This window comes from Mustela lutreola, chromosome 10 (assembly GCF_030435805.1).
Source record: "Mustela lutreola isolate mMusLut2 chromosome 10, mMusLut2.pri, whole genome shotgun sequence".
Classification (NCBI taxonomy): Eukaryota; Metazoa; Chordata; class Mammalia; order Carnivora; family Mustelidae; genus Mustela; species Mustela lutreola.
The window spans coordinates 102,225,509-102,297,597 of record NC_081299.1 but is presented as its reverse complement, the minus strand read 5'-3'; the positions used below and the strand labels follow the sequence as shown (position 1 = coordinate 102,297,597).

The window sequence follows — 72,089 nt, the reverse complement described above, 5'->3', positions numbered from 1 at the left end:
AGCAAACTTATTGGTATAAAGATGTTCATATTTCCTTATTTTTCTTCTCCTTATTTTTAGAGACAGAGCATGGGGGGGGGGGAAGGGCAGGGAGAATCTTAAGCAGGCTCCATACCCGGCACTGAGCCCAACGCAGGGCTCCATCTCATGACCCTGAGATCATGACCTGAGCCACACTCAAGAGTCAAACACTTAACCAAATGAGTCACCCACATTCCTTTAATGTTTCCCTTTTGGGGGGTAACAGCTTGAATCTCAGTTCAGCACTTTTCACTTTACTCGGTGGCTTGGTGTCTGCCCTAGGGTAAGCGCAGTTCAGGGTCAGTCAAAAATGTGGCAGTTGGGGTTCTCTCTGTTTGTCTCTATACTTTTAAGGATTACCCCTTAATTTTCTACTTGTTGTTGCCCCATACTCTGGCTCTTCTAGCCAATGAGACTGTGGATTTTATGTTGGAGTTCTAGCCATTCTGCCTGGTACAGAGCTGAGCCTAGATGGGTCCAACCACTATAGAGTCTGCAAACTCAACAGTGCCATTTCCTTCTTCCACATATAGACTCTCTCGGGGATCTTCCTGCTTCTAATCACTCTCCAGTATCTCAAGATAGTGTTTTTTGTTTTTTAATTTGTTGTTGTTGTTGCAATATTTATTATTTATTATTAATTTAATATTTATTATTATTATTATTATTATTATTTATTTCACACATTGGTGACATGTACTCTTCAGTAACAGAGGGCATTATTCACGGATGCTACCATCACACCAGGTTAGATATTGCTCCTTTCCGAATTGTCAGTGATACTGGATTAGGAATATTGGCTAAGGGAAAAGACACAACATGTGACTCAGCAGTTTGTTTTGGACATATTTTGCTTCCTCTGCTTTCTGTGAGACCAAACCCATGAAGAGTTCATGGGTCCTTTTCAAAAGTTAAAGTCACAATTCAGATGATTATAAATCAGGTTATAATAAATAAAATTAATAATTCCACTATAACAGTCATAGAACAACAAAGTAACACCCCACAGTGTAAAAGGTTTGGTTTAAATAACCTATCCAAAAGATGCCAATTGAGGTTTTTCTCCAGCACTTACATGTTCTTTTTTTTTTTTAATTTTATTTCTTTTCAGTGTAACAGTATTCATTGTTTTTGCACCACACCCAGTGCTCCATGCAATCCGTGCCCTCTCTAATACCCACCACCTGGTTCCCCTAACCTCCCACCCCCCACCCCATCAAAACTCTCAGATTGTTTTTCAGATTCCATAGTCTCTCATGGTTCACCTCCCCTTCCAATTTCCCTCAACTCCCTTCTCCTCTCCATCTCCTCTTGTCCTTCATGTTATCAAGATAGTGTTTTTTAAAAAATATTTTGTCCAGTCTGTGTGCATATGTATGTGCGTGAGTGTGTGTGTGTGTGTGTGGGTGTGTGCACTTCTTAGATTTGAAGGGGAGTAAGTCTGAGTCTTCATTTTATTGCACTTTATATATCATGCTTTCAGAAAGTACTGCATAGGAAATGCTCCACTTGAGTGGAAATTTAATTCCAGAGAAAGACTTTTGCCCTGAATCTTGCCTCTTTTTCTACCCTTCCCTTCAGAGCTAAGCTGGGAAACCTAACAGAATACTTGAAGATCCCCTTTGTTGACTCTTCCTGAAGCTGAGAGGAAATGCTACCCAATGAGCAACCTGTTTTTCTTCTCCTGGTCTCACCTGGTTTCTTCTTGCCACCAGAAGGTTCAAGAACTTCACTCATGCTTAGGTTTCTAAGCAAGTCCTAGATGAAAGATGAGCTAAGGGACATGCAAATTGAGTATTACAACCATTTACCTAAAGTCAGGTATCACCCTACTTCCATAATATCTGTCTGTTCTTTCTTCATAAGTAAATAAATAAAATGATTGTTCATGCATCAGACATTTAGATAAGCAAAGGAGGGTCAGTGATAACTAAGGCATAGTCCTTGCCCCTTGTTTAGCCATTTAGGTAAAAAGTTCAGTAGCATGTTGTAAGCTTTGTGCTGGAGGAGTGGAAAGCGTTGGGAGGCAGGAAAGAAAGAGCGGTCAATTTCAGTTTTGTGTGCGGGGAGGGTAGGATCCGGTGAGACACCATTAATCAGCGTTGGCAAGGTGCACAGAAATTAATGAGGGAGAACTGGCCATTCGGGTATAGAGCTCACAGACCTGAACTCTCCTGGTGTTTTCAGGAAAATCTCAGGGATGTTGGTACCATTGGAACATGGGGCATGAAGTATGAGAGGAGAGAAGGCTAAGGAGCCAGGAAAGAGTCCTAACATGGAGGGATTTGTTGCATGATTAAAAAGTTTGGATTTTATCCTGTAGAGTGTACTAAGCCATTAAGATGTCTTAATCAGAGGATAGCAGGATCACATAGTGTTTTAAGAAAACCCTTGTGTTCATTCTTGGATGTTCATGATGCCTGTCAGGATCCCTCAGGGACTAAGAAATTGGGGTCAAGAGAGAAGAAACATAGTCTTCAGAACCATCCAGTCTAAAATCAGGCTATAGTCATTTATTGTGTACCTTACTGAGCCTCTTTTATGCCAGGTATGGTCTGGGGACCACACCTATTTGGACACGGCTTGGGTGAGAAACCATTTGTCTTTTCCAAAGACAATTTGGATTTTAAGAAGAAAATCACAGCCTCAGAGTTCCAAGCAAAGCAACATTATAGACCAGCCAGACTATGCAAAAATTAATGCTGCAAAATAACCACACTTAAGTCTATCTGAGAGCATAACAGGAAAGGGAGTTGAGGCCATAGGTCTCTGGACATAAAATTGGGAAGTGTTATCAAATACTGTAACTGTTTGGAAATCAGAAGAAGGAAAATGAGTTCGATTTTCTGTCCAAAAGCAAGATTAGGAGGTTCAGGCAAGTTTCTTGGAACTCTGAAATGAAAATATTGGAAATTAGGGAGCTGCATGTAATGGTACAGAAGAAATGTCTTTCCACAAGCCTTGTTTTTCTTCTCAGTGTCAGGAGGTGCCAATCACAGTTGGGACAACTACTAAAACAATGAACTTACTACATGACATTCATAATATGGCAGCATCTGCCTTAATCATTTGACCTAAATCAACTATAACACAATATATCATTAGAACTAAGAGTCCCTATGAAGGAGTCTTCTCAGAAGCAACCCCATCTGTTCTACATTCTGTTGGGGTTCCCTAAAAGAATGGTTAGTGTGTGATCCTGGCTCAACTCTTTACTAGCTGGAAATGAAGTCTGTTTCTTCAACTGTAAAGTGGAAACAATGGCCCTTAACAACATGGCCACTACTGATGAGCTACTCAAAGGAAGGATTCTTTGTGGAGGGTCATGCAGTTGTTCATAATGACATTGACCAATGAGTGTGGATAGTATCCAGAGCCAAACTGTTTAATACAGTAGCCACAAACCACATGTGGCTATTTGAAATGTGGCCAGTGTGAACTGAGATGGACTGCTCAGGTTGGCACCAAAAACAAACAAAAAAATATCTTGATAACTGTTATATAACTTACATGTAAAATTATAATACTTTAGACATGGAGGGTTAAATAAAATGATAGTACTAGAGTTATGTTTCTTATGTTTCCTTTTACTTATTTTAAAGTACCTAATAGAAAATTTAAAAGTCTGTGTGTGACTTGCCCTTGGGGCTTGGATTATATTCCTAAGAGGCAGGACTGGTCTAGAATCCTTGCCATCCATGAAACAAGTGATAAGGACTGGGGTGGGGGGACATTTTGGAGTACCTTTCAAAGTGAAGTTGGGATACATGTGAAAATTTTACTTGTTAATTCATCCATTTTTAAATTTCATTTCATTGATGTACTTTGAGTATTGGCTCTGTGCTAAGGACTAGATACAGCATAGTCAATGTCTTTTAGGAGCTCACACTGTAACTGTGAATAAGGATGGGAGAGCCCACAGCACTCCCTGGGCATCTAAGAATAGGTTTGGTTTTGACTGCGTATCATCCTAGTAGGGGTCCTCAAATGTATCTTCAAGGTAAGACAAAAACAACATAATACCAGGAAATCTAGCATGATCTGAATGTTCTCCTTCCTGCTGCAGCCAGGCGCCTTTGAATGCCTCAATAGTGCCTATGGACCTAAATTGAAGGGTGAATTTTCATGGGCTCTGTTGGCCCAGTCTGTCAGGATATAGTGCTTAGGAGGCCAAGGTCATAGGTTTGTTTCCTACACAGGTCACTTGCCTTTTCTCTGATCCATGCCTTGGATTTGCCCCTGAAAAGCCCAGCCAGCTGCCTTGTAAGTATATTTGAATCATTTGGCAGACAGGGTGGGAGCATGTAGGGGGCAGGGCAAATCTCTCACCACGGTTGGAACAAACCACTGAAAACTTTCTTGGCCAACAGTCAGGATTCAGGAGGACACTTTGTATAGTGGACCCAACTAAAACCACCTTTTCCCTGTATCTCTACCTGAAGTCATTGACCAGGGAGGAGCTGGGAGGACAAGCCTTCTGGGCACCAAAGTTCCTGGGCAGAGCAGAACATATGCAGCATTCACTGGGAATTCAGACTTTTTTTCTAAAGACGATGCTGCCAACAAGCCCATGGAGCCTTCCCGTCTGACCAACAGAGACTGTTTAGACTTGGAAATATGGACACCTATCTCTTGAGTGGCCTGTCTGCCGGTAATATTTACATCCACATTCACACAGGATGGTGGTGTGTTTTAATTCCAGGCTGGGATTCTGCCTTGTACACCTCACTGAAGCATCGCTGACAGAAGGGCTGGTCGGAGATCTACAGCTACACAAATAAATACTGGAACAGGGCCTAACAGGAAGACCCTCACTACCCAATTTTTTCCAGATGGCAGTGATGGATGGCTGTATGTTTATGTTTACTTGGTTTCCCAGGTGACTGGTATCCTGGTTTCCACTGGTCATGGCTTGATGAGCTTTTCTTCCAAGATGTGAGCTGCCTACCCCCAACAACCCCGCTCTTGGCCCACAGGTCTACACCACCCTCAACATTGTCAAGAGGTCATTGTGTTCTTTGGATGGCTAGTTAACTCTTTCCTTTCCATTGCCTCTCTGAGTCATTGCCTCCTTGTAAATCTCTAGCACAAGATTCCAATCTAAAACCATGCAAAGAAACTACTCTGAATAATGACCCTTCAAAACTTTCTATGTCCTAATCCTTGGGACCTGTGAGCATTTTCATGGCAAAACAGAATTAAGGTTACTGATGGACTTAAAGTTGCCAATCACTTGACCCCAAAATGGAAAGATTATCTTGGATTATCCAGGAGGGCACGATGTGATCAGAAGTTTCCTTACAGGGAAGAGAGAAGCAGAAGAGAGGGTCAAAGGGATGCAGTGGGAGAAACACTGGAGCTGTCATTGCTGGAGGAAAGGATCCACAAACCAAAATGGCATCTTCTAGAAACTGGAAAAGTCAAGGAAAGAATTCACCCCTAAAGTCCCCAGAAAGGAATATAGCCCCACTGACACCTCAATCTTAGCCCAGTGAGACCCTTGTCAAACTCTCTACCCTACAGAACTTTACCCTCTGTAAGATAATAAATTCATATTGTTTTAAGCCACAAAGTTGATGAAGCAGCCATAACACAAAACTAAGCAGACCTAGCTAGGGTGAACACTGGCTTGGCTTCTAAGTTTGCTTGATATAAGAAGTACTCCTTCCTGTATATGATGGAACCTACCAGAATACCTTCCTCCCATGGCTGCTCAGGGCTGGTGCATACACATTGCTTTCTATAGGGTTTGGGGAAGGGAGGGATGATGGAAACTTATCACCAAGCTCTTTGATTCCATGTGAGTAAGCTGAGAGTATGGGTTTTGGCTGGGCCACTTAATGCCTCCATGACCTTGAGCGAATCCAATTCACTGTATTCAGTTTCTTAAAGGGGACATTACACCACTGGGTGGCTATAAAAAGTAAAAGAAATAAGGTGTATAAAGCACCTGTCTCAGGGTCCAAGGGCAAGGCAGAAATTTACATCCTCTTCTCCCATTTTTGTAGTTATTTCTTAGATCTTTCCCATCTTCTCTGATCCTGTGGCCCTGGACTGCATTTAGTTGTGTAATATCTCCTGCCCGGATTGTTTCAATGTCTCCTACAGGGCCAACAGCAGACTTGACTCCTCCTTCACAGCCTCTGGGATTAGCCTTCTAAGACACAGATTCTCTCATGCTGTCAACCCTCAGGTAGCTCCTGTGGCCGAGGAAAAGTCTGAAGTAATTTGAACAGCAGGTGTGCATTCTTCACAATTTTGTCTCCATTCCCTTTGCTGCTGTGCCCTCCGCCAAGCTTTCACTCACTTCCCTGCCTTTGGAGCTTAGTCGCTGTTTTCTGGCTCTGAAATGCCAGCCCCTCTCTCATGTACCTGGGGAGCAGCTTTTATCTTTTAAGGTTTATTTCAAATGGCACCATTTTTACCAGGTCCTTTGTGATCCCTCCATGAGTTAATCGCTGGGTCCAGTGTTCCCATCATACTAGGTACACTACAGAACTTACCAGGGTGCATATTGATTATTGGTTTAATATGCCTACCTCCCTGTTCATCTTGAGTTCCTTGACGATAGAAAGAGTGCATTTTGCCTTTGTTCTCAGAGCTTAGAATCTTTGTTTTGCATATAACATAGGCTCAGTACTTGTTTTTATGGGTATGAATGAATTAATGAATGAACAAATGTTTTTGAACAACCACTGTCTTTAAAGTTGTTGCCAAGGAATTTGGTCTCACCTATCCTATTCCAGGTTTTATGACCCAGAATGGCCGGTCTATGATGTCTCACACACAGTGGGTCTTCTAACATAACAGGATAATTGAGCAACTTTGCATTTATTCTGTTCTTGTCTTACTCTGGTTCCCCAAAGAATATTACCCTTAAATTCATAGGAAATATATTTTTGAGTATCTGGGGAATAATGAAATAGTAAACCAGGAATTCCAACATATGATTGCAGAAAGATGTAAGATGTTTTTGTCTACCAAGTCAACTCCCTTTTTTTCTGGGAAATGTACCCTCTTCCAGGAATTGCTACCCTTGCTCCCCTCCCCCCACATCAACTACAACCATGGAATTTGAGGGAGGGCTGCTTGTCATAGTAGAGATGTGGGGACAAGACCCACAGCCATCCCATGTGAAGCCTTCTCTGCAATTTTTAAAAATTGAAGCTGGAAGAGTTCTCTTCCCCTTCCAAAAACCATTATTGTACAGTCATCTTATTGTCTGTTGGTCATTATCTGATTCCTCTTCCATAAGGTAGAATTTCTGTGTTTATTCAAAGACGTAGTCCCAGCATTGAGAACAGTGCAAAGTAGGGAAGTTTCTCAAAGTACATTTGTTAAACAAATAAATAAATGTTGGGAATATCTGGGTTAAGGGCTGCTTGTAGCCATGAAACAACATTAAAGAAAGCAGGTAAAGAACACATAGGAAGAAGCAAAGTAAGATGGGGGTCCTGAGAGTTCTGATCCTTGAGGTTCTTTGAGCTTCTATAGTTCATGTCTTTCAGTAATTCTCCCTTTTTTGGCTTCTGTAAGTTAACCTTACTGGCAACTAAAAAGAGTCCTGACTGATATAAAAGTTTTATTGTAACAAGTTAAGCTGGGAGATCCCAGGAAAGTGATTAATGGAGCTTACTTGGGATGGAATACGAAGGCATGGCAGTTGAACTTCTGAGCATATAAGTAAGGGACATTTGAAGAGGATTCATGTTGCCCTGGAAAAAACAAACAAACAAACAAAAAGTTGTACTCAGTGATTTATTGGGTGGGATCATATATGTGTTTCCCTTCCATTATGAATTATATTTACACTGTCTTGTGATACCCAATCAGTCCGGGTTCAACTATAGAAACCATACTGGAGGAATAGCAGTAGTAGGAAATATATATTAGTAGTAGGACGTAGAGATGAGGGGACTTCTTACACGGAACTGGCTTATGTGACAGCAGGGGCTGGTGAGGGAAGTCTGAAATCCGTGGTGCAGGCGGTCAGGAGGTGAGGCTGGAACCCTCAGGCCAAAGCTGAGGCTGTTGTCCACAGGAGAGTGTCTGCTTCTTCAGAGAAGCCTTGGTTCTGATCTTAAGATATTTCGACTGATAGAATCAGGCCCACCCAGATTATCTAGCATAACTTCCCTTCCCTTAAGTCCACTGATTTTAGACTTAACTCACGTATACGAAATCTGTTAGCAACACCTCGATCAGTGTTTGATGGAATACCCAAACACTGTGGTCTAGCCAAACTGTCACATCAAACTGACCACTGTGCACCCACAGCCAGTGTACCCTGGGTTGTTGTAGGGCTTGAGACTATACTGCTGGGCCCATGCCCATCGAAGGGGATCCTGCCACATGCCCAGTGTCTGTCTAGTGACCCTTGGTCCTGCTGGATTCCCAACTAATAATCTTGTTTGCAACTTCTATCTTTTGCAGTCCTGGCTCCTGTCATCTCTTCTGAAGTCCCATGACTGTCCCTGCTATTCCTCCGACTCATGGTGGACCACCTTATGGGTTCATAGGTTTTAACAGGTCACTTGCTTAGAATGCTTTGATGCTTCTAGAAAGACTGAAGTCCTAAGACAGTAAGTGATTGTAGGCTTCTACTTTGCCAGAATTTTTTGGTCTTTTAATCACTCTGCACTCTGAAGATCCTTGTTTGGTGTTGTTTTGTAATTCCCTAAACATATCTTGCCTTTTCTCACCCCCATTCCCTTGCAAATACCCTTTCCTTTACCCAGAGCACTCCGACCCTGACCTTTATCTATCAGCTTCTCATTCTTCCATCCAGCAAGTCTTTGATATTCCTCTTGCCCTACCTGCTTGCTGCATGCATTGCCTATGTCCCATGGCCCTCACCTCCTCCATTTGTCAGACCACATAGCGCCCTATGCTGTGAACTTTTTTTTTTTTTTAATTTCTTAACCCATTTTCTTTCTTATTCATTTATTTGACAGAGAGAAACCACAAGTACACTGAGAGGCAGGCAGAGAGAGAGAGAAGGAAGCAGGCTCCCTGCTGAGCAGAGAGCCCGATGCGGGACTCGATCCCAGGACCCTGAGATCATGACCTGAGCTGAGGGCAGCGGCTTAACCCACTGAGCCACCCAGGCGCCCCTGCTGTGAACTTTTTAACTTATTTTCTTTAAATATGAAGAATGTAGCCACAAGGAAAAAGGTGATGGTGAAATGTACAAAAAGAAAAATTTAGGCGTCTCATACAACCTCCTGAAGGATCTCTCTGCCAAACTCTTGACCCTTGCTTGTTGAACTTTCTGAAAAATTGCTTTTGCATATATCACTATATATATTGCATTTATAAGTAAACTAATACTAACAAGCTGCACTATGTCTTGCCCTCTTCACTTATATGAGAAAATATTTCCAGCCCAACACATAGACATTTACTGGAATAGATGCATTGTGGTAATACAAGTAGCTTTATTTAATGAATTTCATCTTGAGGAATATTTGGGTTATTTTCAGGTTTTTAAATATTATTTCTCTATCTGGGGCTACTTTTGTAAGTAAAGCTTTAGGATAAATTCTTAAGAGTGGTCCAAAGGACATTTTTAAAAATTTTGAAACTTATTGTCAAATTGCATTCCAAAAAGTTCACGCTAATTTAAATTCCTACTGACTGTATTCAAATTTTCTAACTTTGGTATTTTCTTTCCAATATCAAATATTGCCTATCTGCTTTCCTCCCTTCTTTCCTTCTTTCCTTCCTACCATCTTTCCTTCCCTCTTTCTCCCTTTAATTTAGAAAAGCTCTTTGAATTCAGAAAATTAACCTTTTATCTGTCATGTTTGTTTTAAATATTTTTTATCAATTTGTTATTTGTATTTGGACTTTGGCTATGAATTTTTTTTTTTTTTTGCCATATAAATGTTTTAAAGTTCTCAAATGTAATATACTAATTTCCTTTATGGTTTCTTGGTGCACTGTGTGAATGTCTGTTTTCTTGGCAGGAAATCCAGACCTGGGATTCAAAAGAGAAAATTACCCTTCATGCTGAAGGATTATTTTAAGAGTCATGGAGAAGTGAAAATGTATAAGGAATTTCATTACAAAATGCTTCTGTTCGGGGTCCTAAGGAGATCCTGTCTCAGTCCCTAAAAACTGGAAGGGCAAAGAAGGCCAGACAGTCTTAATTGAGGATTTCTTAACTTAATTGAGGTTGGGTTTCAATTCCAGCCTTGGGAAAAGCCGTATCTCACCAACCATCCCCCTTGTCAACGTGCAAATCTCACCCAGTCTGGCTTGCCAAGAAGTCTGAGAAGAAAGGTCCGTAACTATGTTGGAGCCACAGTTTTGATTCACACTGTATGGTTTGAAAGAAAGTTCCGGGGGCACCTGGGTGGCTCAGTGGCTAAGCCTCTGCCTTCAGCTCAGGTCACGAGCCCGGGGTCCTGGGATGGAGCCATCGGGCTCCCTGCTCCTTGGGAACCTGCTTCTCCCTCTCCCACTCCCCCTGCTTGTGTTGTCTCTCTCACTGTGTCTCTCTCTGTCAAATAAATAAATAAAATCTTAAAAAAAGAAGATTTAGAAAAAGAAAGAAAAAAAAGAAAAGAAAAGAAGGAAGGAAGGAAGGGAGGGAGGAGAAACATTCACTCCTGGAATTTCACACATGTTCTTTCTATGTCACGAAATAAAAAAGAGATAAAGAACATCCTTTGCTGAGGTCAGTGGAAGCTAAGAGGGATCAACTGGCTCAAGCAGGCGGCCCCCCTGCCACCCTCCATGTGGTCATCACTTACGGAATTTATTCCACCTTAGGCGAGTTGCTCCTAAAGCGTTGGGGTCCACAGAAACAGCAGCACTGTGGCTATGGCACTGCCGCTCCTGTTGGCTTCCCAGTCATCTCTTTAAGAACCCAGGGTCCTGGGATTGAGTCCCACATTGGGCTCTCTGCTGAGCCGGGAGTCAGCTTCTCCCTCTCCCTCTGCCTCCCTCTCCCTCCCTCTCGAATAAATAAGTAAAATCTAAAAAAGAAGGAGGAGGAGGAGGAGGAGGAGAAAAACCACACATGAAGTGAAGGACAACTTCTTCCCAGGCAGCAAAGTGTCCCAGGGCACCATATGTGTAGTCATCGTGAGTTCTCATGTCCCATAGCTTTTGGGTTTGCAGTTATGTTTGACCTCTTTGCTGGCTAGGTCAATGCTGGGTCAGGGTGACAGAGTTAGATATAGGGCCAGGAGAGGATTAGGTGCTGGAAACAAGTCTGAAGAAGATTCCCAAACCCAGCCCCTGAAGAAAATCCAGGTCATGGAACAGGCCAGAATTGGGCAGTGGGTAACCACAAGAGAAGATCCAAGACTGGAGCAGAGGCAGGAGCAGAATCTGTGGTCCCATCCAAGGTCAAAGCCACGAGGAGTTAATAGGGTAACGAAGCCCAGAAGTCCGAGAGCAAGGACAGTCACTGAGAGCAGGATGGCTTCTCAGAGTCCTCAGTCCCTGCCCCATGGCCATGACTCTTCATTTTGAAGGCAAGGGTCATAAACCCTTCATTCCAGACTAAGAGCAACTGCCTTCAGTTCTGAGGCAGGAGGGACATATCTGACAGTGGCCAGGCCCTGAGAGCACCACCAGTCCAGGACCCTAGGGTCCTGAAGTGCCTGTGATCTGCTGTGTGGGAGCAGCTATTGGGGAGAAGGCAGCCTTGTGGTTCTCCAGGCTCCGGGCCACCTTCTTCTGTTCCTAGGCCCTGCTCCTCTCCTCAGCTTTAGCCCTTTAATTACATTTTGTTTTTCCTAGCGGAAATATTGGTTTCACTTTTCCATTTTGATTTCTAATTACAGTTTTTAAATTAGGCAAGTAATACATGATCGTTGGAAGATATTTAAGTGGGTGCCTGGGTGGCTCAGTGGGTTAAGCCTCTGCCTTTGGCTCAGGTCATGATCTCAGGGTCCTGGGATCGAGTCCTGCATCGGGCTCTCTGCTCGGCAGGGAGCCTGCTTCCTCCTCTCTCTCATTCTCTCTCTGCCTGCCTCTCTGCTTACTTGTCATCTCTCTCTGTCAAATAAATAAATAAAATCTTTTAAAAAAAAGAAAAAGAAAATATTTAAGTAATATAAAAATAGGTAAAGAGTGAATCTCTTTCTTTTACTTTATTCCCACTCCCCAGTGGAAAGCAACATTAAAAATTAAATCTGTGTATGTTTGGAATTTTTCTAGGTGCTTACATATACCTAGGTCATTAATTTTTTTAAGGATCTTATTTGTTTACTTGAGAGAGAGTGATAGAGAGAGGAGAGAGCACAAGCCAGGCCAAAGGCGGGAGGGGGGAGAAGTAGACTCCCCACTGAGCTGTGATTCCTGACTTGGGAATCAATCCCAGGACCCTGGGATCATGACCTGAGCTAAAAGCAGATGCTCAGCCCACTGAGCTACCCACACCCCTAGGTTATTTTTTAAGCCTACGGTTACACTATTTCTATTGTTCCAAAGCTTGCTTTTTTTCCACGCCAGCACACATTATACACACTTGTTCCATTTCAGTATAGTTGTATCAGCTCCATTCCTATTAATGCCTACATAGTAGTCATAGCAAGAATATGCCATGTACTATCATCCTTATATTATTCCTATATTACAAGCAATGTTGCCTTGGACATTTTTGTGCAGGTAGTACTCCTGCTTGCTGTACAGGTGTTTCTACAGGATAAATTTCTAGAAGGGAATTCCTGTGTCATCAGCTATGCACAGTTAAAATTGCAATAGGTACTGTCAAATGCTTTCTTTTTTCCAGGCTATGCTCTCACTCTTATCATCTCTGGGTATTATTGTTCCCCTTCACGAACCAGAGTCTGATCTGATGTATACTCCACACTTTGATAGTCATGGGTGTTCTGAGCCTGGCACTAATCTTTTGGTTGTGAAAGTTACTCCTGCAAGCTGAAAGCTCCTGGGATGGGCTTCTTGGGCTCTTCTACCATGCCCACTTTTGGGTTCACTGGGCATTATAAAAATTTTGACCTTAACTGTTCTGTACATTGTACAGTTTGCCTACTGTCTGCCCTATCCTATTTCATTTAATCCTCACCAAGTTTCAACTAGGTAGGGAGGAAACTTTTATTCTGGGGGCTCAGAGCAGTTAGACTTTCTTAAGTTCAAGTGGCTAATAAAGGAAAAAAAAATAGGACTTAAATACAAGTCTTCTAAGTTCAAAATCCAAGTTCTAGCCACCCCTGCCTCTCTAGCCCACGGAGGACCACAGAATTTGCATTTCTGTTCTATAGCTTTCTATCCTTTTTAGATCGTCTACTATATCTAGAGAACCTGAAGTTTGTTTGTCAGTTGGTTAAATTTGGGGCTACTGTCATTTGTGACTTAGGGGCATCAATTTTGCCATAAAAATGTTTTTGCAATTTGAATATTCTGGTATGTGGCCCAAGATGACCCAGGGCAACATCTCCAGGAGAAGATAACTGGCAGGGAGCCAGGAAGCCTCATGGTGACCTTATCTAGTAAGTGTCAGTGCTGGAATTGGAACCAGACCCATCTGACTCCAAAGCCAAAGCCTTTTTACATTTACTTTATACATCATCTCGTATAGAGCAAGATGCTCAGCGCAGAACATCAATGCATTCTTTCCTTATAGGCAAATTACACGGGAAGCTAAATTCTCAGAAGGCTGCATGCTGAGCATGGAATCAGAGCAAGGAGAGTTCAGGGTCTTAAGAAGTTAATTTCAACTCAGGTAGCTGAAGGCAAGCTTACCCACTAGGGGGTCGGTCATATGCTCAAAACCCAATAGAGGCTGAAAAGAGTGTAACAGAAACAAAGAGTAAAGCAGGTCAGGGAGCAGGTGTAATAGAGATGAGTGGGGACTAACTGGCTACCTGGAGAGTGCATCCCTTTCTAAAGGGAACAGATGATCTGTTATAGCTCTGGCCCATTGTTGCCAGTGCCGTTAATCCAGGTCTTCCCAAGTTTTTAATCAAAGCTAGAAACCTGCATTTTTCTAGGTGAAATTAGTTGACAACTTAAAAAAATATTATGAGTCAATACAAGGTGGATCATGCAAGCTTGCCTGTGGGCCAGGCTTGGCTGGTCAAGCGCCTGTCTGTGAAGTTGCACAATAGAAAACTTCTCCCAAGAAAACCACATGCTCCTAGCCATTTACAAATGGCTTCTTGACCTCTCAAAGATCAAGATCCACACCCTTCAGATTTTCCTTTTGATCCTTCAGGACCAACCTCTCTTTACAGTCTTTCTCCAGGTGGAATAGAATATACTTTCATGCATTTCCTCTTACTAACTTATACCTACATTTCAGGGAGAATTCCTAGCTCAGCTTTTGGTTGGATTGATGTTTACATACTCAACCTTTTGCGTTTAATTATTACGTCCATTATTATTTTTGGAGTTGTCTTTATTCTTAGACTAGATGGCTAAGTGCTGCCTTTGGGTGTGAATTTTACTGATTCAGCTTTTGGAGGGCAACCCAATTTTCAAGTCCTGGGGGTCTTTCATTGTTGCCATGTCCTAGGGATGAAAAAAAAAAACACCTTTGTTTTTACTTTTTTCAGATGTTAAGACATTAATATATATAAATATGACTTTGTTAGCTGACAGATAGATTGTCTTTTTTAGTGGATATGATTTATTTCCATAAGAAGTTTTGGGAGAGGGACGCCTGGGTGGCTCAGTTGGTTAAGCAGCTGCCTTCGGCTCAGGTCATGATCCCAGCGTCCTGGGATCGAGTCCCACATCGGGCTACTTGCTCCGCAGGGAGCCTGCTTCTCCCTCTGACTCTGCCTTCCACTCTGTCTGCCTGTGCTCGCTCTCTCTCTCTCTCTCTCTTACAAATAAATAAATAAAATCTTTAAAAAAAAAAAAAAAAAGGTTTTGGGAGAGGTACAGCCTACAGGAAGAAATAAGGATGTTCTTGCACATATACCAAAATGCACAGGAAGAACTGAGCTGCATTTTAATTCCAAATGAAGGCTGAACGTTTCCCCCTAGCCCCTCCGTGATGCTGGAGTTGACCCTCCTCCCCTCCAAATGGGGAGACAGCTACTCCTGCCTCGTGGCACCCAGCAGCCTCAGCACCTGTTAAAACCACAGTGGAAAGGGGAGAAGGAGAAAAAGCTCCAGGAAGTGGAAGGCAGCTCTGCCCTTCAGGCACATCGTAGCAATCACACTTTAGGGCAGGAAGCTCGTTTTTTTAGAAGAAATGAACTGTGAATTCAGCAGCATTCTGGCATGAGGACTCTACCAGCATCCTCAAAATAATCATGTCCATAATCAACTAAAAAGGCTATCTTTAGTTAACAAGGGTTAGATCTTCACAAAAGAGCTATTAACAAGATACTCATTTTCGCATCTGGCTGGCTCAGTTGGTTAAGCCTCTGGCTTCAGCTCAGGTCATGATCTCAGGGCCCTGGGTTCCAGTCTTACATCAGGATCCCTGTACAGCAGGGAGTCTGTCTCTCCTTTTCCTTTTGCCCTGCCCCTCTTATGCTTTCTCTCTCTCCCTCCCTCTCTCTCTCTCTCTCTCAAATAAATAGATCAAATCTTAAAAAAAGAAAAAAAAGATACTCATTCAAGGTTCACTAGTCAGACTTCCTTGAGAGATACCACCTTGCCTTTAGTGTTGAGACATGACACATGGTAACACATGTTACAAAGTAAATGGCATTCCTCCAGAATCTAAATAGCTAGGAAGGTAAAATAATCAGATCTTCCTTCCACTCCTATAGCCTTGCAGAGTGATAATGATGCCAACCCAAAAAAGCCTGTCATCTTAGAAGTTTCTAAAGTTTCTGTGAATCACCATAAAGATTTATTTATAGTCTTGTGAAAGGCATGTCCATTGTTTTTATGGTAAACAAATTCTTTGAAAATTGGTAATCTGAAATGCAAGATTTCCCAAGGCAGGTTTAGCAGGAAAATTCCCTGTTTGCCTCCCAATGATCCCACCAGATTATCCAAGGATTTCATGGGATTTCTACTCCTTAGACTTGGGTGGGAAAGAGTATAGTCTAACAGACATAGGCTCCAATCCTATCCACTTAAATCTACAAGCTGGGGCAAATTCATTGACTCTCTGAGCTCAGTTTCCTCAAATGAGAATTGAAAATAGCAATACTTGCATCAAGAGCCAATTCACATGGAGATTGAATGAGATAATGTGTAATAATGACATGGCAGACAATAATCCTTTAACAAATGGTGCCTGCCAACATCTTCTTTAACTCAATCACCTGTTTAGAGGGCAGTCAATGACCATGAGGCATATAATGCACTGCTCTGAAGGAATCTTCTCCACTGGGAAGAAATGGCAACCACCCTGGAAACACTGAGACCGTTCACAGGAAGTCCTCCAATATCAGTTTGGAAACTGGCAGACGCTGTGGATACAAATGGCAGAGCACTCTTCCTCCTTCATTCTCCCCAGGTCCCCTCCGTGAGCAGCAGAGCTGGGACAGAGCAGGACCAAGCTCCCTAGCTTCCTGCCCAGTTGGCTCACAACCTGTGAAGGGCAGGCTGAGCATCACAGCCAACCCGGGGATGGTGGATACAATTATCTCCCAGCCCTTTGAAGCTTTGGCCAGGAATATTTGTTGTCACCATCACTTGTGCTTAGCGCAGCAACGTCCTCCTGCAGAAGACAGAATCCTTCGTCTGCCACCCTCCATCCGCCGCTGCTGGAGAGCAGGAAGTGGGAAGAGGGGCGAGAGGGGCTGGCGCCCCTCTCCTCTTGGTCCAATTTCACACATTGGTTTTTCAGCATTAATAAATTGGTTACATTTGCCCCGCATTTGGCAGGCGAGGTTTCTAATAACACTCTGATCCCTTCAGAGAACATGAATCACTGGCATGCGGGGGTTCTGGTTACCTCCCCCCGACTCTCTGCTGCTGAAGGCCCCACACATTAGCAGGGGTCAGGCACTCGCCTGGGCCGGGGCAGGGTCTAGGACAAGGGCCATGGCTTCGAGGCACTGCCATGGAGCTCAAAGATTTTCCCTCAGAGGGAGAACAGATAACTTTGAGCCCGGGCCATGTGCAGCTTTCTCCAGCTGTCAATCCTACCTGGTTTGCATGTAGATTGAGAAAACGTGTGAGATTTTACCGCAAGTCTCAGTCCAGAGAATTCGAGGGGGGCGGGGGGTGGGTGGAGAGGGGATGGGAGAGAAAAAAAATGTGTGATGCAGATGTCTGAGTTTCGTGCTGCCCCGACACCGCTTCCTTTGTGCGGTGTGGATCTTTGCGGAGGGATCGCCTGAATGAGGACAGTGTATAACGCAGGCACATTTCTCGGAGGCAGCTTTTCTTCTTGCCAGTGAATTAGATGTGTGAAAGTTCCATGAGCTGGGGGAAGCCCCAGGCTGAAAAGAGGCCCAGAGCCAGGGGCCAGCCACATCTTCAGCCTTGGTGGGCCAAGTGGAGGCAAACCAGAAGGGGAAAGAAAGAAGCTAGAGAGAGCAGGGCAGGCCTGGGACAAATCCAGCCAATGAAATGGGAGGAAGAGAAGGAGAGAGAACAATGGAAAAAGGGAAAAAGGGAACTGAGAAGAGATGAGAGGAAAGGAATCCCGTTTAATCCAATAGATGTTTTATGCTCACCTCTACTTGAAAGGAGTGTTGTTGGGTTTTTGTGTTTTTGGTTTTTTTTTAGATTTTATTTGTTTATTTGAGACACAGAGAGAGAGAGCAGGAGCAGGGGGAGGGGCGGAGGGAGAGGGAGAAGCAGACTCCCCACTGCACATGGAGCCTGACATGGGGCTTGATCCCCAGACCCTGAGATCATGGACTGAGCTGAAAGCAAACACTTAACTAATTGAGCCTCCCAGGTGCCCCTCCAAAGGAGTGTTTTTTTTTTTTTTGTTTTGTTTTTTTTAAAGATTTTATTTATTTATTTATTTATTTGACAGAGAGAGATCACAAGTAGGCAGAGAGGCAGGCAGAGAGAGAGGAAGGAAAGCAGGCTCCCCGCTGAGCAGAGAGCCTGATGCGGGACTCGATCCCAGGACCCTGGGATCACGACCTGAGCCAAAGGCAGAGGCTCTAACCCACTGAGCCACCCAGGTGCCCCAAAGGAGTGTTTTTTACATAGCAAGTATATATCCAATCTAGTCCCTGTCCTCCGAGAGCTTACAGGCCAGTTTAAAAATCAGCCATACAAATCAGTCCTGGAATGGGATATGACAGGGTATAATACAGACATCAGCGCTGTGGGGCATGATAAGGAAGGGCAGAGGTTCTCCTGTAGAGCAGGTGGATCTTTATTTTTTTTTAATTTTATATATGTATATATAAAATTATATATATGTATTTATTAACATGTAATGTGTTATTTGTTTCAGGGGTACAGGTCTGTGAATCATCAGTGTTACACAGGTGGGTCTTGAGTGTCTTGTAGAAGGGTGGATCCGCTGAACTAGGGGAGGTGTGGGGAGGGCATTCCTGAAGGAAGTGTTAGTACAGAGTACAGTGGAGGAACAGGGAATCAGTGATAGAAAGACACATGGAGGGGCACCTGGGTGGCTCAGTGGGTTAAGCCGCTGCCTTCGGCTCAGGTCATGATCTCAGGGTCCTGGGATCGAGTCCCGCATCGAGCTCTCTGCTCTGCAGGGAGCCTGCTTCCTCCTCTCCCTCTCTCTGCCTGCCTGTCTGCCTGCTTATGATCTCTGTCTGTCAAATAAATAAATAAAATCTTTAAAAAAAAAAAAAAAGAAAGACACATGGAAAATAAAGGAAAATGAAGAGAGGCCTACGGTTGTCTTAGTCACCACACAAGCCATGGGCTGCTTTAGACCTTTTCATCCCAAGGAATTAGAATTGGAGCTTCTATAGGGTCCTGTAAACCAGGGCAAGCCGTCAACACAGCAGCCGGGTTCCAAGCCCAGAGGGGAGGGAGGACTCCCACACTGAGGAGGAGCAGAATGGGCAGAGGTTTCCAGTCAGCACACCTGAGACACCGAGTCCTATCAGAGCCTGACCTGCTAGATTCCCAAGTTCACACGCTCATTCTTTCTCCGTCTCTATATCTCTGTCTCCTCAATCTTTCACTGTGTCTCTGTCTCTGTCTCTCTCTGTTTCTCTCATCTCTCTGACTCTGCCTCACTCTCTCTCTCCCCTATATCCTTCTCTCTATGGTTTTCAGGATTCCCAGGAAGGAAGGACTTCTCTTCTGTTTTTCCCAACTTTTTATTTTGAAATTTGTAAACCTTCACAACAGAGCAAAGAATACCATTCTGAAAACAGGGTACATTTTGAGCCATTTCAGCATTATTGACATGTGATTTCTGTAGACAGGGCTGTGCTGATAAACTCGGTCTCTGGCAGGGGGGAAGCCTTCTTTGGTAGTATTCGCCAGTTCCTATAACCTAAAAATTCCCGCCATGGCTCATTGCAGGCTAATTTTAAACCAATGGTTTAACAAACGGCTTGCAAAATTCCTGAATATTTAAATGCTCTCAAGAACTGGTAAGAGCAGGCTCGAGTGTACCACATTTTCCTGAACTACATTAAATAACTTGCAGATACCGTGGCACTGAACCAAATAACTTCAGCATGTGCCTTCTAGGAATAAGGACATTCTCAAATGTAATCACAACACCATTATCACACTTAAGGAAAAATTAGCAACGCATTTCATAATATTATCCAATAGACATTTCCCACTAAAATATCCCCAACTGTTCCCCAAATGTCTTTTATAGCATTTTTTAAAAAACTGAGAATCCAGGGAAGGTTGCATATTGCCTGTGGTATTTTCTTTAGTTTCTTTTAATCTAGAGTGGTCTCCCTGACTTCTTTTTCAGTTGTCCTTTTTTAATGACATGGACCTTTTTTGAAGAGCTCACGTGAATGTTTATAGAATGTGCCACATGCTGAATGTGTATGGCTGTTCCTCATGGTTACATGCAAATTAAATTCTTTTTGACAAAAATAATCCATACTCTTTACCTCGTATCAGGTGGCACTCATAATCAAAAGTCTCAAATAATGTCAGATTGTTCCACTTTTGGTGACACTAAGTTTTATCATTTACTTAAAGTAGAAATCACCAAATGACTCAATTTGTTAAGAAGGGAACTCCCCCCTGTATAATTGATAAATAATTTATGAGGTACCTACCATGCTGATGTGTGTGAACCTCTTGTCCAAAAATCTTCTACTCAGTAGTTAGCATCTGTATGATTCTTGCCTGAATCAATTATCACATTAGGGCCTGAAATACCGTGATTTTTCTATCACTTCTTTTACATTTATTAGACAGATCTCGTTTTCTTGAAAGTCCTTTTCTTTTTAATATGATTATGGACTCATGGACTTTTTTAAAAAAAAAACTTCAACGAATTATAATCCATTACTGTCACTTTCTTTTTGATGTTCAAATTATCCCACACTTGGCCAGGGGGAACCACTTCAGGCAGGATCCTGTGTCCTTTTGACATGACCTCATTAATCTTTAAGTATTTCCTTTCTTTCAGGCACAGCACAATTCCCCAGGCTCACCTGCATTTGCCCTGCACCAGGGCCAGAGCCAGAAGCAGTTATTTTTTTCAAAGAGCCCGGATTTTTTTTTAGGGGGAAATGATATTTAGAAATCAAGATCTGGGTTCTAGGTGTGCTCATTGCTACAGTGATGTTATTGCTTTTAGGTTCTTTCATTGATGTGATTTTATGTGTGTGTGTATGTGTGTGTGTGTATCATATATATGATATATATAAAATTTTATATATAGATATATATTTTATATTACATAAACTATATACAATATAATTTATATATAATTTTATATATACATAAATTATATATTTTTAAATATGTATATATAGTAAGTTCCCTAACCCCAAGTATCTCAGAGTGTGATCTTATTTGGAGACAGAATGTTTACCAAGGTAATCATGTTAAAATGAAGTCATTAAGGTGGGTTTTCATTCAACATGACTGGTGTCCTTATAGAAGGGGAAAATTGGGACCCAGAGACGCATATGGTGGGGAAGAGATATGAAGACATAGGGAGAAAACAGTTGTCTGCAGGCCAAGGAGGGGGACCTGGACCAGAGCCTTCTCTCCCAGCCCTTAGGAGGGACCAAGCCTGCTGGTATATTGTTCTTGGACAGAGCTGTGACAGAAAACATTGCTGATGTTCCAACACCCAATTTGTGGCACTTTGTCATGGCAGCCCTAGCAAGCAAATATGCCACCATAACAAATTACCACAAATATAACAGCTTAAAACAAAACAACACACACTTATTACCTCACATTTCCGTAGAAGTCTGGTATGGGCATCTCCCAGCTCAAGTCAAGGTGTCTGTGGGATTCCATGGCTTTCTGGAGTCTCTAGGGGGAATCTGCTTCCTTGTGCCTTCCAGTTGTTGGCAGAATTCAGTTCCTCGTGGCTGTAGGATTAAGGTCCCTGTTCCCTCGCTGTCAGCTGAGAGGCCACTTGCCCGCCGGCTCATGCCTTCCCCATTCCCTCTTCAACACCGGCCATGGCAGGCTGAGTCCTCTCATGATTTGAAACTCTGCAGTATCTCCATTCCTTGCCTCATTTTTTTTTTTTTTTATACTCCGCTTCTTCCTCTTCCACATTTAAGGGCCCATGTCATTTCATTGGGCCCACTCAGGGAATCTGGGATAATTCAGGTAACTTTAATTCTATCTGCAAAGTTTCATTTGCCATGTAACATAACATATTCATGGTTTCCCAGCATAGGGAGCTGAACAAGCACTTGGAACACAGCATACCGGACCCGGGTTCCAGGGGGCTGGTAAGCAGTCACTCGACTTTCGGGAATCATTTTTCCCAAAAAGAATTTTTCAGTTTCCTCAGCTACAAGTAGAATCAAGGCTTAAGTAGTAAGCCTTGTTTAATAGAAATAGTTTCCTTATGGAAATACTAGGTCTGGGGCACTGATTTGGAGAATCAGGTTTGAAGCAGATCATGGAGGATCCCCTTAGCCAGTCTAAGAAGTCTGAGTTCTATTTTCTAGGAGCTGATGGGAGGATTTTTTTTTTTTTTTTACATAGGTGATAAATGAATCTATTGTTTGAAAAGTTAAAACACGAGTATATAAAAGCAGGCTTTGCTCACAGTTAATAATATTACAGACATTTTTGCAAATTTTTCTTTTTATTTTTACCAAACCTCCTGTCTTAACAATTCTTCCCTGCTAATACTTTTTCTCTTTAACTGTATGTAGCATTTCACAGGATAGATTGGTTTAACCTATTTGGCAATTTCTCTCTTGAATACAAAGATTGTTTATAATGTTACGGCATTACAAATAAGGTAGTAACGTATATCATTACAGCTCATGTTCACAGAGATTTACTACCTGATGGCATTTCTAGAGCATGACCCCCAAATACTAAATGTGCTTCAGAATTACCTGGAGGTCTGGTTAAAGCATGGACTCCCAGACCCTGCTTCCAGAGTTTGATTTAGTAGGTCAGGTGTAGGGCCTGAGAATTGGCATTTTTAACAAGTCCCAATGTGAAGCTGATATTGTTGGATTAGATCACACTTTGAGAGCCATCTTTTTACACCATGGATTCCTAAAATTGAATTGTTGATTTCAAGCTGATGCACATTTTTCATGATGATGTGTCCTCCACGTTGTCTTCCGCTAAGTTTGTACCAGTTTCCGTTCCCACCCACAGTGTGCAAGGATGCCCCTGTCTTCACCTTTGCCAATCCTGGCCAGTATAACTTCAACTCTTCTTGCCAATTGAATAGTAAAAAATGGAATTCTACCATTGTTCTATTTTATAGTACTCTGAATGACTTTTTTATGATTTTTTTTACAGTAGCTTCTACTTTTTTGTCTTTTTATAAGACTACCATTTATTGCAAAAAAATTAAGAACTCAATTATCATATGGTTTCATTTATTTATGGAGCATAACAAATATCATGGAGGACAAGGGGTGTTAGAGAGGAGAAGGGAGTTGGGGTAAATTGGAAGGGGAGGTGAATCATGAGAGACTATGGACTCTGAAAAACAATCTGAGGGGTTTAAAGTGGCGGGGGGGGTGGGAGGTTGGGGTACCAGGTGGTGGGTATTATAGAGGGCACGGATTGCATGGAGCACTGGGTGTGGTGCAAAAATAATGAATACTGTTTTTCTGAGAATAAATAAATTTTAAAAATTTAAGAACTCTTGATAAGCAAAAAGATGATAAACTTATCCATAATTCCACCACACACAGATCACCTGTATTAACATTTGCTGTATATTGTAAGCAATTTTTTCATTTAACAACATTCTGTGAACATTTTTTCCATATCATGTCATTAACTACTCTTCACCAATATCGGCCTAAAAGGCTGCATCATATTAATAGAATATTTTTGAATGAGGATTGATATTTAAAAAACGATGTTTTGGGGAAGGTCAGTCTAGCAGCAGGACTGGGAATGGGAAGAACCCACACGCAAGGAGTAATTAGGAAACTACTGAAATAATGCGAGAGAGTGGTGACATGGGGGGAGAAGGCCAGCAGTGACTACTGGAAACATTAGGAAGAAAAAATCAACACCTTGGTAGCATCCAGGATGGAGGGTAAGTGACAATTCAAAGCTCAATCCCCAGGAGTGCCCTGGGTTTCAGGGCTGGAAACTTGGAAGATGCCTTCTAATGAGCAGAGATCATCTTTGCTATTTCTGATCACCAAATTTATCTCGATTTAGAGATTTAGAGAATGCAAGTTAACTTCACAGAGGAAGAACTTCATTTAGGAGAACAGCAGACCTGAACTCCCAGAGCCCAGGCATAAGGCCCCATTGCAATGTAGGGAGTCATTATTTTGAGAGACTCTACAGTGAGATGGAAAGACCACACTCTTGACCATTAAAAAGAGGGCACTGTGCACTGCTGCTCTGCCACTTGTTGTGACCTTCGGCAAGCCTCTTAACCTCCTTGAGCTTTTTTGTCTATAACATGAGAGTGATAATATTTACTAGATAGAGTCATTATGTGAATTAAATGAGGTGCTATGTAAAATGTAGTCTGTAAGCAGGGCGTATTTAAGAAGTGGCAGTTTCTTTTATCACTGTAAAAAGAGCAATATTATAATAAAGTAATAATATCCCTGTAAATTGTCCCACAACTTGGTCCCTCCCCAGAGACGCACTCATGGCTAACCAGGGCATGACGATTTGTCAATGAAATGAAACTCATCAGTGAAATGAAGTTAATGCTGAAATAGTCCCTTTTGCCCATAGCTGTCTTCCCCGGCACACAGAGGGTTGTGGCTTACCTCATGAGCCAGAGCCATGGGGATGTGCTGTGAGGGTGGCTGGAGAGACTCCTTGTGTGTCAGAAACTTCCAGAGGTTTTCTGATCACACGACGGTGATGTCCATAGCAGAAGCAATGAGGATTTTGAATCAACATTGACAGACTCGCTGCTTACTCTTCTGTCCCCCCTCTTCCACCAGCTCACAAGGATCTCGGGCTCAATGTTTCTCTGTGGCTAGAGTACAAACACTGATCATAACAAGAGACGAGGAGGTCAGAGGGAGAAGCAGACTCCCTGCAGAGCTGGGAGCCCTGTGCCGCACTTGGTCCCAGGATTCTGGGATCACAACCTGAGCCAAAGGCCGTGGCTTAACCAACTAGGCCACCCAGGCACCCCGGAATATTACATTTGAATGTGCCCAGCATGGTATCTGAGAGAAGTGGGAAACTTGCTGTTGGCTTTCCTTGGGGACCCTCTCTAAATCTATCTCTCCATGGGCCAGCAGGCCAGAAATTGTAGTGGTTTCAGCTGCCAGGCAAGTGTCTAGTGTACGATTAACAGAGACATCAAAATAGCCATCATTCTCCCCACCCCCCGTAAACTCCCCACAACCAACAACTCTGACACAACGAGAAACACCAAATATCTACTTTCCTAACTTAACTCTTGTCCCTTGCGGTTGGAAGAAGAGAAAACTTAGATTCAATCACCAACACCCCATTTGCCTTAGATGACATGAAACACATTCCTACATGGCAGGTAACAGGTTTTCTCCGGAAAACATGGGGGCACCTGCTGGTCTGCCAGAGAAAGCGCACCAACATTTATCTGCTCAGGATCTACTCCTCCAGCTTGAGCCCTGTTACATGCCCTTGCTGAATCTTATTTTCACAACAGCTGTGAGATGGATGTTATTATCCTCATTTATCAGATGAGGAAAAGACTCCGAAAGATTTAGGGGTGCTCAGCACAATAGGGGTTATCTGCCTCCCCCTTGTCCACATTTCTTTGAATTTTCCAGTATATGTTCCTATCATCTTGGTTGTAGATGGTTCTAGACCAGGTTCTAGACCAGTAGTCTTCCAGCCCATGCAAAGGGAGCAAGCAGTGTAGACCATATTTCCATCTTCGGAACAGTCTTCAGTTTCACCTGGTGGCAAACTAGACCCAAGTTAAATTCCATGGATACAGTGTTAAACTTTGAGCGCTCCTTCTCAAGCCCAGGTTGTGGAGACCTTGCGCAATAAAGGTGGAATTACATTTTTTAAGTTAAAGCCCGAATTGTTGACTCCTTGGTTAAAAACAAATCCGCATACAACGTGCACCAGTTCCCCAATTCTTTTTTTTAACAAGACCATTATGTTTTCAAAAGTGAAGTCAGTGGAAATGTGCTGTTTCCTGCTGCCCCATGTCCCTGTTCCTTTTCTCTCTTTCTCACCCTGTGTGTGAATATTACAGGTTTCCTCCTTCCAGAGATGCTCACAGCTGTTTCCCTTCCTCCCTCTCTTGAGCCCTGGAGGGCAGCTTTCATTCTTCTACCTCAGCCTGCCTGGGGCCCCATGGAAACTTCCCCATGGTATGATTGCTTCCACACTTTTATATGCTTTAAAGAATATCAGCTGAGAACTGCTTATTGATCCCGAGTGGGGAATCCTCCCTTACAAAGCAATTTGCAGCCGTTGAAGGAATGTCGGGGCACCCTTCTCAATATCCTGCGCCCCCCTCCCACACCCTCCATGCCCCATTTGCATGTTGACACCCTCTAAGCCAAGCCCACCTTTGCCCGTGCCTCCTTTTCTAAGGATGTCCGACGAAGCTGACTTTTTGGATTCTCGGGCACTCATCCTGTGAACCATTTGAGCATTCCAGTTTTACACTAGATCTCTATCTACTTTGGAGATTTTGTTTCATTTTTTTAAAAAGATTTTATTTATTTGAGAGAGAAAGAGAGAGCAGAGAGAGAGAGAGAGAGAGCGAGAGCACACAAGAGGTAGGAAAAAGCAGGGGCAGAGGGAGAGGGAGAGGGAGAAGCAGGCTTCCCAAGGAGCAGGGAGCCTCACGCAGGACTCCATCCCAAGACCCCGGGATTATGACCTGAGCAGCAGAAGGCAGATGCTTAATGACTGAGCCACTCAGGCGCCCCTGAAGATTTTATTTTGGAAACCCAAATATCGAAAAGATGCAGCTGCTCCCCAAGCACTTAAAGTCCTGAGACACCTGGATGGATTCCACCTGCTCGGCTAGCACGAATCCTTCCGACCCTCCTCTCCCACCAAGTAGCAGGAAAATGGTGGCTGGCTAGGGTAGAGGCCATTTTTCACATTGCTCCTGATTAGCAGGACCCAACATACTGCAGGCCATCAGTGCTTGGCTCAGAGTAACAATGAAGAGAGGAGAAAGCAGCTTTGGGGTGCCCATTTGGCTCCAGGCATTGTACTAGTCTAGTCAGGGTCAAATATGGTATTTTATTAATCCAACCCACAGCCTCTCTAGAAAATTTGACACCATGCTCCTAGAAAATGAACACTTTCCATGGCCCTTTCTCCAGTCCTCATGATTTTACCAACAAGAACCCTAAGTTCAGAGAAATTAAACGGTTTGCCCAGGTCACACAGCAAAGAAGCAGACACAGGCAACTGGACCCTGTTCCTCCAAGTTCAATGTACTTCCCCTTTCTCCACAGCTGGCCAGGGCTCTGTAGACTCAAAATTCACACTGGAAATAAAGTCAGTGCACTGGAGTTTTCATTTTGGTACGATGCTATCTGCCACTGTTCTATGAATAGGAGTCCCCATTCCAACAGTGATGCTCCCTTTCTGCTAAGGTACTAACAAAGCCACCATCTGGTTGCAGCCTCTGAATCCAGACCCCTCGAAATCCCCTTAGGCCTGGTCAGCTGAGTCGGAGAGAATGCAGCACAGTTTTTTTTAAAACAGGCCTTTTTTTCTCAAAAATAGTTCCAAAAATATTTCCCCAAAATAGAACCATTATTTTATTTATTTATAAAATATTTTACTTATTTATTTGACACAGAGAAAGAGAGAGCATAAGCAGGAGGAGCTGCAGAGGGAGAGGGAGAAGCAGGCTCCCTGCTGAACAGGGAGCCTGTCCTGGGGCTCTATCCCAGGACCTGAGCCCAAGGCAGACACTTAACAGACTGAGCCACCCAGCACAATAAAGTTGAGTTAACCTCTTCAACTTAACACCTTTCCCTCCTATTCATATACTGCTTTCAAAAGGAATACTGAACAAGGGGCACCTGGGTGGCTCAGTAGGTTAAGCCTCTGCCTTCCGCTCAGGTCATGATCCCAGGGTCCTGGGATGGAGTCCCACATCGGGCTCTCTGCTCAGCAGGGAGCCTGTTTCCTCCTCTCCCTCTCTCTCCCTGCCTGCCTCTCTGCCTACTTGTGATCTCTGTCAAATAAATAAATAAATAATCTTTTTAAAAAAATAAACAAAAAAAAAAAAAAAAAAGGAATGCTGAACTATTTTGAGCTACTGTATTAAGTTCATAAACTATTCCTCTCCCTGACTTAATGTCTACTACAGGACTTTTCCTCTAAGGAAATATGCTATCTGTCATTGCTTTTTTGCTAGTCCCCAGACAGGTGGGTCTTTGCTTTTCAGTGCCCTTTCTACCTTATATAAAAATGCTTATGCTGGAGGAGAGTTGGGTGGGGGGGGTAGCTGGCTGATGGATATTAAGTAGTAATGGGTGTTATATGCAACTGATGAGTCACTAAACTCTAGCTCTGAAACTAATAATACACTATATATTAATTAAATAAATTTAAATTAAAAAAATTTGTTGTTATTACTAAAAGTGGAACCAGAAATCCTAGCCTGTTACAAATAATTTTAAAAATACATTGAAATTGGGTGCTTAGGTGGCTCAGTTGGTTAAGCGTCTGTCTTGATTTCTGCTTAGGTCAAGATCTCAGGGTCATTAGATCGAGCCCTACTTCAGGCTCCGCACTGGGCATGGAACCTGCTTGAAGATTCTCTCTCTCCCACTCCCTCTGCCCCTCCCTCAGTTTGAGTGCTCTCTCACTCTCTCTTTCAAACAACAACAACAACAACAAAACAGAACAAAAAAAAAATGCATTGAAATAAGGCATCCTTTGGATTTTAGAAACATTATATTTATTCATAGGTATTCAGACCATCTAAAATAGCCTAAAACTCTCATGTTTTTCAAATACCTCTGCTCCACTATTTGCCACCTTTCTCGGGTGAGTGATTTCCAAAACATTATTCATTCATCCTACGAGAGCAAGGGCTCCAGAACCAAACTGACAAGAACGACCTACAGACCAAAGAATTAATAAAAACAATAGAGTATCATAGCAAGCTGCTCAGGAGAGAAACATTTACTGTGTGCTGCTTTGATGGAGGCTATTTGACTATAGGACAAGCTAGTTTCTAAAAAGGGAGATTTTTGTTAAGGGTATCAAAATGTCTCTGGAATTGGCGCTGAAAACTGGAAGTTCACTGGAGGCTGAGACAGCCCTTTGCCCACCTTGCTCTCAGCGCACACGGTCCCAACTCTCCGAGCCTGTTGTCTCCACTCTCCTCCCAGGACATCACGTTCTTCTGCCTCTTCCGCCAATGGGGGCTGCTCCTCCATGCTCCAGCCTGCATCTGAATGCGGCTTCCTTCCCAGGCTGTCGGCTCAGGCCCTGACTCTGCTTGTCCTTTCTGCCTGGTTCCCACAGGCTCAGATGCTTAATATCCCAATTCCAAATTTCAGGAGGAAGATGACGGGTGCAGCTTAGATCAGGAGCAGCCCAATCAGCCATGGAGCTATGTGTTGCCAGCACGACCAATTCAGGAGTGGCTTCATCACGGGGGAGTTACCAGAGGAAAAAGATGTGGGGTATTTAGTTTAAGCACAGCTATGTGCTCTGCACAGCACAGTGTGTGTTGGGCAGGGGTGGGGACAAGCATGGGGATCAGAATCTGCACAGACAAGACTTTCAGATCCAGGTTCTGCCACTTCTTAATTAATCTGGACAAGTTCAGTAACTCCCAACATTGATTTTCTAGGCTGGTGAATAGGGACAATAAATACATCAAAGTATCACAGTGCAGATCAAATGAGATGATGTTTGCCAATTGACTGGCATGGCCAAATACTAAAAAATGCTAGCTTCCTTTTGCCCCTGTCTACGCTAGGCTGTATACCAAGTTTAGAAGTATCACAATTAATCAGGGTTTTTGTGACATGTGGAAAGCAAACCATTAGCATTTACACAGTGCTGTAGAAAAACAAGACTTCTTGGGGTGCCTGGGTGGCTCAGTCGATTAAGCGTCTCCCTTTGTCTCCGGTCATGATCCCAAGGTCCTGGGATTGAGTTCCGCATCGGGTTCCCTGCTCGGCTGGGAGCCTGCTTCTCCCTCTTCCCCTCTCCCTGCTTGTGCTGACACTCTCTCTGTCAAATAAATAAATAAAACCTTTAAAACAAAACAAAACTAAAAAGGTCAATTCACAGACCTGTACCCCTGGGGATAAAAATACATTATATGTTCATAAAAAATAAAATTAAAAAAAAAAAAAGGAAAGAAAAACAAGAATTCTTGAAAACACAAAGAGAGGATATTAAACAAATGGACACTCCCAGCCTCTCTCTTTTTGGCATCAAATAATAATATTAGTAATTAGCATTCAGAAAGTGCTTTACCTCATACACACGGTTTGTGACTGATATTACCTCCTTCTGTTCTCGCAATGACCTTGTAGGATCGATATGTTTGTTAGCTTCCTTTTACAGCCTAGGCTAAATAAACTGGCCAAAGTCATATGGTTGGTGGCAGATATGGGACTCAAACCCAGGGCCCCAGCCTCCAAAACCCCTTGAGCTCTTCAGTGCCATTCCCAGAAGATACTTAAGTTCTGGGTCAACTATTTCATTGCCCATTTTTTCATCTGATACCCCACCCCATTCTCACAACCCCACACCATAACTGTCAAAGCCTTCCCAGTTTAATTCCAGGCTCCCTTTCCAGCTTCCTGTAACCTGAAACCCAAATACCCATGTTCTCCTGTGTCTCTGTGGATTTTCTTACCATTTCTTACTCTAAGAGTGTCTTTCTTGGGGCTGCCTGGGTGGCTCAGTTGATTAAGCATCTGCCTTTAGCTCAGGTCATGATCTCAGGGTCTTGGGATCAAGTCCCAGATTGGGCTCCCCACTCAGGGGGAGTCTGCTTCTCCCTCTACCTCTGCCTCTCCCCCTACCCAAACCCCCAGCCTGTGCTCCCTGTCAAATAAATAGGGTCCTTAAAAAAATAAAAAAGTGTCCTTCTTTCTTGTAGTCCAGCTAGGGCCTAGTTCTAGCTCAATGGTTGTCCCATCGAGAAAGCGTTCCCATGAGCCACGCACCACGCAGTGTCATTCCTTCCCTCCTCTGGGCTTCCTTAGAAGGCTTCAAATGGCTTCAAATCAGAGCAACTTCTGACAACAACAGGAAGAGACACTTTTTCATCTTTGCATCTTCAGTATCTGTCCCAGCATGTGCCACGTAGTAGGTGCCTGGGAAATGTTTATTGGGTTGAATCTGATGAAAGTTCCAAACATGGATAGCCACAGCATCATCGGTTCTAGAAGAATATCTTCTGGTCATTTTAACAGTTTCAAATTCCAACCAGTCTCCTTAACTGAATGGTCAACTTTTAAACTTACTATCAACATTCCACTTAATGTTTTATGATGTTTGTACTAATTTTTCAGATTATGCTATCCACATATACCCAGAAACAATGATTAGAATCTTCTTTAGTTTATTATGAATGAAATATGAATCCAGTAGAAGCTTGGATATCTGAATGAAGCAAAAATTGGGACCATTATAGAACTTAATTCAACAAAAACTCGAGTTCTGGTTGCCCAAGTACTGCTTCCTTATTCCCTTTGATTATCTGATTTAAGAGGTTGTTACCCTATGGGAGCAGATAAATGTCACTCTATGGCTAGGCTCTATCACCTGTAAGATAGAGATGATACTAAGACCGTCTATGGGGTTATTGTAAGGAAACAGAAAGCATCGAAGGGAGCTTGTCAACAGTAGACATTATAATGATCAAACTTCTCCTTGGTCTGTAGAAAAGAAATTTCTGCTAGATCCGTGTTGTCCCAAGGTTATGGTGTTTCATTTTAAAAAACTGCTCTTATCCGAGTGGTGGGTATCATGGGAGGGCACATATTGCATGGACCATTGGGTGTGGTGCATAAACAATGAATCTTGGAATACTGAAAAGAAATAAAATAAAATAAAATAAAATAAAATAAAATAAAATAAAATGGAAAAAATTTTTAAAAATAAAAGAAATAAATCTTAAAAACAAACAAACAAACAAAAAAAAACCCCTGATCTTACAAGCAGTTTTTGACTATCTCCAAATGGAACAAAGCCTGCAAGACCATTCATAGACAGTTAGCTCTCTGTATGAGCAGGCTCACCTCTATCCACCTTGTCTCTTACAAACATTCATTCATTCGTATTTTCTTTCAATAAATATTAATTGAGAAAATCAGGTGGTCTGGAGACTTGCCTTAGAAAGAGTGTGTAATGCAGCCTAAGGGCACCAAAGGAAAGTTTTCTCAGAGGAAGTGAGGCCCTAGAGCACCTTATTTTATTTTGGGAGTACCTAATTCATCATTTTGAAACTGTCCATTTCCATCTTCTGTGATGCTCTCAATGATGGAAGGTCAGGGACTAGGTCTTGGGTGTGTCGGAAGCCTTAGTGCCCAGTATGGTGCTTAGCACATAGTAAGCCCTCAATTAATATTTATTGAAAGAAAAAAATGAAAAAATGTTGATACGAGGAGAGCTAGGTGTGGGTAAATGTCTGATCCCATATTTGGAAGGCTAGACATCATTAAAGGACCAAAATAATTAGGAATAATACTTGAGGATTCGTCGCCCCCACCCCGCCGAAGAGCAGGTGTAATTCCAAGCTTTGCCTCATTTGGAACATTCCCAGACTAAGACCTGGATGTGGACAGACACTCGGTGAGCATGGATGTGCAGTTCTGTGATTGAAAATAAACACTGCCAGTCATTTCTCTAACAGTAACATTCCACTCTCTTCACCTCTGCTCCCTGCCTTTCCTTCCCAGGGCTATTTTTAATTCTCCATATGAGGGTGATGCTCAAGGATGCTCAAGGAAGGAACCTCCATACCCTAAAAGAGAAAGTGAGGAAAATATTAGAATAGGACCAAACAGGAAGGTGCACCATTCGCAACAAAGGTGAACAGATATTCCCACTAGATAGCTCCCATTCTCCTTTTAACATGTACAATTTCTACTGCAGCATTGATGTATTTGAAATATAATAATTAAAATTTGTATGACATTTCTTTAATGCACCTATCAAAATACTGAATTCAATCATCACAACGATCCAGTAAGACAAGTTCTTATTCTTTCTTCTGAACAGATCAGCAAATTGAGTTCAGTGCAGTTGAGTGACTTACCCTAAAATCACACAGTAGGTAGTGAAGACCAGAATCAAACCCAGTTCTTCCAGGTCTGACACTTTGCTGTTTGTTTGGCTTCATGTTTCAGTTACTTCCATATACTCTTCCCACCCCCAAGTCCTTTTCTTATTCATCGCCGTCTCCCTTATAACCTACCATACATCGCTCATAGTAAACACACAATAACATTCAAGAAACTGAACTTCTTTAAAGATCCGATCTACTTCCACGAAGAGAATGGTAAAATATGGTAATAGAAATTTTACGTCTTCTGGTCAAAGAGCAGAGGTACTTTGAAGCCTTTCCTCATGGACTGTGCTCCCTGATGTGGAGCCAGTTCCAATTCTGGAATGTCAAGTCCAGTGTGAGATGGTGACAGCGCTGTAGCTCACTACTCCAGATCCCCAGACGCACCAGGGAGGAAGGGATGCTCCTGGTGGGTACCAGTTTCAAGTATTTCCTCCAGCACAGCTCATAGGACCTAAGAACAAGGGATGCTAATAATTAAAAGCGAAATCAAACACAGCACCTGTGAGCGGGATCCTACCACTGACTCACGCTGTGGTCACCCTATCTTGGTAGCTTACGAGAGGAAGGGATGGTGGTGGTTAAAGCAGGAACTGGCTGTGCCCAGTTTCCTCGTCGACAAAAGGGGAGAATACTCGTGGTCTTCATTGGGTTGCTGCAGCCCATGCACCAACCCATGAGCGCTCTGTGCCTAACTGTTGTCCCTCTCACTCTTTCCTTGCAATTGCATCCTACCTGTTCTTGGGTTCTGTATGTCTTTTCCCCATGATTGTGAAGCTCATGGTCAATCATTTATTTGAATCCCTGTGGCACTCACCATCTGGCTTATATGGGTCTTTATCGTTTCCTGCATGTTAACCTTATTTCTCAGAAGAGCATGAACTCTGCAAGGGCAAGCCAGATGCCTGGCATGCAGGGTTAAACTGTGAGCCGAATTCTTGCTGTCCACTATGGAAGGAGGCACAGATTGTTACTCTGATGTTCCGCTGTCTCTTCAGGAAAAGTTTCAGTGCATGTGGTGGGTTGGAAAAATATAGGCACGTATTACAAAAGACCCGAAAAGAAAATGTAGAATAACACACAACAGGTTTTATTCAAATGTTTATCTTATTTGTTTTTTAAAACATTTTATTTGTTTAATTGCAAGAGAGAGAGAACACAAGCAAAGGGGAACAGGAGAGAGAGAAGCAGACATCCCGCTGAACAGGGAGCCATCATGGGGCTCCCTTCCAGGAACCTGGTATCATGACCTGAGCTAAAGGAAGAAGCCTAACTGACTGAGTCACCCAGGCATTCATCAGATGTTTATTTTAAATAATTATTTTTGAGGTGTTAGTTTTAAGCTCTCTTCTGCTTTCATAGAGGTGCTGCTCCTTTGACATGCATCTTAGAAAGGAAGAGATCTTCCCTCTAAGGTAGCTGCAGTGCCCAGCCCCGCCCAATTTTCAGTCCAGCCTGACAAAGACCAGTGTTCTTCCAAGGGCTCAGACCCTTATCTGCTAGGTCTGGAACTTGTTGCTACATCTCTGTGCCATAACTGTTGTACTTGGTGCTGAGTGTGACAAGCCGTAACTCCTCCCACATCTCACATCAGATGGCCCCATTTGTGTGGCTGGGCTTCTGCCTGTTTCTGTTTCCTACTGAATACTTTCTTTGTGGGCTGGCACTCTGCCCTCCACCTAGCCCACTCACCCAGCTAGTCTAACTCTGTCCATGCCCCTCTCCTGGCAGGGGAACAGGGCACAGTCAGCCAAAAGGCTTCAACTTTCAGTGCTCTATGGGACAAGCTTAAGTTTGCTAAAGATTAAGGCTGGGATTAAGGTTAACTCAACTGTTGGGAAATGCTTCTAATGGAAGAGTAACTCAGAACCATGAACTTAGTGCCAGTCCTAACAACATGCTACTATTCTATACTGACTGCTGCCATGTTGATTCATTATGTCAGAACTTCTTGGACAGCAATAGCTTCAGTCAAGTTCAAATTCACTGAGCCCTTTGCTCCCTGGGCACTAGACAATTGGGCATCTTTCTAGAAGATGAGTTCTTGAGCCAGAGTAGATTCCAGCTTCTCACCCTTCATCTCCAGCTCCTACCCCAAGATCCTTGCACACCTTGGTGCCGTTTCCTCTGAGACCGGACTTCCTAGGATTTCCTTCACGGGAACTAGAGCTCAAAAATAAATCTAAGGATGGGAGAACACACCAATTCCTGCCATGTTACCTAGAGGCCTCCATCTTACTACAACAGCACGTTCAGAGTCTTTTAACTGAGTTCCAGAAGCTGCCATTGGCTCATCAAAACAGGGTGCCCTTATATGGTTTTCTATCCCTTGTTCCCCTAGCGCTGTCATTTCCAACTAAGAAGCTTTTTATTCGCTGTGCCTGTTTGCCAAAACTCATATAAATCAGAGCGGGCACTTTGCAAGACTTAGATTTGATTAATCTTAAAAATTTAGAAGCTGCATGAGTGGGGTTTGAGATTAAGTGTGCAAAGATGTTTAGAAGCAGCTTCCCCACCAGCCTTCAGATTGAGATGGATGAGAAGCAATACCGGGTTTGAGCTGCCCATAATTGAAAAAGTGTGTGCCCAGAATATCATATTTATCCTTCCTTTCTCCAAGAGCCATAACTTTAAAGCCTCTGTTAGAACCTCAATCAAGTGAATGTCTTCGACTGTAAGCATCCTAGATATTCTCAGCGTTTATGATACTTAAAGAACAGGGATATGAAGGCTGAGGATAAAAGGTACTGGGGTGGAGGAGAGTCAATTCCCAAATAGGACTGGGCCCCCAGGCATCCCTGGGAAAGTAGCATAAACCTGTAGAAGAGGAGCATTTGTGAGTGAGCGAACAATAGCAGGCAAATGCAAACCACGCCGATCTAATCTGCTAACCCGGAGTCTGCGCTCACAGTGGCCACTGTGGTCCTTCCAGAAGGCATCCAGGGCTAGCTGGCACCCAGCTGAGGGGCTCCATTCACCCCCTAATCTCTGTAAGTGAATGTGGTTCCTGAAGCTGTGAAACTTCAGCTGAGAAACAGCATTCATTCTAGCATTCAGCCAACCCCAGGCACCTGCTCCGTGCAGTCCTGAGCATGGTGTGGGGAGGAAGGCAGATACGTGTGAGAAACAGGTACTGATCTGGGGGAGCTTTCAGGAAGGGGCTCTAATCTCTTACCTGGCCACGACTCTGCTGTCCGACTGGGATTTGAACATGCTAATGCCCAATTGGACTTTTGTTCCCTGACCACCCACCCGTTATCTTCTTCTTTAAATGACATAATGCAGCCTCCCAACTCTAGACGACTATAGATGTGACCTTGGACTCAGAATCTCTCCAGAAAATTAACTCTGCTCTTCGCTGTCTTTGGAAAACCTGAATGTCGACGTTTAAAAGTTCTCCTAGTGTTCCACGTGAGTGTGTAGGTACTCACCCGCACCAGCCATACACAAACAATCCGCTCAAGGCATTGCTGGTTAAGCCCAGGCCCAGGGCTATACGGCCAACTTTCAACGCGAATCATAAATAAAACGTAAGTATTAAAAAGTTGGCAAGACCCTTAACATGAGGTTTTATTTTCACTGCAGCTCTGTGAAGTTTGAACAAGGGTCACACATAGTAGCCATGTGGAAGAGTGCTGTGTAGGAACAAGAAAAGGGCTGATTCTCCCTGTTCGTGTTTGTTTTTCAAAGGTGTAATGCAAAGAGATGGTATCGTGAGCAGAATGTTCTGGCCACTCACCGGAACTGGCGGAGATGGTGACACAAAGAGCTCAGGGGCAAGTTAACAGATCCCGGAGCTACTGTGAGCTATTGACAGCCAGCAGTACCTGGGGACCTCGTGCAGGGCAGTGTCCCAGCCTGCCTGGAGGTCCCAGATGGAGAGGTCTGGGGCTGATTCTGACGCAGGTAGTCAAGGGGCCTTACCGAGGAGCGTGCCTGCTCCGTGAAAACCTGCTGACCATCTGTATGGCTGGCATCTAGATCACGGGCACCCAGGGGTTCATTTGACTCTTTTCATATTTTTAAATTTTTGTAAAATGGAAGTCAAGCCAAACTAAACCAAAAACTCATACTTTCACGGTGTGCCTAATGTTCCAAACGCCCCCACATCTCGGAAACATAAGGAAAAAGACAAAGGGGAGGGTGGAATTCTCTTAGCCCCCAGTTCTTGGCTCCGTCTGGAGCTATGTGTGCCTTGAAATTCGTCTACACTTGTTGAAAAGCCACATAGGGGATGCTTAGTCAGAAGTCTGGCCACTTCGGATCAGACCAGATGACAGACTGACAGCCTCTACTTAGTACAGCATGTACTTTCGTCCTGGACCCTCCAGAGGACAGAAGAGGGGGCCCCGCCAGATCCACAGGTGTAGATGCTTTTTCCCCACTGGGTGCGGAGCTACAGTCAGAAATTCTTTTCCTAACATATGTGACTGATTAGAGCTAATATCTCATTTCTAATTCCATTGATTCCTTAAAAACAGCAAGTCCCAAAGACCATGGCTATTCTTAGCAATTTCAACTCCTCCCCCAGTGGGCTTGGGAGAAGGTGGCCAGAAGGGAGTCTGGTTAACGTGGGCAGCGAGTGTCAGTGGGACCCCACGTCTGAAGCACACGCCTGTGGTCAGAGCCACACAAACCCACACATGGGTCTCTGCTGCCTCCTGTCTTTCCCATTTCCAAGCCACATCTGTGGCAGAACTACCATTAATAACAGGAAGGCTCCTTTGCAGGCCCAAGAACTCTGCGACTTCCGCACTCCAAATGGGTCCCTCCTCCCTAGTCCTTTAATCTCCCTGTGGTTTGGTAGGAAAGCCTCTCCATGGCCCTCCTTTTTGCTACCGCAGGAGAGAAGGACAAAGTGTGGGCCCCATCCATCCCAGTAAAAGATTTTTCAATGCAGACACAGAAATAGCCCTGATCTCAGGCCCCTCGGAGGAAAATGGGAGAGAGGATGAAGCCGACTTGCCAGGTCAGCCCTTTGGGGACTGTGGGGTTCCACATAATATTGTGATGGCGTGCCCTGTGGTGGCCTCAGTGAGTGCTTGTTGGGCTGAATTGAATTAATCACAGAGAATGTCCCTCAGGATTCTATAGGTGTAGCCCACCCTTGTCTTAAGAGGCCCTGTGGCTTCACAGACAACGCCTCAGGCCCAGAAGGAACAACGTGCATGACTTAGTTCAGCACTACCCAGCCAGGAGCTGTGTGATCTCAGATAAGCCTCCTGACCTGAGTCTCATTTTCTGTCCCGGTAAGAACAAAAGCTTTGCACCAGAATTACTTAATGTTTTCTGTGACCTCTTCCAGCTTTAAAGAGAAAAGAATGAAGATTTGAGTCAACACTGGCTTTCCCTTAAGTCAAAATTTCCACCGAGTTGCCGAAGGCCACCATATATTTTCTGCATCCTGCTCTCTCTTCTTTGGGCTTTGAAAACAGACCAGGTTGAATGCAACCTCATGGTTCACATTCACACAGCAAAAATCAGAGCCCTCCAAAGCCAGCGCCAGGGATAAAATGATGATAAATGGAAACGAACTTTATCATCCAAAAATACCCCCTCGAACTCTGAAGAAATATTGATAATAACTCTCCATCTGCTGAATAAATCAGAACAAGACTGGAGATCCTACCCAACATTGTTTGAGCATGGAGGACAGCCAGGAAAGTACTAGAGTTTCATGAAAACTGATCTCAGGAGAACTGACATAAATAAAACATGTCAAAGTTTTAAAGAGGAAAAGAAAATAAAAGGGATAGCAGAAGTGTTTTCTGTTTATTATTATCCCCACTGTAAAGAACTTTTGTAGGAAGCACACAGGTCGGGGAATCAGGACGCTAGGCTCCCGCTCTAGTCTCCACCCCAGAGTCCCACCTGAGCTTAGCGAATTCGTTTCACCTCTCTATACAGGTTACCTTTCTTCGTGATTGTGAGGTGCAGAGGAAAAATTAGAGAAAACATAGAATAGGGGTTTAGGGGGTCCGGTGGTGAGAAGTGCCTAAAACTTAAGGTGTTCTGTGAATAAATTGCTTCGTTATTGACAAACAATATGGCGGCCTGACTCCGAGTCCCGGAGCGGGAGAGCTGTGCGAGCAGCAGCTGCTTTAGGGCGCCCCCAGCAGGTTGCCCCCGATGTTGGCACCCGGCTAGAGCCCATAATTTCTGGTCCCATGGGACCTTCCTGGGCTCTGCGCTCGCCTGGGGCAGGCAAGGCAGCCAGGCCTGCGGTGGGGATGAGCAGGACAGAACTGAGTGAGAAAGCTCAGTTTAGTCATCACTGCCAAGCTACCTACAAATGTTATTATTAAGCCCCCTCCCTCGCCCCTGCCCCGACAAGTCCCAGGTCTGTTGGGCAGGGCGCGGATTTTTGCAAGTGAGGCTCTCAGTTCTCCTGGCCTCTCACTCTCTTCTGTCTCAATACTCTGAGAAGCGGGTGTGAGGGGGCGAGCGTGGGTTCTCCTGAAGTCATCTCAAGGTGTGGGGTAGCCGTGGGTGACTGACAGTCAATTGTTGGGGTGTGAGAGCTCAGGTTAGGGGGCCCCCACCAGTCTGCAGAACTCTTGGCTTAAGGATGGATTCTTGGTGTCTCCAGTGACTATCTGGTATGTTCCCCACCCCCAAACAACGTCATAAATGTAGTCTACAGTCTAAATGACTAATCAGCCATATAAATGGACCAAAATATCTTCTGAGGCTAAAGTAAGAACAGCTGTAATGATTGTAGTACATAGTTGGGAACTCAAACTGGGGTAAGCCCAATAATTTATAGGTATCTCTGCATGTTTACATAAATGTGGTCAAATGCCAGAATTACTAGTACGTGTACCATATGGAAAATAAAAAGCACGCTTGTCGGGGGCGGGGTGGGGGGGACGCTCTTTTAGATATTCTGTCTGGGAGAGGACTTTGAAAATACGTGGCACAGAAAATAGTGCACACAATCTGAACCACATATAATAATCTTCGGGAGTTCAACACCACAAAAAAGTTCTTTTAAAAATTAGATTTTCTGACGTTTTCCTCTTCTTTATCACTTTTCCCTAGATCCCGAGCTTCTGATGGACTGTGGGAGGCTGCCGCGGCTGAGGTACATCACTATGAGTCCCGGACTTTGGGGATTGTGTTGGGGGGGGGGGGCATGGGAGTGTCAGAGATTGCGTTTTGTCTCTCTCATACTGATGCAGAGTAAAGGGATCCCCAAAGAGAAGGAAAAGGGAATTTATTTATCACTTGGTTTGTCAGCCATGCTACAGTCAATTTCCACAGATTTTAGGTGGGTCAGAAGGAAATGCATTATTTGAACAGAGTAAGTATTTCAGAGAATCATAGAATGTTAGCGTTAGAGGGAAATATAAGGGTCATTGTATTTTTACAAATGAAGAGCTGTTCCCCCAAAGTAAAGTGGCTTTTTAAAAATGTATTTCTAAATAAAATAAAATAAAATAAAGTAAAATAAAATAAAATGTATTACTATCAGAGCCACAAACAACCACATGAAAATATGTATAAGGAGAAAAAATAAGTGGAAGAGGAAGAGGTAAATAAGGGGGAGATAGTGGTTTCACAGAGAGAGTAAGATGGAGAGAAAGAGACAGAGGGAGAATAAAGAAATACACAAAAGATGTGAAGAGGCTGTCTGTAAGAGGGTGGAAACATGAGGAAAATACCATGATATATATCCCACCCCATGCTCTTTTTTTGATTTCCTCTATATAATGAGCCAACCCTCCACCTTACCAAATGGGACATCTTGGAAGAATCCAGATTTCTGGGCAGTCCTGAGCATTGAAAAGTCTGCCACCAAGTTTAACAAATAGATCCTAGTCTAATTTGGACAATGTCTGGAAGAGACCTGAGAAATCATGTTTTCATTTTTTGATTTTTGTGCTTTCTCCCCACTCAGCCACACCCAAACCATTCCGGAGTGATGGAACTCTGGTGATTCTAGTCCCAGAAAGAAGCTGCCTGCCCTGAAGCATCTGGCCTGGCGTCCTCATGTTGCACAGCTCATAGCTCATCTTTCTCTGTGCCCTGGGCAGCTGATCTGAATATAGAGTTTGCATGAACTTCAAAGGAAGCTGGCAGGATGGGGTTGGGGCCTTGCTGCTTTAATCAAGTTGGATTTAAAAACCTCTGGTTATCACGTAGAAAACTAAAACCAGCAACGGAGCGCTAATTGACAATGACTAAAAGGGAAATGGCAATAAAAAAAGGTGCAGGGAGCTCAAAGAGATTAGATTTAAAGAGGTAAAACTCTCCTAGGAGTTGATGATGGATCACCATTACTTCTTGCCTCCATAAAAAAATATGGCACATGGAGTAAGATAGACTCCTATAAGGTATGCCTCCTCTAGGGAAACCTCCTATAAGGTAAGGAATAAGATAGCCTCCTATAAGCCTCCTTTAAGATAAGCAAAAGCTCAGAAACATTGTTTCTACCTGCCTGTCATGGTATAGATATCCCTCCCTCCTTGAGCTTGGAGCTCCTCGTTCAAGCTTCTTGGGCCAATGGTGGGAGCTGTAGCCCAGGCCACTTCCCCCATGATTCTGTCCCTCATGGGGACATCACTCAACACCTGCCTCTTCTCTTCTGGAGCTCTGCTTCATAGGGGAACCATGTATGTGGAATGCATCCAACATTGACTTGAGTTCTGAATGACTTTTTTTCCCAAGCTGGACTCCTTCAGGGAAGCACGGAGTCTGGCACATAGTAGGTGCTCAAAGAGGTTTGTTGAATAAATGAGGGAAAAAGAAACTAGCTCATCGTTCTTGTAAACTTGCCCAGTACCAAGCACACTGTGAAGCACATAGATAATATCTGAGCCTCATTCACAACATGCGTTGCCTTGAAGACAAGATAGAGTCCCTATGGCTCAAGACTAAGGAGTTCATTGTGTTCTTTGTTGAGCAGATACTTGAAAGCTGTTCTGAAGCCAGAAGAAGGACTGAGGAAGAAGTACAGTGGAAAAGGAAGAGGCGACTGGGGCCAGTCCAGGCCATGGATGTCTCATCAACTTTTTCATGGATTTTTTTTTTTTTTTAGTTTTCTCCTTCTTATAAGACAACATGATTTCTAGGATCTCTCCTTCCCTCCGCCTCTAATAGATATCAAAGGAGTAACTGTTCAAAAATAGGACCCAAAGAGAAAGATCCTGAGAGATTGGATGTTTTTCACTCTCCTTCAGGGAGTTTATTCAGATCACATACACACAGAGAAACAGCACCCCTTTTCCCCACCCCACTCCCAGTCCAAGTCTGCTGCTGCGTAGTCCTCTCTAGCCAAAGATGGGACCAAGAGGCAGGTGTGCAGAATGCTTTAGGACTTTTTCCTGATGTCCTAAGGGGCAGAGGCAAAGGAAGAGAACTAGAGAGAACCAAAGACAAACCTCTCTAGGAATATGTATTTTAAAAAAATTTTTTTTCAAAAAAAAAAAATTTTCCAAAGAAGATACGTAAATGGTCAATAAATACATGAAAACATGCTCAACATGTCCTTCGGGAAATGCAAATCAAAACCACAGTGAGACACCACTTCACACTCACGAGGATGTCTAAAACAAGAAAGACAGAACATCACAAGTGTTGATAAGAATCTGGAGAAACTGGAACCCTTGTATACTGCTAGTTAAAATAGGAAATACTGCAGCTTCTTTGAAAAACAGTTTGGAAGTTCCTTAAAAAATGAAACATAGGCTTATGTGGCCCAGAAATTCCACTGAGTATACACCAAGAGAATTGGAAACATATGTCCACAGAAAAACTTGTACACAAACATTCATAGAAGAACTATTCATAATAACCAAAAGATGGAATGAACCCAAATGTTCATCAGCTGATGAGTAGATCAAAAGTTCTATATCCATACATGGGGCGCCTGGGTGGCTCAGTGGGTTAAGCCTCTGCCTTCGGCTCAGGTCGTGATCTCAAGGTCCTGGGATCAAGCCCTGCATCGGGCTCTCTGCTCAGCGGGGAGCCTGCTTCCTCCTCTCTCTCTGCCTACTTGTGATCTGTCTGTCAAATAAATAAATAAAATCTTAAAAAAAAAGTTCTATATCCATACAACGAAATATTATTTAGTCATGAAAGGAATAAAGCATTCATACCTGTCACAATATGGATGAACTCTGAAAACAAGCCAGATACAAAAGTTCATGTATTCTATGACTCCATTTATATGAAACATCAAACAATAGGAAAATACAGAGAAAAAGTAGATTTGTTACCAGGGGCTTGGGAAAAGGGATAATGTAGACTGATTGCTAATAGGTCAGGGTTTCTGTTAGGGGTAATGAAAATGTTCTAGAATTCGACATAAGATGCACAAACTTTTGAATATATTAAAACCACTCAAAGGTACATTTTAAACGGTATGTGCATTATGTATCAGTAGAATTTTGAAAGAAGGAGAATTTGATATTGCTAGAGGACAATTAGGGCTCTGCTGGGAACTCTAATCTCAACTTAAGTTTTTCTAGTTATAAAGAGCACCAGCCTCCTCACCACTCACCCCCCACAACTCCCTCCCCAACGCAGCCCACAATCCACAATCCTCAGCTACTCCTAGAGGAAAAACATATTAAGAGAGACCGCAGTGAGCAACTAGAGGAGGACTGAGACACACCTGGCATTAGCAGACATTCTCTGTGAGGGGGTGGGGAGGAGAGCGAACAGAGGAATGGGAGGAACGGAAGATGAGCTGCCAGATCACATGCTGAGATATAAGGGGGGCAGAGGGGCTCCAGAAAGGCCACTTTGGAATCCCTTCCCAAATACTGACTATACGTTAATGTGGCCAATATAATTGACACAAACATATGCGACCAGAAGATGGAAGGTCAGCTCTGAGTAAATGCGAGGCTTTCTGCCTCCTGCACCCCTATATGGGTTCCCACGTTGCTGGCCTAACCTCTCCCCTGGTTCAGGGGCTGCTGTGCCCCTGCCTTTAACTCCCTTCTCTCTCCTAGGACTTGTGACATCCTAGGAAGGGATGTCAGTATATTTCATGATCAGTTGTTTATTTAACTATGTACAAAATCAGCTCTAACAAATCAGACTGGTATCTAGGGAAGATGCTACGGAACCGACCGTCTTTTCGAAAATAGCTTTTATCATGCCTTTCTAGGCCAATTGTACCACTTAAAAAGCAAAAACCACATGGGTCCCTAATTATAAGATTTCAACGGATTCATAAAGAAAGCAAAACAGCACTGGAATACCAGGGTACCTTAAAAAATTAAGCAACAGAGTATAAGACACCAATGAGTACTAATTTCACAAAAACAGAGACATCGAGCCACATGTGCCTTCTGACGAACACATCAGCCTTGAGGTTGTCATGCCAAAAAGAACCCGGGCTGGGTTAAGTGGACGCATAGAGGCAAGAGGAACAGACTAAATAAACTTTGTTCTGGGGAAGCCATCAGCAAAACCCAGACCATAGGAGATAATACCACATATAAGTGATCCGGTTTCCTTAATAAATGAATTGTAAGGAAAAATAAGGAGATGGAAGAGAAAACCTATGGAATTGTAAGGAAAAATAAGGAGATGGAAGAGAAAACCTATGGGCTAAAAGATGCTTAAAAGGTGTACAGATATATATGTGTGCAAAACCACACAAACATTTAGGAATGCACACTTGAGTGTTAAGACTATTAAAAAGGTGGGAAGTCATTGTAATAAGTTAGGATAGTGATTATTCTGGCAGAAGAGAGGGGTAGTGGTTGAAAGGGGAGCATACTGTGGGCTTATCATGGGCAGGTGTTTATAGGAGTGCTAACCTTAAAGGAATTATTTCAACCTGTTCATTTGCTTTTTACAGTTTTCTATTACTTAGGTTATAACAATAAATTGTTTCTTAAAAAAAAAAAAAGATTTTATTTACTTATTTGAGTGAGAGACAGAGAGAGCACACGCAGGGCAGAGGGAGAGGGACAAGCAGACAGCCCACTGAGAAAGGAGCCCGTGGCAGGACTCGATCCCAGGACCCTGGGAACACGGTGTGGCCTGAAGGCAGACGCCTAACCGACTGAGACACCCAGGCGCCCACGAATAAAATGTTTATAAAATAAAAATTAAATTGATTCAATGAAGTCAGCTGTTACGGAAGAGATGGAAAGAAAACCCAGAAAATGAAGAGGAAAACATTAAGAATAACAGAGCAAATGTCACATTTATGACCGCAGAATTACTTTTTACAGAGAAAGCAGAACCTACTTCTCTACTCTAAAGTCCGTGTCACCCAAGACTTCCCTCTGTAAAATGCACAATGAATGTGGCCACCCGCAACTCTTTCAATACAATTAAGAAGATGGAAGAGCCCACAGAGGAAGGGTTGGAAAGGAGACTGGCTAGGTGAGAGTGCGTGTGAGTCGGCAGAATGTGAAGTATCCTCAGACCACCATTTGGCAGAGGCCTGGGAAGCAGCAGGGAAAGCATGGGGCACAGTATCAGTGTTGACCCTCATCAGCACGACCCCAGCATCCCCAGGAGCAGCTGGAGAAGTCAGGACCCGTGCAGGGAAATGTCAGCTGTGTCACAACCTTGGGAGCCGAGAAGTGAGGCCTCTGTGTCTGCCTGCCCACATGTCTGTCAGCGTGACATTTTGGGTCAATAAATATTCATCAGGATGCGCCATTTCAGCTGACCTCTGCCACCCCTGCTGCTGGAGGAGAAAATAAACAGGGCGTGTGGGTGCAGAGGACTTCTGCCCTTTTCAGAGCTGCCATTGTGCTCTGTGTGAGCCAAGAGCTCAGACAAAATTTTGCCTCCTTGAATCCCTTGGGACTTTTGCATCTACTATCTGGCTTAGAACCAACTCCTTGCCCGACATCAGCATGTCAACTATGAGAGAATAATATTCCAGGGGATGTTAGTAAGTCAGTGAGCAACACTGTCTACAGGCAACCCGCCTGTGGGAGAGTTCCCTGGGCACGGTTTCTTTCTTCCTCCTCTGTGCCCCCGGCACCTAGTTCCATATATCTGTTTGGCTTTTCTTCTCATTGCTATTGCCTACATATCTGTCTCCACCACTAGCCTGGGAGCCAGCCATTCATTCAATTTCTTTACTGAGCAATTCTTACGTCCAAAGCATTATGCTAGATAATGTAGCAAATAAAATAGTACTCATTGAGCTAAGAGAGAGATATTAGACAAACCTACAAATATATGTACACATGTTGTAAGTGATAAGAAAGAAAAGAAAAAGGCAAGACAAGTGATTATATAGGGAGACCTGTGTGATATTGCCAGGCCAGGAAAGGCTTCAGTGAGAAAGTGTTAAGTGGGGATCGGCCGGGCCAGCTGTGGAGAGCATGTCACTGGGCGGGGAGTGTGTCCAGAGCATGAGGGTGATGGAGACAAGCTGGGGATGGAAGGATAGGCAGGACCATAAGGTGAAGAACCTGATCGACTCTGATAAGGATCTTAGATTTTTAACATATGTGCCATGGGAAGGAGCACCCATTAGGTGACAAACGCAGTGGACAAAAGACAAAAGGAATGACAGAACGATGGACCAGAGCAGAGAAGGTGGTAATGGAGAAAAGACAGCAGCTCTGAGATGTCTCTGGGAAGCAGATTTGGTAGGAATGTGAGCAGTAAAGGTTCATTCCGTGACTTCTTGAAGAGCATGTGGGTAGCTGAATGTGCCACTGATGAGCATAACCCAGTATCCGAACAAGACAAGACTAGCATTTATGTGCACAAGTGCTGAAGCACAACTGGACTCATTTATGAATATTGATATAAAACCTCTAAATAAAAAATTGGCAAATCTGATCCAGTAGTGTACTTCTAGCAGCTAGCCTGTATTATGTATCAACATTTACCACACGATGAACACTGTCCTGGTATTTGCATTAACTTCTTAACTGAAGCATAACTTAATTACTTATATTAATTCATTTATCTCCATGACTACCACATAAGTACTATTATTATCCTCATTTCTGGGGTTCAGAAAAGGAACTACTTGAACTGTATCAATGTGAATGACTCTCCTGGACACAATAATAAATAGAAGAATCCAGAAACTTCTTCCCACATATGATTCCATCTATATGAAGTTCAAGAATAGGAAACCTATGACATCTATGGTGTCAAAATAGGGGTTACACCTGGGGGGAAATAGTGATTGGGAGGGAAAGTGAAGCAGCTTTCTTGGGTGCTGGAAATGTTCTTTTTCTAGATGTAGGTGATTTTTACATGATATATACATACCAACCCATTGTAAACGTCAGATTTGTGCACTTTACTATATATATTTTACCTCAGTTTTAATGAAAGGCAATGACATTCTTGGGAAAGGCATTGGGAAGACACAAAAATTTAATATCTTTATAGAGAAAGAACCCTGAAAACCAGCAAAAAACAATAAAAGAATTTAAAAATCAATCTATTAGCATATGAGGGACATAAATAGACATTTCACAAATAAAGAAATATAAGTAGAAAATAAATATATATGAAATCTATTTAAGTCAAAAACTAAGAATGCAAGTTAAATATTAATGAGATATTTTTCTCCTAACAAATTGATTTTTTAAAAAAGTTGATAATACCACGTGCTATGATAATGTGGGGAAATTCACACTCAAATGTTGCACATATAAATTGTTACCAATTTTCTCAAGCCAATTTTATTGAATGTATCAAGAATCTTTTAAACTGTAGAAACTTTATTTTTAGAGAGAGAGAGGGTGAGTGATGGGACAGAGAGAGGCAGAAGGGTAGAGAGAATCTTAAGCGGACTCCACACTCAGCATGGAGCCTAACTTGGGGCTTGATCTCACAACCCTGAGATCATGACCTCAGCCAAAATCAAGAGTTGGAAGCTTAACTGCCTGAGCCACCCAGGTGCCCCACTCAACTGTATATTTATTTATTTTTTTAAATTTTTTTTTCAGGTGCCCCAAGTGTTTTTATTTTTTTTTATTTTATTTTTTAATTTTTTATTTTTTATAAACATATAATATATTTTTATCCCCAGGGATACAGGTCTGTGAATTGCCAGGTTCACACACTTCACAGCACTCACCATAGCACATACCCTCCCCAATGTCCATAACCCCACGCCCCTCTCCCAACCCCACTCCCTCCAGCAACCCTCAGTTTGTTTTGTGAGATTAAGAGTCACTTATGGTTTGTCTCCCTCCCAATCCCATCTTGTTTCATTTATTCTTCTCCTACCCCCTTAACCCCCGCTGTTGCATCTCCACTTCCTCATATCAGGGAGATCATATGATAGTTGTCTTTCTCCTATTGACTTATTTCGCTAAGCATGATACCCTCTAGTTCCATCCATGTCATCGCAAATGGCAAGATTTCATTTCTTTTGATGGCTGCATAGTATTCCATTGTGTATATATACCACATCTTCTTTATCCATTCATCTGTTAATGGACATCTAGGTTCTTTCCATAGTTTGGCTGTTGTAGACATTGCTGCTATAAACATTAAGGTGCACGTGCCCCTTCAGATCACTACGTTTGTATCTTTAGGGTAAATACCCAGTAGTGCAGTTTCTGTGTCATAGGGTAGTTCTATCTTCAACATTTTGAGGAACCTCCATGCTGTTTTCCAGAGTGGTTGCATCAGCTTACATTCCCACCAACAGTGTAGGAGGGTTCCCCTTTCTCTGCATCCTCGCCAGCATCTGTCATTTCCTGACTCAACACCCAAAGAGCAAATAATCCAATCAAGAAATGGGCAGAAGGGCGCCTGGGTGGCTCAGTGGGTTAAGCCGCTGCCTTTGGCTCAGGTCATGATCTCAGGGTTCTGGGATCGAGTCCCACATCGGGCTCTCTGCTCAGCAGGGAGCCTGCTTCCCTCTCTCTCTCCCTTTCTGGCTGCCTCTCTGTCTACTTGTGATTTCTCTCTGTCAAATTAATAAATAAAATCTTAAAAAAAAAAAAAAAAGAAATGGGCAGAAGACATGAACAGACATTTCTGCAAAGAAGACATCCAGATGGCTAACAGACACATGAAAAAGTGCTCCACATCACTCGGCCTCAGGGAAATACAAATCAAAACCACAATGAAATATCACCTCACACCAGTCAGACTGGCTAAAATCAACTGTATATTTAAATGGCGAATCCACTTCTCTAAATTCGTCTTATGGAATTACTCCACAAATGTGTTTGTCTATACCCATGTTCACCATATCTCTTTTTTTTTTTTTTTTTTTTTTTTTTTTTTTTTTTTTTTTTTAAAGATTTTATTTATTTATTTGACAGAGAGAGATCACAAGTAGGCAGAGAGGCAGGCAGAGAGAGAGAGAGGAGGAAGCAGGCTCCCTGCTGAGCAGAGAGCCCGATGCGGGACTCGATCCCAGGACCCTGAGATCATGACCTGAGCCGAAGGCAGCGGCTTAACCCACTGAGCCACCCAGGCGCCCACCATATCTCTTGATAAAAGCAAAAATTTGGAAATTACCCCTGCATAGTTGGTTAGTGGGAAAATTATTGTATATTCATACAATAGCATGACATGCCACCTTAAAAAATAATGATGCTGATCAATATTTATTAGCATGGAGATGCCTATAATATATTTAATTTTTCTAATTGGGTATAAAATCATATGTTATTATGTGGGTATTCATACGCATGATATAGATAAATATGTATAATATATATTATATAATTATAACTTTATTAGCTGGATGTTATCTGCAGGTAGGACTATTGGATGATACTTATTTCTTCCCTATAATTTTTCTCTACCTCATGAATTTTTTTTTTTGTAAATAATAGCAATTTTATTTCTCCCTTTCAGACTTAGGTCTAATTTCCTTTTCTGTCTTACAGCACTGGCCAGACCTTCAGTGCAGTAGCAAATTTGCATAAGACTGAAATGCAAAGTAAGTGTATCTAAGGGTGCCTGGGTGGCTCATGGTTTAAGTGTCTTTTTAAAAAATTTATGTATTTTATTTTATTTCTTTTCAGTGTTCCAGAATTCATTGTTTATGCACCACACCCAGTGCTCCATGCAATACGTGCCCTCCATAATACCCACCACCAGGCTCACCCAACCGCCCCCCACCAAATCCTCAGATTGTTTCTCAGAGTCCACAGTCTCTCATGATTCATCTCCCTCTCCAATTTCCCCCAACTCACTTCTCCATCTCCCCATGTCCTCCATGTTATTTATGCTCCACAAATAAGCGAAACCAATGAATTTTTATAGTAATATATTTTACAATCCTTTGTGTGTGTGTGTGCATGTGTGTATACACAAAATTTAAAAAGAAAATACATCTAGCTAGATTTCCTGGCAGCTTTCATTTACATGCCTTGCCTATGTTATTTCTCCTTGAACAGCATAAGCTTCAAAAGATGGCAGTCACCATTCATTTAGTGGAGAATTTCTTACCGGGGGCATTGTTTTTCACCTTGATAGAGTAGCCTGAAGCTGCCCGATTCCTTCCAAATATCTTTTCTGAGTTTTGAGGAGTGTCCTACATTGTAACCCCCAAAGCAGAGCCAGAAGTTACTATCCTAGACTCCCTTGTTGCTGACATCAGACATGTGAGTTAGGTGTTGCCCATCAGAAACACCCATGTGCATCCTTAGCTTGGAAGCTAAAGCTACATGGAGGTAGACATGAATGGCATCCATCCCAGCTGAACATGACCACGGGAGACTCAATGGCTGAGGTCCTGGCATCCAGGACCAAGCATTATCAATGCAAGCTACAGTGTCTCTCCAAGAAAAGGAATGGTTGCCAAGTGTTGGCAGCAATGGTATTTTCACTGGAGCAAATTCTATAGTCTGATTTGGTGTTGTTTCTGGCCTCATCATTTCTAAGTCTGGTTTTCTTGCCCTCCAGGGGATCCTGGGAGTTGCTTAATATTTGTACAAATTATTTTTCTGCCTAACCTAACCAGAGTGGATTCTATTATTTGCAACAAAAAAAACTGTGTCTAATAGTCTTACCTTAGTTGCCGTTTTACAGATGAAGAAATTGGTTCTTTAAAAAATGCAGAAATTTCCCTAAGATTACATAGTAGTACAGAGTGAGGCAACAAACATGTCCAAGAATTTTTGAGTCAACTTCTAAGCTCTTTAGGAATTTAAAATTAAGGTATTTCAAAATTCACCATGAAACAAGTTCATCCATAAAAGCAAATGTTACCATTCAATGAATAGTTATTATGTACCAAAATTGTGCCTCAGTTGTGAAAGGGATCCTAGAAATCATCTAATCACCCTGATTTACAGATGGGGAGGCTGGGGCTTGAAACATGATAGAATTTGTCCAGTGTCCCTCAGGGCAGAACATGGGAGAAAAAATTAGGTTTGCTGACTCCCATTTCCTTTACATCAGTGGAGGATGAAGCCATTTCTTAACCCACATAGAAATGCTTATGTCTCCCAAGTCTAGTGACTAAATGAAAATCTTGTTTAAATGTGAGGAGACATAAATATTAAATGTATGAGGAATAACCAAATTTAAAATATTGCAAACCAGTTACATGGATACTCTGGGCCATGTCACCATCACCCACTTTGGGTGTAACTGAGAAGCTTAAAATAGCTTTTGAGGGAAATTCCATGAGAACATCGCCTGGGGAACTCAGATCACATTTCCATCTGGCTCTGACTTTACAGAATCCACAGAATTTAATTGACCAGGTTTGATGCAAGAAAACTATCTTTTCTGCAGAAATCGGGGAAGTTGTTAGATGCCTTGTTAATCCATAGAAAAATACAAGATTGACTGTCTAAATATTTTTAAATAAAAATATTTTAGAGTAAACATAACTATCTTCACATGCATAAAGAATAATTTTTGTGTCAATAAAACCCAAGATGTGTTTTACCCTCAGGACCATTTTTACTGACTCTGGGGAGAAAAAATCTTCTGTCATATGAAGAAAATTGAACCTTTAAATTTCTGATTCATTTCCCTTTAAATCATCCCAATATTGCTTTTTATGGGTTATGTAATAGCCAAACAGTCTCTAAGGGGCTATTAAAGCACTTCAAGCCTTGCTTCCCTTAAAATAGAATAATAAAATAAAAGTTAACATGGAGGAAGTGGTTCCAAGTGAATCTACTTGGTCTACAAAAGTTTGCAACAGTCTTACACTTGAAACATCTAACTGAGTTCTAAATTTTCAAAATTTTCCTTTTCCCAGGAAGAGTCCCCATGAAGACTGCTTGAGTGCTCAAAATTTATCTTTTATCAGAAAAATAAAGCCCTAAAACCAGAACACCCTGAGATGTTTTAGAGCGATGGCATTACACCAGTCTAAACCATATGTTTAGCCCAAGAGACAATTATTGGAAAACTATACTTAACTAAGAGTCTACTTTTTCAAAAACCATTGAGTGGTTCAAATAGTGGAGTGTGCAGTTTACTAAAAGTGAAATTAAGTAGAATCACACATTAATACAAAGGGGATTCTTCTTCTTTTTCACTATTTTTTAGATGAATGCCTCTGAATGGTTAAAAGAAATCAGGTATTTTTGTCTTGAAACTCTGCTTTATCTTAGTTTTCCCATGAATCTACTTACATGAACAACTTGGGTAATTTGGAAAGTTAATTTACGAATTTAAGAGTGAAGAAGACCTTTCTCAAACAACAGTTTGAAAACAGAAGAAATTCACCATAAGTTTCCCATTTCCAGGAAATTGGAGAACTGGCCATTCCAGTTTTTGGCTGGATAAAAACTACCTCGAATCTGAAGGCACACAGGCAAAGATAACAACACAACACCTTAAGCAGAAGTCAGAGGAAGACATTCAGAAGTTAACTAATTCACTTCCTAGTATTTATTCAGTGCCAACTCTGGAAAGACAGTATATTAGGCACTGGTGATATGAGTAAACTAGAGAGACATGCATTTTCAAAAAAAAAATCAGATGACTAGAGATTTGTTTAGGAGTGCCATGGTTTGGTAATAACAAATACTGATTCCAGGACTCCTTGGTGGCATGTTTTGTATTTTCAGAGAAAGGAAACATGGATGTACAAATACCCATTGATGATGGGACACCTGGGTGGCTCAGCTGGTGAAGCGACTGCCTTTGGCTCAGGTCATGATCCCAAGTTCCTAGGATCAAGTCCCACCTCAGTCTCCTTCCTCAGTAGGGAGCCTGCTTCTGCCTCTGCCTGCTGTTCTCCCTGCTTGTGCTTGCTCTCTTGCACACGCTCTCTCTCTCTCTCTCTCTCTCTGACAAATAAATAAATAAAATATTTTAAACAACAACAAATACCCATTGATGACTATTTTTAGTGCTGTGATATTCAATCAATATTTTGCATACCTAGTAGAGCTTTCCTTATCTGGGATCCAATGCTATAATCATCATAGCACATATGATTCACTCAAACTTTTGTCATTTTCCATTAGTCTGTGTCTCATCCTAACCTACTCACACCCAGCTTATCTTTGCCTCTTTCTTTACTATAAAAATGGAAGTCATTGAGGTAGAACTCTATCAATTCTTCTCTTTGCCACCTTCAAATTTGTTTGGGTCCTATAAATTTAATGTAATCTCAATAAGTAACATCCATGATATGTGGGAGGAAATTGAAAATGACATTAAAATATTTTAGAAATGTTAAAATGCAGGAGAAGATGTATATATATTCAAATAAATCTTGAAAATAATAAGAAATGAGAGATAATTAACTCTACTAGACAATACAATATATCTTGAAACGTCAGTAAATAAAAATGTTTTCTATTTAATAAAAAAGGAAAAACCAAGGGAATGGAATAAAAAGTGGACTCAAATATCTATAAAATTTTGGCTTATGATAAAGGTGACATTTCAAACTGGGTGAGGAGAGGAAGGAAGAATTCAAAATATGATGTTGGACAACTGGCTAATCCCATTGGAAAAAATATTAAACCATATTTCTCTCATCAAAAATAAATTCCAGATGTAATAAAGATATAAACATATAAAGGAAAAGGTTTAGAAGAACATAAGGAATAACAGCAATCTTATCTTATACCCTGAGATAACTGAAAAAAATAAGACCATAGAAACAACATGATTTTAAAACATTGAACATCAGGCAACAAAGGACAGTAATCTCTGAAAGATGGACACAGATGACATGAGACCAAGGATTGCCCAGCTCCACTCCTGGAGAGAGTTTCAAGGCTGCACCATAGGGAAGGGGAAACCAGGTATATAGTTCAGTGATCTTTCTACATTGAAGCAATGGAGCTGGGAGTCCAAAAAGACCAAGGCCACTGAAGCCACTATAGAGAAAAGGGCTGAACATAGGGAAAGAGCTCAGAGGTCTTCAGAGGATCCCCTTGCAGTATGCAGGTCAGTACTGCTCAGTAAATGTGTGTGAATAAACTCATAGAAGCCCCAGATACTGGGGAAGCAACCATGTGAAAAGTCTAGAGAGAATAATGCCTCACAAAGGGCTGGAAACCATTCCTGCTGCCAACTACCACAGTGGAAAAACCTCAAAACTCACAGGAAATCAGGTAAAGTACTCAGAAGAGTTTGCCTTATTAATGGAGAAAAACTAGCTTTTGGCTGAACACTGCTCTGGTTCTACCTAACAAAGCTAAACAACAAGCTTTAAATGGATCAGTATTTTCCAAGTAACTTAACTGTGTCCTAGAACAAAACTCAAGAATATTCACTGGAATATTTCAAAATAATCAGCATCCAACAAGGTGAAATTCACAATGTCTGGCATCCAATAAAAAAAACTTACTAGGCATGCAATGAAGCAGGAAAACATGAGCTATAATGAGAAGACAAGTCAATACATAGAAATAGATCCAGAAATGACTAAGACAATAGAATTTGTATGTAAGGACATTAACTCATTTTTTTATAAATGCAATCTATACATTCAAGAAGCTAAAGAAAAGATAAAGCATTCCAAGTTTAGACTTGAAAATTATAAAAGGGACCCAGCTCAAATTCCTAGGGATGAAAACTATAATGTCTGAAGTGAAAAATACATTGGATGGAAGTGACAGCAAATCAGACACTGCAGAAGAAAGTCTTAGTGAACTGAAAGGCATAACAATAGAAGTAAGCATTCTTGATTTCTTAAAAAATAATTTTGAAATTATTTGTATTTAATATGTATTTTAACATATTAAATAAAGCAGAAGAGCTGAAGAGGAAAAAATACTGCCCTATGTGACATGAAAATTAAAAGTTGCTTGACATAAAAATTGAACAGAAGTTTTAAAAGACACATAACAGAGTGAAAATATGAACAGTATATTTGAGAGTCCAAGCTAACCTTCTAAAATTACAAAGATTCTTTTTTTTAAGACTTTATTTATTTGAGAGAGAGAGAGAGAGTGAGAGCACAAGTAGGGAGGAGAGGAAGAAGCAGGTGTGGGGCTAGATCCCAGGACCCTGAGAGCATGACTTGAGCCAAAGGCAGAAGCTTACTTGACTGAGCCACCCAGGTCCCCCCTAAAATTACAAAGACTCCTAAGATCAGTATGGGAAAAAATGAAAATTTTTCCTCATTTGGAAAAATGAGAAAAGTATGTTGTATAATTATATATAGCTATACTGCAGATTACCCCAAAATATAGCAGTTTAAAAATGAATGGCAAATACCTACTATTTCAGGGCTTCTCTGGGTCAAGGATGCAGATCTCATAAGGTTGCAGTCAAGCTATCCGCAGGGGCCACAGTCTCTGTAGGCCTCTCTTGAGGGGGATTTGCTTCAAGTTCATTCATTCCACTAGACTGTTACATATATTATTTCCTCTGCCACGAATTGCTTCCATTCTTTTTATAGCTGGAAAATTCTTGATAATATTTTAAAATCAGATCAAATGGCATTTTCTCTATGAAGCCTTCTCCTGATTCATTTTTAATCATTTCCTACTTTTTCATCAACCTGACATTGTATACATCTATCTATTGTAACATTTGTTACAGTTCCTTTAAATTACTTGTTAACATGCCCATCTCCCTACTGAACTCTGAGATCATTGATGCTAGGTATCATATCTTATTTTGTATTGTGTTCTTGGGACTGGGCATATATATTTTGTTTGGTGAGTTATCATCTCAATAGATGCAGAAAAGCTATTTGACAATATTCAACATCCACTCATGATAAAAAGAAAATATTTAATATGACAAAGAAATATACATCAACATCACACATAATGATGAAGTTATTTTAATTGTGTATAAATTAAAATCTCCTTTGAGGTAAGTAACAAGAAAGATGTCCAACAATTTCTATCTTCTACTTTCTTTTAACATTACAACAGAGGTCTTAACCAGTACAATAAGGCAGGAAACAGAAATAATAAGTAAAAGGATACTTGGTAAAAAAATAAGAAACCAAAATTCATAATTGGAAGAAGACATGATTATATATGTAGAAAAACCAATATTATCTGTAGCTAATGATATTTAATAAGAATTTTAAAAAGCTGCTGGATACAAAATCAATTACAAAAATTCTTTTAGAGAGCCCCCCAAATATCATATATATATATAGGAATTTGACGTGTGACAGAAATGGAACTGCAGGTCAGTGGGGAAACTATAGTCTTTTCATAAATGGTGCTGGGGCAATTCAATATGCATATGGTGGGGAAGAGAGAGGAAAATGAAACTGGATCACTCCCTCAAACAATACCAAATGTCAATTTATAAACTTGAATATAAAAGGCAAATTATTTAAGCTTTTAGAAAATAATATATATTCCTGATCTTCATAATGAGAATTATTTATTAAACATGACATAAAAACACTAATCATAAGAGGAAAAGATTAATAAATTGACTATATTTAACTTCCGCACTATGTTATCCATAAAAAACGCAAAAAAAGGAAAAGAACAAATCACAGAATTTGAGGATGTATTTGCAACATATCTAACTGACAAATGAAGAGCATCCAGAATATAAAAGGAATTCATACAAATAGATAAGTAAAAAACAAACAAAATCAGTCCAGCAGGGATAGAGCCAAAAGACACAACTCACAAAAGAGGATGTTTTTAATTGGCCAATTAGCATATCCTCAGTCTCTCAACCTTAAGGAAATGCAAATTAAAACTACAATGAAATTTTACCTCAGGCTCACCAGGTTCATAGAATTGATCAAGTCCAGTAATGTCAGGTGTGATGAGAATGTGGAGCTCTTGGAATTCTCAGTTAGTGAGAGTACAGATTAGTGCAACCTGTTTTGAAAACTGTTGTTAAATTTGAAGTTATACATACCCCATGGCCCAGAATTCTACTTCTGGGCACCTAGGCTCAAGCAACTCCTGTACTTGTCAACTACAATACATGTACAAGAATGCTCATAGCAACATGATTCATATTATCCCCAAGGTTAAAATAACTCACCTGTCCATCAACAGTAGAATGGGTGAACAAATTATGTTACCTTCATAGAATGGAGTATTATACAGCCAAAAAATTACACAGACAGACCTAAGGAAGTCAGACACAAAAGAATAATTATGTTTATGTAAACTTTAATATAGGACAGAACAAATCATAAACTATATTTATAAGGGACCTATTCATAAAGAGAAACAAGGACTGTTCTGAGGGCTGGTAATGTACTATTTCTTTTTTTTATTATTAAATTTATTTATTTTTTTAATAAACATATAATGTATTTTTATCACCAGGGGTACAGGTCTGTGAATCTCCAGGTTTACACATTTCACAGCACTCATCATAGCACATACCCTCCCCAATGTCCATATCCCCACCACCCTGGTAATGTACTGTTTCTTAATCTGCACAGAGGATTACCCATTACTTCTTTGAATACAGTACATTTAAGTTCTATGTATGTTTCTACATGTTTATGACATTCCAAAACTTGAGAAAGGCTTTAACAAAAGATGAGGCAAGGTCAGCTAAACAATCTACTGTTAAACTCTGCTTCATTTCATAGAAGATATGATTAATAACAAAATTTTCCTCTTTGTATCATATATTATTCTGCAGTCAACATTGAACTCCATAGAACACCCATAAAGCTGACTGATTTAACCCTAAGGCCCAGAATATTTAGTTTCTTGAAGAATCTACTTCCAGGTCTATGGCCATACCACCCCGAATACACCCAATCTTAGAAGCTACACAGGGTCAGACCTGGTTAGGATTTGGATGGGAGACTACCCGGGAATGCTAGGTGCTACAGTTAAAAAAAAAATTCTATCTCCAATAAGTAAGAAATGATAGGAATGTTGCTTACAGAAATATCTGACCTTCGGTAGCATTGAAGGTCATTTTTAAACAGAAAATTTAGATTGTTTTTGTCTTAGCTCTCCAGATAAAGAACTTGTATTCACATAATAATAATGAAGATAACAGTGTTCACATATCGATTGCCTGAGTTTTACCTGAGGATTACAAATGTATTGTGCTCTTGCTCTGCTCTTATGCATTATATATGTGGTCTGATCCAAAGTCCACTGCAACCCTACAGTGCTAGTGTATTTATAATGGTTTTGCAGGTGACATTCACACAGCTTAAGTAATTTGTATATATGGCTAATAATCTAATGGCTCTTAGCTAGGATTTGAAAGCAGATCTTTTTGATGTCCAACATTAATGTTTTCTGCTATACCACATTGTTTTCCCTGAAAAACCCAAAGTATGTCAAGCTGAAAGTATTAGATTAGCAAAATATTAATTTCACTGAACACCTGCCATGGACCCGGCACTGTAGAAAATACAGAAGGGGTGAGGAATAGTTGGGAATGTTGAAGGGGTGACATAAAGTCATGCCTTAAGGAACATGATGATATCTCTCCAAGCCTGAGATGCTATGGTCCAAGCCAACGGTGAAGATAGTGGCCATACATTAAACAGCTGGAAAGGCTGCCTAGGTGGCTCAGTCGGTTGGGTGTCTGCCTTCGGCTGGGGTCGTGGTCCCCCGGGGTACTCCGATCAAGTCCCGCATCAGGCTCCCTGCTCTGCGGGAATCCTGCTTCCCCTCTGCCTCTCTCTCTCTCTGTCTCTCATGAATGGATAAATAAAATCTTAATACAAACAATCAAACCAGCCAGAGAATGTACCAAACACCATGCACTTGAGATCAAAGCTGTTTGATAGAGTATAGATTCTGTATGATAGATTAAGTATAGATTCTGCCTCTCTCTTTGTGTTACTTTTAACTTTTATTCATTTTTTTTTAATTTTTTATTTTTTATAAACATATATTTTTATCCCCAGGGGTACAGGTCTGTGAATCACCAGTTTTACACACTTCACAGCACTCACCAAAGCACATACCCTCCCCAATGTCCATAATCCCACCCCCTTCTCCCAAACCCCCTCCCCCCAGCAACTCTCAGTTTGTTTTGTGAGATTAAGAGCCACTTATGGTTTGTCTCCCTCTCAATTCCATCTTGTTTCACTGATTCTTCTTCTACCCACTTAAGCCCCAATGTTGCATCACCACTTCCTCATATCAGGGAGATCATATGATAGTTGTCTTTTTCTGCTTGACTTATTTCGCTAAGCATGATACACTCTAGTTCCATCCATGTTGTCGCAAATGGCAAGATTTCATTTCTTTTGATGGCTGCATAGTATTCCATTGTGTATATATACCACATCTTCTTGATCCATTCATCTGTTGATGGACATCTAGGTTCTGTCCATAGTTTGGCTATTGTGGACATTGCTGCTATAAACATTCGGGTGCACGTGCCCCTTTGGATCACTACGTTACAAACGTATTCATTTATTTTTAAGGCTTTATTTATTTGACAGAGAGAGAGAGACAGCGAGGAGGGAACACAGCAGGGGGAGTAGGAGAAAGAGAAGCAGGTTTCACGTCAAGCAGGGAGCCCGAGCTGGGGCTCAATCCCAGGACCCTGGGATCATGACCTGAGCTGAAGACAGACACTTAACAACTGAGCAACCCAGATACCCCTAACTTATAAATTCTTGAGATTTGTGCCTGTGACTGACTTCCACATGTAGTTTGGCAATAAACTATGAATAACCATCACTTCCATGGCTATTTCTAGACAGTTTGGCCTCATAACAGAACATTGGGCTTTAGCTATTTCCACTCTGGTGATTAGACCCAACAGTGCCTAATAAAGCAGTGAGCGGGGAATGGGTGGGAATAACGAAGACCTTCCCTAGATTAAGGACTAGAACAATGGTGCTTACTCAGAGGCAATCCACCAACCATCACCACCAGAGAAGAGGAATGCTGCTAAACATCCTTCAATGCACAGGATAATACCTCCCTCCCCATCCCCAGCTCCCCAACAATAAAGAATTATCTGGACCAAAATGCCAATAGAACAGGGTTGAGAAACTCTGGCCTGAAAGAAATTTTAAGAAAAATAGAACAGAAGAACAGAACAGAAGAGAATTTGGGAATATGCCTGATGATTACAAAATTTTTCAGTCAGCAGAAAGTAAAAGCACACACACACAATTGCTTAGAGGAGATGATGGAAGATCTCAGTTTATAATAGCAATAGAAAAAAATCCAAGAAATGGACATAATTTAGGCAAGTTTAAATATAATTTTTAAATAAGCATTTAAATAAAACTTTAAAATGAGCACACACACAGAAACACATATGACAAATAAAAACGCACATCATATTCTTGGAGAGAAGCAAGCAGTATCATAAAGACGCCTACTTACTTTAAATCTATAAACTTCATATGCCCTGATTTTTTAAATGTCAAAATGACTTTTTTTGAACTAGACAACCTGATTCTAAAATTCATATGAAAGAAAACAACAACAAGGAAAATGGGAAAATTCTGAAAGACAAGAGTAATAAGGGGAAATTATTTTTACTGATCAAATAATTATTTATTTATTTTTGGTGCAGTATTTTATAAACTAAAACCAGTTAGCTTATAAAAGCCAGTTTATTATACAATCTATAGCATAGTAAAGAAGAAGGAAGACAAGTTTTTTCTAATTCCATCACTCAGAAGTCAATAGTTAAATGTTTCTTGGGTGGACTTCTAGTCTTTTCTTTAAAATAATAAAACAATTTTTGATGATCCCAGGGTCCTGGAATCGAGCCCCACATTGGACTCTCTGCTCAATGGGGAGCCTGCTTCCCTTCCTCTCTCAGCCTGCCTTTCTACCTACTTGTGATGTCTGTCAAATAAATAAATAAAATCTTAAAAAATAAAACAATTTTTGAAGCTACACATATTTAAATGTGACATTAGCATGAAAGATAACTGGAACAAACTAGAATCAAAAATAGGCACAAGGGCTCCTGGGTGGCTCAGTTGGTTAAGCTACTGCCTTCAGCTCAGGTCATGATCCTGGAGTCCTGGAATCGAGTCCCGCATTGAACTCCCTGCTTGACAGGGAGTCTGCTTCTCCCACTGACCTTTCTCCACTTATGCTCTCTCTCTCTCAAATAAATAAATAAAATCTTTTAAAAAGGGGGGACACAAATGCAATGGATATTTTATATATGTTAAAGGTAACATTTCAGATCTATGGACAAAAGATAGATTATTTGATAAATGATATTGGGACAACTGGGTAGCCCTCTGGAAAACATAAAGTTTGATTTATCTGTCATTTATACATATACTAGAAGAAACCACGGAATTTTGAAAAAGCAATCTCAAAGTGGAAGAAACTTTTCTAAGTATTTCACAAAACCAAAACCCAGGACTTATGAAATAAAAGGTAAATATATTCAGCTAGGTAAATAGAAAAGAACGACAAATAGGAAAATATATTTCCAACTTAAATCACAAGGAGTGAATCTCCCTAATATAGAAAGAGCCCCTCTAAATCAATAGAAGACCAACAACTCAATAGAGATATAAAGAAAGGAAATGGACTGTCCACTGAAAAGGGAATTCAAGTGGCTCCTAAGTTTGTGAAAGAAACCAATCTTAGTCATAATAACAGAAATACACAAAGATGACTTACTTTTCACCTCTATCAGATTGTTAAAGTTCTAAAAAATTGTGTATGTGTGTGGGTATGGGGAAAAACATATTCTCACATGTTAGCGATGGGTGTGTAAGATGACGAATCAGTTAGGTTTGAATTAGAAAACCTGATGCACGCACCTTTCAACCCAGGAATTTTACACATTTTATCACACATGTACAAAATGTGTAAGTTATTCAGAGAGGCATTGCCAGGAATAAAAAACTGCTAAGACCCTTAGATGTTTGTTGATAGTGACTATAAAAAGTCGGAAAGAATATAAATACCCATTAACTGTGGGCCACAAAATTATTGAACATTTATGGTATGGATACTATACAGCCATAAAAAGTACTGAAGGAGCTATTTATGTGTGAATATGGAACAATCTCCAGATCTGCAAAATATATTGCTAAGAGAAAGAGTGAAGAGGAGAGCAATGCATATAGTATATCATCATTGGTATAAAAATGGCGGCGGGGAGATACACAGTCACACATAAATGCATATTTGGTCGCATGTGCATAAAATCTCTCTGGAATGATACGGACGTGAGTAACTTTGGGTGCTTCCTCAGGGTTGGGTGATTAGGTGGCAAACATGTAAGCAATACTTTCTATTCGTTGAACATATATTTTTGAACATTTTGGGTTCTGAACCAAATTGGGCCAACCAAATTGGACCAACACCAATTTTGAAAACAAACCCCAGCAGGGTCACCCTGGTCTCCAGCTCTGACCAGCCAAGTTTCCTTCCCCTTTCCCCACCTCCCCTGGCCCTTTCCAAGCTGCCGAATAAGGAGTTTCAGACGGGGATATCTTTCCTCTACATGCCTCAAACCAAGACTGGAGCTCTGCATGGGTTCGCAACCGCCTGCTTTTCAATCCACAGGGGTGGAGAATTTAGCTTATTTTTAAATTGGGTGGAATTTAGAAAAGAACTGCCAACATGATTAAATAGACTGGAGAGGCTGGTTCATAAAGAAAGATGAAAAGACCTAAATGTGTGTAATTTGGCTAAGTGACAGCAGGGCCAGGCTGCGGTTAGCACATACAAGTATTCAAACACCGGGACAGGAGAAGAACATTCATGGACATAAAGAGGGAAAAAATGAAAATATGAAAAGAAAAATAAAGTGTCTCGGTCTTTCTGTCTGTCTCTATCTCCAGAGGAGCCTCTCCAGGAAAGCAATGGATGTCTTGTTCCTTGCACAACATCCTAGAAAATCTTTACCTTTGCAGAATGTAAAGCCCACTTCGGCTCCCAGGCTGGGGTTTAGATGTCAACACGGAGGCTGGACTTTAGCTCCCTTTCCCTCTGCCATCTCCTGGATCCAAGTGGCCACCTCACTTGCTTTTTCTCCCTTCCATAAGCATACCCAATGAAGGTCAGACAGTCTTGCAAGGGGAGGGGTCTTTGCAGAGTATATTAATCATTTATTCATATTTCAAAATCTGGGAGGGTGCCTGTGCTAAGGCTGGAAAACAAGACTGCCCTTCCCTGCTACTATCAAGGAGTTCGTGATAGCTCATGATGGTTCTACTATCAATGAATGATTGTTGAGATGACCAGGTTGACACAGACCAGCTCAGCAACAGTACTGGGCTGTCTATCAGGTCCAACTCCCTGATTAGTCTCTCATTAGGCTTAACCCTGGAGCCCATGGAAAACTTACATTACTGCAATGCCATTAAAAATTAGTCCCATGGAGGTAATTTTGCTCATTTCGAAAATCCAGCTGCCTGGTCTCTTTAGTTGTTGTATCTACCCCATCCCTTGTATTTCCTATTAACTAAACCTCAATCCAAATTCCTTTGAACTTGTGATTCAGTGTGCCAGGATATATGCTAATGGATATACACAGCAATGTGGTAGACTATATAAAAATTTTGTGTGCATGTATGTATAAAGGCAACAGTGTGTTTGTGTGTCTCTGGGTTAATATCCATGTGTGTCTCTGTATCTAAGAAGATGCACATATGGGCAAGATGAGTCAAAACCAAGATGAGCCAAAAATAAAATTTAAGAAGCACTCTGGTAGGGATTCCAAAACTAATACCTAAGAGTATATTTTAAAGCCATTTGTGGCTTATGTTTATTTAAAGTTTTCCCCCATTTATCAGACGAAGGAACTGAGCTGTGGCGGAAACTGGGCCCGATGTGCTTACTGTGGGCAGCAGCAGGTGAGGCCACACCCCTGTGGGCAGAATAAGAGGGTCTGAAGGAATAATAAGTATAATTCTCAATTATCCTAAAAAGTCTTCTGGGTGAGGAGATGAAAAATTGGCAGTTGGGTCCTAGACTGTGGGTAAGGAGAAATTGACTTCTTTCTGGCTCTGGTTCTCTTAGGAAGAGGCCTTGGGGAGGCTAGCATGCTAAAGGGCTTTCCCATATAATGGGTAGGAGCCGGACTTTGCCATATGCAACCAGGTCAGGAGACAAGCACGCCCAGTAGCAAGGGAAGAAAGCAGACTCCTGGCAGCTATGCCATGATTAGGTTTGCCTACAGATTTCAGAAGACCCCAAAACACACAAAGAAGTCCAGAAGTGATTCTTCCAAGGATACTGTGGTAACGTCCCCAGGTAGTCAGTGGCTCCACTGTCCTTCCACTCTACCGTCCTCAGCATTTGCCTTGAAGCCTCAAGACTGCCTCATGTTCCAATATGGTTGCCATAACGCATGTCATGGCACTCACACTCATTTCAGGCAGCAGGAACGGAAAAGGGAAACATCTCCCAGTTTTACCAGCCCCTGCAAGGAGATTTTCCAGAAGCCTACTTCGATTGGCTTAGCTAGAACTCGGGCTTGTGACCATACCTAGCTGCAAGAACGACTGGGAATGACATCCTTTTAGCACGGTTCATCGCCATCTCAAATAGAATTGCTTTTCTGTAACAAAACAAGGAGAGAATGGATATGGAGTGGAAAGCTTTTCTGAAGTACCAGGGCAGAAGTGTGTCCTGTAGCGGACCGCCTAAGGATGGCTAGCTGCCAGCCGAAGGATGATTTTGGTGTGTGCTCCCTTTTCATTCTGTCTGGGGCTATACCAAAAGTGACATTAAGTGTTACTGTCTGTTCTTGGCTGTGCTGTGAGGCCTTCAAGAAAGCGTGTGTGTCCGCTCTTGGGCAGAGGTGAGAGTGGCACCCAGAGGCTGTGGTGTTGATCTCTGCAACGACCTGAGAGACAGCCCTGGCTGTGCACAACACACAGAGCTTTCTGCAGCAGTGGAGCGCCTTCAGACTCAGCCCTTGGATCGAAGTGGTCCTTGCTGATGAGGGGGACACAAGCAAGACCCCTCTTAGAGACTCCCTGAGAAACAGAAGAGAGTAGGAACTCCTCAGAAGCAGGCTGGGATTGCTGTTGTGCAGGTGAGGGTGAGCCCTGTGCCGCACTATGCATGTGAGCTCATTTACAACCACAGACAGGTGAGCCAGAAGGACATTTGTATGACCCGAAACAAAGGATGCATTTCAAAACCGTATGTGCTATAAAGAAAGAATTGGTTAAGAAAATGCGGCTGCCTGCATTTTAGACTAAATTCCAGCTTTTTAAACAGTGGTTGATGCTCACTCTGGTAAGCTTGGTGATCTTCAAAGCATGTTTTGAGGAACTCTCTAGTATTGTGGAGTACCTCAGAGACCAGAGGGAGGCCAAAGGGGCTAGGCTTTGGTCCCCAAATATCACATAGCTTACAACATATTCATATTTTTGCATTCCATATAAATTTTCATTTGAAAAATTATTCCCACTGCTCAAAAGATTAGAGATTTCTGGCATTCCTATTAAACTTATTAATGGTGATTATTTAATAAAGTTGGTCTCATTACCTTAAAGACAGAAAAATTGCAGAAGAACTGAATAAGAGAGTGTGGATGTATTATACCTTCTCTTCTGGGGGAAAAAAAAAATCCCCGGGTACCTGGGTGGCTCAGTCAGTTAAGTGTTCAACTCTTGATTTCAGCTCACAGCTTGATCTCAGGGTCTTGGAATGAAATCAGGGTTCATGCTCAGTGGGGAGCCTATTTGAGGATTATCTCTCTTCTCCCTCTGCCCCTCCTCCGGCTCTCTCTCTCTCTCTTTCTCTCCCTAAAATAAATAAATCTTTTTTAAAAAAAAATCTCAGCCTGAACAACATACATTGAGATATGTCATGCCAGTCGCCATGATTTTAGGTATGAAAGAATTTTCTGGACATCATCAACTACAACAGGAAGAGAGGAAGGGATTCTACATGAGGACAAGCTTTGAAAGCTTCTAATTATCCATCTGAAAAGATGAAAGTAGCGGTGGAGGGAATGAGTGGATGGGTGGAGAGTGCAGTAAAAATCTGATTAAAGTTTTCCAGGTTATGGAGGATAAAGAAATGGAGAGCCATAGATTCTTTAACCAAATTTGGGAATACCAGACATGGTGAAATTTGAGTCTGAAAGAAGCAGATATACAACACACAAAAGGAAGTACCACTCCTTCCCTACAAAATGAAAATATAAATTGGGTACAATAAAGATTGAGAGACATTATGGACCACATGCGTTCTTGTGGTTCCTGACTTCAGTGAGTGGCTCTTGGAACTCTAATAGGAGATTATAATCTACAAATGTCGTAGAGTCCATCCTAACCTTTTTGAGCCAGTGTTTTTTAGGGTAATCATGATTTTTCACATACAATACCATCATTCTACTTTCAGACTCAGATACTGGTCTGGGAGGACCTGGACTGACATGGATTTTTATGAGTGTTTATATAATGGGGAGTACTGGCATTTCCTCTACAGCCAAGTTTCCCTAAAGCAATGAGATATAATGTCAATCAAAGCACAATTTATAGTACACATACTGCTGCTACTCTCAACATAAGAACATATGCAGGCTTTGCTTGGTTGGCATTATGCTTTGTTTACCATAACACAGATGATAATTATGACCAGCAAGTACTTATGTCATGCTCTATTAATAAAAGTGCTTTTAGTAATCGCTATCACAGGTCATTATTCCCGATTAAAAGTGAAATGTCACACTGAATGCTTTAGACAATGAGTTAAAGTAGTACAGCTATATACAGATAGCTTTTCATTATTTATTTATTATTTATTTTTATTAACTATCTTTACTGCTGAAAATTCCTGCAGGAAAAAAAAAATCGACTTTGTTCCTACCAATCCAGGACTCTATCGTGTAGCGCTTGGTTTCCTTCTCAAACCACGGGATTGAGGCAAGGAGGTTACTTAAGAATGCAATTATTGTGGGGTAACAGAGCTGCGGGCAGCTGAGAGCTCTGAGTAGGCAGCTTATCGTAATCAGGGTAGGAGATGTGATTCAGGCTGCTGGAGAGAGGCACCAGCAATCCTCTCAAGACAGAGTCTGCTCCAATACTTAAAAGTGTAATCCTTCACCGAAAAGACGGGGATTGCCCTTGAATTGAAAAGCTGCAAGTGACCTTCCAAGGTCATCTAGTTCATCCCCTTCAGGCACAAACCCTTAGAACCCATAGTAATTCGACGATAAGGCAGCCTGAGAGACAGGGCCTGCATTCCAGAATCATTCCAACATTAAGAAGTTCGTTGCCAAGAAATTCCTCTTGGGTTTAAATACAATTCTTCATGCTATGGCCAATTTGCTTTTGTTTTTGTTTTCTATTTTCTTCTCCTGAGACACAAATAAGCTGGAAGACTAAGGAACCAAAGGAACACAACCTGCCCAAAGTTGGTGAATTAAAAACTAGACAGCTCATTCTGTATCCATTCTTTCCCCCAGATCTAAAGAACAGCAAATGCTTTTCTTGGCAAGCAGAGGGCACTGGCAGGAGGCAGCTGGTCTACCTGTTTGCCGACAACTAAAATCCTTCAAGGCTCAGGGTACAACACACCAGGGAAGCATTTGCTAGTGCCAACCAAAAAAGAAAGAAAATGGTAGAAAAAAGAGGAAGGAGAACAGCAATTTAAAAGTCTACAAAAATACTGAGCTATGTGGGTCTGAGCGTGAGGGTGAGCAGGAGGTCTCTTTTTCACCCAGGTAATGATTGTACGAGCCCCATAAGGAGATGGTTAAATCAAACACCGAGATGACTGCTCTTAAGAGGGGAAAAATATGTCAATCACACTTTGCCTTTGACACAAGGAAATTCCTTGAAACTGAGAATGGAGAGTGGAAGGGAGGGAGAATGTCTCCTGATGTGGGTGGCCAGGAAACCGGGGGCCAGAAAAGCATGAGAGGAGAGAGGGAGAAAGACAGAGAGGGAAAAAAACACAAGATTGAATTCTAATCAAAATGCTATGAGGCGTTCACACCAGGCCTTGAGAGAATATTAACAAGGTTACCCGAGGGGGGGCCTTTAGCCCCAGGAATTATTAGTGAATATGGAATTATATTTGCACAAACATTACCAGATGCAAGGAGCTAAATGTCCTACAGATGTGGAAGGAGCCAGCGTATGTTCCAAATAGGCAGCAGCTTTGTTTGTTTTACCCTTCTTGTAAGAGGCTGGGTAGCACGTTTCTGAGGGGTTACATTTCTGTAATGACCACCATACCTCTAGGCCCCCGTTTCTCAACCATTTCTTCCTCGTTGCTTGCACCAGCCTCAAAAGTATCTCAGCCCAGGACCACGTGGAGTGGTCTTGAGGCAGGTTTGACAAACTTACCAGCTTACCTCTACTACCTCCAGGTATCATAGTGCTCTAGGTGGATCATCGTGGTTCAAGAAGGGATTTTCTGAAAGATGAAAGAGTTCAGAGTCAGGTAAATCACATCCATTTCAAAGAGGAGCTGTGAACTCAAATGTAACCAGCTGATGTTGGGAGGTGGGGAGCCCAGCAAAATATGGAAAGAACAAAGAGTTTTCTTCTGACATGCCACCATCACATACTCAAGACTCAGTTTAATTTAGATTCACCACTACTGAAGGAGACATAGCTCATCTCTGTGTTTGGAGTTGTTTGTTGCCTTCCAGAGTCTCCTGAATTTGTAACCTTAAATCCCTGCCACCATCTTGCTCATTTTGAGTAATACTTGCCAGTATGGGGGACAGAATTGTTCAGCACATTCATAGGGCATATAGAGGTTGGTGACCACGAAGCTAATGGCATGAGACCCTCCAAGGCGCTGGTAGGGGCTCTATCAATGTGTGGGCATGGTTATATGTTTGGTAAAGTTTATAAAATTAAAGTACTTAACACTAATTCATTAATTGGTGACTGACTTTCCCTCTGCCACATCTCCCTTCGTGTAGGTTGGCTTTGGAGTTGAGTTGAAGATACATTTAGCTTGAGTGGCATGGGAAGTATTCTGTAGTTCACATCACTTTTTTCTATAGTTGATGCTAGCCCCCTGATTGTAGGAATGGATTTCAACACTCTTATCATTCATTATCTATTCATTTAGTGAGCTGGAGACCAGAGCGTATCATGCCGGGATAGGAGTGTAGTCTACAATGCCCAGTCCCAAGATTAGGAGGACCAAGAAGGAGAAACAAGAATTGAAATGTACAGAGTCAGAAGCTAACCCATGAAAGACTTACCTAAGTCTTGCAACTCTTACCTGAAAAACCTTGGTAGAACTTTTCCCAAATTTGACAATCATGAAATTTTGTGTGACATTACAAGCAAGTTGTGATGCTGAAAAAAATTCTTCTAAACTATCAGTAATAGAAAACAAATTTTGATCAATCATATGAGAGGAAAGTTAAAATGTGTTCTCATTCTCTATATATATTACAGAATTTTTGTCAAATGAAGAGGCCATCAGAATATAGAGCAAATATATATATCTATAATGTATATGTACACACACACACAAAACAGGTATTTCAGGTAACTAATAAAATATCATGTTGTTTTCCCAAATTTTGTGACAATCTTGATATTTGTTAGTTTGTTGTGTTTTATTTTATTCTAAGTAAATACTCACTTTACTATTTTTTATAAGATATTTATATTTTTATAATCAGACTTGTGTATTCTTTTTCTTAAAGAAGTCCTCCAATATTACATAAGCTTTAGACCCAATATACCCAAATTTGCTTCTGGTTCTGTGCACTACGTTAACACAACCAGTTTTTTTTTTTTTTTTTAATTTCGCTCATCAACTTATAAGGTAGGCCTTGTTGATATCATTTTAGAAAAGAGGAACCCGAGATGTTTAGTCATGGTTCCTATATGGATTTGAATCCAGGGTCTGCCTTACGCAAAAGGAAATAGATTAGTCTGGCCCTAACTGTATTCCCTACCCCCACCAGAGGGCATGCTGAGTCCTAAAGTGATCTTTCTGTGCTTTATCTAGTCTGGTTTAAAAGGCTTCCACTGACATCCTTCTCCTTCCCACCCTAAACCATCTGCCCCCTGAACTACCTCATTGTTAATAGATCTGATAGCTCTCACTGCCAGACAACTTTTCTTCATTTCCTCTCCATTACTATGAAATCTGCCCTGTGGACCTCTTGGTCAACTTCTTCTTGTGATATTTGACTATTTTTTGATGGTGTTTACACTTCATTAAAGGAAGAGGGAAGATATTTCAATTCATCTGGGTGGAAGAACATATCATCTCTGAAGACTCTTCTTTTTTAATTAAAATTCAAAACACACTTCCTCCAAGAAGCCCACCACATTCATTTCAGGAAGCAAAATCCCCATGCCATCCTCTCAAAGTCCCTTTATGACTTGCTATTGGCTATTCACGACCACACTGGATGTGTTTGCTTATATTCTCTTTCTTATTAGAAAACTCAAGATTAGCAATGCCTTACAATCTTTACTTCTTAAACTTAAACACATATTTGGATTCCAAAATTGTTGTGGGAACTCCATAGAACGTTCATACTGTATGAAAGGAACCGAAGTCTGTTTTTTTCTTCAGTACACCTCAGTATCCATCATGTTGCTTCCAAAATGAAAAATATGCAAGTTCGTTTTGTATAAAAACAGAAAACCTCACTTCTGTGGTGAAACAAAAGCTCATCAGATGCTGAGACGCTGGCCTGGTTCTCCCATGTTCTAATGCATGGCTTTAACTCTTTCAGTGGGTAATAGTGGCAAACAAAAATGCTTCAGTTTCCCTATCTGTGAAATAAGAATTGTGCTATTTCTTTCCCATTTACTTCACAAAAGTCTCATGGGGAGCAAGAGTTAAATGATTAATGACTTAAAGCTCTTAGGCAAACACAAAATGCTTAATAAAAATAATCCTTCCTTGCCACAGTGATAGATACCAGTGACCTGATGCGAAACCTTGACAGAAATGGAAGACAATTCAGATAAACTTTGGGCCTTGACCATGAATTTGGGCTTCTTTTCCTCTGGACAATCTGGGCCCATGTTCCTTGACTTCCTTCACTGACCTCCATTGACCAGACCGTTTATAGCTCCTGCAGGCTCAAGCCCAACCCCCAAGTTACATTAAGTCTAGCTTCCTGGTTGCAGAGGAACAACATGTGGGAGACTGTAAAATGTGCCATTGTGCAGTCAATATAATTTTATCCTCTCTCTTTCGGGGAACATGCCTGCTCAACTCATACCACAACATTATTAAGAAAACTATTTGAGATCAAAACTCCATTTTTCATCAAGTTTAGGCCCTTCCTAAGAGAAGCCCTTGCATAGCTCTGGAAAGAGTCTCTGAGTGAACGTTTCCTGTCATGACTGAAAGAACTGGGGTGGTGCTTGAGGGGTAAGTATATCTCTATTGGCAGAAACCATAAGGTTGTTTTAAAAGGAACCAGGGGTTCTGGCCTATTTTTAGGTTATTGTGTTTATTGAACATAATCTCTTCCTGGTTTTCAGGTTTAATAAAGTCAAGTGAAATCACCCTGGACTCAAATTTGACCCATGAGTAAATTCAGAAAACTCAAGGTGCATGCTTCCTTAACTAATTCTGCTGCACGTTGGACTGTCTTGTTCTAAAGCAGCTTTTTAAAAAATACCCTTCTTTAAAAGAAGGAAAGGAAATAAGAGAGTTCCTATTAGAGAAAAAAAACCACTAAGCTTTGTCCTGTTTCATGAAACAGAGGACAAAGCAGTACAAAGAGCTTGGACTTTGGAATCAGACAGACCTGGGTTTAGAATCTCAATAGTATCAGTTTCTAGCTGTGAGATCTTGAGTAAGATAAATCTTCCCTGAATCCATTTCCCTGGGGAACAAAATCTCTGTATCATAGAGCAGCAGTGAAGACTGAATTAGATATTGTGTGCCTGGCAGAATACCTAATTTACAGTAGACAGTGCATATATAAAAGCGAGGCATAATCATGGGAATGAAAAATAATACATTCCTTGACTACCCATATATCAACAAAGGGTCTTGAGGATCAATGCGCTGGGCACCCGAGGAAAGGCAAAAACACCGTGATTTACACAAAATGACATTTACCCTCAAAGATCTGACCATCATGTTTCATTTTTTTAAATGTTATTAAAAATATGTCTTTATATATTCTCTGGTTTTGTGTAAAATAACATCCCAATCATAGCATAGGT

General features: G+C 41.7%; 2 long non-coding RNA genes across 2 annotated transcripts; both read right to left on the bottom strand.

Moving 5' to 3' along the window:
* Positions 1-28,407: 28,407 nt before the first annotated feature.
* LOC131810226 (uncharacterized) lies at positions 28,408-33,179 on the bottom strand. The gene is made up of 4 exons (XR_009345483.1): positions 32,702-33,179; positions 32,317-32,407; positions 30,606-31,472; positions 28,408-29,658 (listed from the first exon to the last, which is right to left on the bottom strand). It is a non-coding gene; the product is annotated as an uncharacterized LOC131810226 (long non-coding RNA).
* An 8,797-nt stretch (positions 33,180-41,976) lies between these two features.
* Positions 41,977-71,437, bottom strand: LOC131810065 (uncharacterized). The gene is made up of 5 exons (XR_009345389.1): positions 68,270-71,437; positions 57,059-57,145; positions 56,782-56,889; positions 55,305-55,494; positions 41,977-42,739 (listed from the first exon to the last, which is right to left on the bottom strand). It is a non-coding gene; the product is annotated as an uncharacterized LOC131810065 (long non-coding RNA).
* Positions 71,438-72,089: the final 652 nt, after the last annotated feature.